The sequence below is a fragment of the Phyllobates terribilis genome, unplaced genomic scaffold (genome assembly GCF_046119375.1).
Source record: "Phyllobates terribilis strain yellow unplaced genomic scaffold, ASM4611937v1 Scaffold_10__3_contigs__length_209671492, whole genome shotgun sequence".
Taxonomy (NCBI): domain Eukaryota; kingdom Metazoa; phylum Chordata; class Amphibia; order Anura; family Dendrobatidae; genus Phyllobates; species Phyllobates terribilis.
In genome coordinates, this window is record NW_027362770.1 from 191,384,306 (window position 1) to 191,456,394 (window position 72,089).

A 72,089-nucleotide genomic window follows, 5' to 3' on the forward strand; every position below is an offset into this window, starting at 1 on the left:
GAGTTCATTGGACATGACCTCGGCTCATCTGGATGCCGTCACAGCGAGACACTGAGGAGCGCAAGCATGCCTGCTCTTCTCAGTGTCTGTGGGATGACAGGCTGGATGGCAGCGTTCTGCTGCGGTCCAGCCTGTCATCTCGATGTAGCAGAGCTGAAGCTGTCGTGGGAACCATGGAAAGGTAAGGATGATGTTGCTTTATTATTTTTCTTTTATTTCAGGAGATCGTTGGCCTCAGCTGGAATGGGCGTGATGGTAAGTATAGTTTAATTTAGAACAATAAAGAATTGTGTGTTTATTTCAATTAAAGGACTTTATTCTGGGTGTTGTGTTTTTTTTAAATACTTTACTAGAAATTCATGGTGGTCATGTCTAATACTGGCGTGACCCCTTGAATTTTGGGCTTGGGGCCAGCTGATAATACCAAGCTGGCCCTAACCCCTTTATTACCCAGTGAGCCACCGCACCAGGGCCCTGGATGAGTTGGGTACAGCGCCAGAAGATGGCGCTTCTATGAACGCGCCATTTTCCGGGGTGGCTGCGGACTGCAATTTGCAGCGGGGGGGACCCAGAAAGCTTGGGTCTCCCTGCGCTGCAGATTCCAGCCCCCAGCTGCCTAGTTGTACCTGGCTGGACACAAAAATAGGGCGAAGCCCCACGTATTTTTTTTTTAATTATTTCATGAAATTCATGAAATAATTAAAAAAAAATTGACGTGGGGCTTCGCACTATATTTGTGTCCAGCCAGGTACAGCAGGCAGGAACGGGCTGCCCCCAACCACCAGCTGCCTATTTGTACCTGGCCGGACACAACAATATAGGGAAGCCCTTTTTTTCTTAATTATTTCATGAAATAATTTAAAGAAAATTGACGTGGGGCTTCGCCCTGTTTTTGTGTCCAGCCAGGTACAACTAGGCAGCTGGGGGCTGGAATCCGCAGCGCAGGGAGGCCCAAGCTTTCTGGGCCACCCCCGCTGCAAATTGCAGTCCGCAGCCACCCCGGAAAATGGCGCGTTCATAGAAGCGCCATCTTCTGGCGCTGTACCCAACTCATCCAGGGCCCTGATGCGGTGGCTCACTGGGTAATAAAGGGGTTAGGGCCAGCTTGGCATTATCAGCTGGCCCTAAGCCCAAAATTCATGGGGTCACGCCAATATTAGACATGACCACCATGAATTTCTAGTAAAGTATTTAAAAAAAACACAACACCCAGAAAAAAGTCCTTTAATTGAAATAAACACACAATTCTTTATTGTTCTAAATTAAACCATACTTACCGTCACGCCCATTCCAGCTGAAGCCAACGATCTCCTGAAATAAAAGAAAAATAATAAAGCAACATCATCCTTACCTTTCCATGGTTCCCAGGACAGCTTCAGCTCTGCTACATCGAGATGACAGGCTGGACCGCAGCAGAACGCTGCCACCCAGCCTCTCATCCCGCAGACACTGAGAAGCGCAGGCTTGCTTGCGCTCCACATTGTCTCTCTGTGAGGGCATCCAGATGAGCCGAGTTAATGTCCAATGAACTCGGCTCACCTCATGCACGTCACTGACAGCGTGGGAAAATTCTCCTGCACTCAGCGCTTCAGCGTGGGAGAATTCTCACGCTGAAGCGCTGAATGCAGGAGAATTCTCCCACGCTGTCAGTGACGTGCAGGAGGTGAGCTGAGTTCATTGGACATGAGCTCACCTTATGCACGTCACTGACAGCGTGGGAGAATTCTCCTGCACTCAGCGCTTCAGCGTGAGAATTTTCCCACGCTGTCAGTGACGTGCATGAGGTGCGCCGAGTTCATTGGACATGAACTCGTCTCATCTTTATTCCGTCACAGCCAGACACTGCAGAGCGCAAGCATGCCTGCGCTTCTCAGTGTCTGCGGGATGACAGGCTGGATGGCAGCGTTCTGCTGCGGTCCAGCCTGTCATCTCGATGTAGCAGAGCTGAAGCTGTCGTGGGAACCATGGAGAGGTAAGGATGATGTTGCTTTATTATTTTTCTTTTATTGCAGGAGATCGTTGGCTTCAGCTGGAATGGGCGTGACGGTAAGTATGGTTTAATTTAGAACAATAAAGGATTGTGTCTTTATTTCAATTAAAGGACTTTATTCTGGGTGTTTGTGTTTTCTTTTAACTTTGACTATGGGGTTAGTAATGGGGGTGTCTTATAGACGCCTCTCCATTACTAACCTGGGCTTGATGTCAGCTGGCATTATAAGCTGACATCAACCCCAGCCCTATTACCCCCTGCCACCGCACCAGGGCAGCGTGGAAGAGCGAGGCTAAGTGCCAGAATTGGCGCATCCTATGAATGCGCCATTTCTGGGGCGGCTGACGGCTGGTGTTTCTAGCCTGGGAGGGGGCCAATATTCATGGCTCCCTTCCTGGGCTATTAATATCAGCCCCCAGCTGTCTGCCTAGCCTTTGCTAGCTATTAAATTAGGGGGGACCCCACGTCATTTTTTTGGGGGGGTCCCCCATTTTAATAGCTAGTAAAGGCTATGTATTCAGTTGGGGGCTGATATTAGTAGCCTGGGAAGCTCCGTGGGTATTACCCCCTTCCCAGGCTTCAAACATCTGCCCCAGCCGTCTGCTTAACCTCCGCTAGAGACTAAAATTAAGGGGAACCCCACGCCAATTTTTTTAATAATAAATCCTTTATTTTAATACTAAATGACAAGTACAGTAACCAACACTATCACTGTACTTCATATATATGTGACTGACATGTTTCTATCTATCTAATCTATGTGTGAAGCTCTATTCTGTCTGTTATAAATTGTCGGGTACAGATGCTGAATTGCCGGCCGGCTTTTTTAAAGAGACAGTGCATGAAAACACTATTATATTTTTTAATAAATCCTTTACACTAAATGACAAGTACAGTAAGCAACACTGTCACTGTACTTCATATATATGTGACTGACATGTTTCTATCTATCTAATCTATGTGTGAGGCTCTATTCCTTCTTGTCTAAATTGTCGGGTACCGGTGTATGCCGCTGCTGAATTGCCGGCCGGCTTTTTTAAAGAAAGCGTCTTCTGAGCAGTTTGTCAGCTTTAGGACACCTTTGAAGGTGTTTTCTATGTGTTTCTATGTGTTTTTGTTTGCCTGCCATTGGTTTTAACGGTGTTCGACGAACAGTTCGACGAACAGTTCCTCGAACATTCCGGTGTTCGACGAACCGAACCCGAACACTACGGGGGTGGCTCAACACTAATTTTTATACCCTGGGGTCCGGTGAGCAGAGGCAAAAGAGCGGGGTCCTTGGCCTCCACTCTTTTCTTCTGCTCACCAGGCCCCATACACCAGCAAGGCCAGTAATGCCCTCGTAGCTAGGGGTTTGGGTCAGGAGGGGCGAAACTTCCGAGTGGGCCCCTCCAGGTAATCCTGATTACAGCTATGGTGGCGCACCCTAAGGCCACGGCCCCACTATCAGTATTTGGTCAGTATTTTTTCTCAGGAGTGGGAGCCAAAACCAGGAGTGGATGATAAATGCAGAATTGGTGACTTGTTTCTATTATATCTTTAATCTGATTGTTCCTCTTCTGGTTTTGTCTCCCACTCCTGAGAAAAAATACTGACTGAATACTGACCAAATACCAATAGTGGATATAGGAGAACCTCAGCAGACGACAGCGCTGTTACTAAAAGAAATCTCTATTCAAAGACCAACAATGATATTACCATGATATAGTGACCATATAGTGGTAGATACCAGTCCTGTAGAACATGTAAGATCACAGTACAGTTATAGATGGTGACTTACAGATGACCTTCTTTCTGGTAGAGTCATTCACTTTTCCCGTCTTTTCCATCTGGCCCAGACCGACATGGCAACTTCTTCCAGCCAAGACTCGGCTGCAAAGATTACAACAAAGATACATATGACTTCTCACATTTCAGGCACAATTATCCCCAACCAGCACAAACGCCTTATCCTGCTGCTACCCCAATACTGATAGGCTGCTGCCATATGTGTCCCCATTACTGCGCCCTCTAATTTTGCTCCTACTGGAGCCTTAGATTCCCCTTTCATTGCATTTGTAAAATATATGGCCCTACTGTACCCCACCCCTCAACTGCCCTGTAAAAGTGTAGTGATGCCAACTGTGACCCCCACCACCTCTCCATACAGCAGGATGGACCCCACACAAACCTTCATACTGTATAATTGCATCCTATAGCCCATACAGCATAATGCACCCCATAGCCGATATAGTATAATGCAACCCTATGTAGTCTAATTCATTAAGTATTATGCACCCCATTCAATATAATGCAGATCATGTCTCCTTGCTCTGCCGCAGAGTTTAACTGTATCGGCGCAGGCTGATAGAGTTAAACATAGCGTAGCTCCGGGTGGGCCCTTCAGAGGGCGGGGGCCCGGGGCTGCCGCACCCTCTTCCACCCCCCAGTAGCTACGCTACTCGGCGGGACACAAACAGCCATAGCTCTGGGGTAGATGTGGTTGGTGGCTCTTTGTGCCCTTGGACACGGCGTGCTTGGCCAGCTCTCCGGGCAGCAGCAGGCGCACAGCGGTCTGGATCTCTCGGGGGGTGATGGTGGAGCGCTTGTTGGAGTGAGCCAGGCGGGAGGCTTCCCCTGCAATGCGCTCAAAGATGTCATTGATGAAGGAGTTCATGAAGCCCATGGCCTTGGAGGAGATGTCGGGGTGGACCTGCTTCAGCACCTTGTACACATATAAATTACAGTTTGCCAAAAAACACATTGACTGGACTAAAGAGAAGTGGCGCAACATTCTATGGACAGATGAGCGCAAGATTGTCTTGTACTGGGTCTAAAGGCCATAGACAGTTTGAGAGATGACACAAACACTAAATTCAAGCCACGGTACACTGTGAAGACTGTAAAACATGGAGATGCAGCCAGACTGGTTTGGGGATGTTTCTCATACTGTGGCGTTGGGCCCATTTATCGCATACCAGGTACTATGTACCAGTTTGAATATATCAAAATACTGGAAGAGATCATGTTGCTTTATGCTGAATGGGAAATGCCCTTGAAATGGGAGTTTCAGCAGGACAACGACCTCATGCACACCAGAAAGCGGGCAACATCCTGGTTCCAGACCAACAATATTGATGTCATGTTATGCTGTTTTTGATACAAAACCTAAGAATGCAAAAGAACTGTGGACTGTAGTGCAGTCAGCCTGGGTCAGATGTTAGTGACTCCATGCCACACAGATGTAAAGCCGTTATCAGAAATAAAGGCTATACAACTAAATATAAGATCAGTTATTAACAGTAAAGTGAAGACTGGAAACAAATGTAAAATATTTGAGTTTGTAAATGAGAAGGCAGGCATTATTATCATTTTAAAAATTGACATCTTGTTCAAGTTTTCATTTGGAATTGAGGGTATAGCTCCCAATGCCTCTGTATATGGAAAGAAATGCTACGAGGATTCAGCTTTTTCACAATTGTTTTAAACACACTGTGTATACAGTTATCTGCAAAATAATAGCAATGGAAATTTCTGCTTATTAACACAGGTTTATATAGACAGGAAACAAAGGAATTGCAAGTATTCAGGGTGGTCCTGACAGCACAATGGAGATGGCCTGCAGCCATGCAGAGGACAGAACTTGTTCTTCAAGGTTGGGGGAGACATGGAGAATAATCTATGCACATGGTTAATTCAGGGAACAAGATGGAAGATTTGAAAGACAATAGTTTCCTTGGTAATGCCGCTCATCTAGTGCTGTATACCCATCTGCTTCTCACCCCCATACTGTATACCTCCAGTAGAGCCTGTATAATCCTCATATGCTGCTCTGCCCCAAACACTGCAGGACACCTCCACATACTGCTGTATACGGCCACATGATGGGCTTTACCCTCAAAATACTACTGTATACCCCAAAAAGTATCATATACCACCACATAGTGCTGAATAAATCACATCCATCAGATATGTAGTCACAGCTCCCAGCCCGACAAGAGCCGCCATCCTGACACCACATGTTACACCGAGAACACAGAGCAGAAGAGATCAGCCTCAGTGCAGGAATCACACACTCAGTGCTCAGCCAATCAGCGCTCAGCAGGGCTATGGCTCCGCCCACAGGCAGCTCCTCAGTGTTAACCCATTAGCGCCTGCGATGTCTCCAGCCGCCCCTGGAGCAGCAGCCTGCAGTCACCCCAGCACAGGGGGTCTCCAGCCCCTCGCCCTCCCCAGCAGCAGGAGCTCCTCCTCAGAAGATGTGGGCGGCTCTGAGAAGAGCCTTTGTGTTGTTATTAACCCCCGAAGCCGTAGAGAGTGCGGCCCTGGCGCTTGAGCGCGTACACCACGTCCATGGCGGTGACGGTCTTCCTCTTGGCGTGCTCGGTGTAGGTGACGGCGTCACGGATCACGTTCTCCAGGAAGACTTTCAGGACGCCGCGAGTCTCCTCATAGATGAGGCCGGAGATGCGCTTGACTCCTCCTCTGCGGGCGAGACGGCGGATGGCAGGCTTGGTGATGCCCTGGATGTTATCACGGAGAACCTTCCTGTGCCGCTTGGCACCGCCCTTCCCCAGACCTTTCCCTCCTTTGCCGCGACCAGACATCTTCCAAGCAGTCAGCAGAAAGCTATGACTGACAGTGCGCAGTCCTCCTTTATATAGAGCGTGAGGGGACCAGAAAGAGGACTGCAGAGGTGACGCGCTTCCAGGGCGGGGATGGAAAGGAATTTGCATTATCAGCTCCGCCCCTTCCTCTGATTGGCCGAGCACAGAGCTGTTAGTGATTTTGAATTTCCCGCTCATTGTCCTGGTATTTTCCTGCTTCTACTGTGATGGTGGAAATAGTCACAGCCCTGATTCCTCTCTGGTGACATCCTGCTCGGAGGAATTACACTGTGACACCTGGAAATAACTCACTGTGAGGTCTATAGAGTTATATACTCTCCTCCATCCAGCGATGTATAAGCTCCATATCCTGCTGTATACCCCTATAGAGCGCTGGATAAACTCCATATACAGTTTACCCATATAGTGCTGTATACCCTCCATATACTGCTATATATCCCCCATATCCTGCTGTATACCCCTATATACCCTCCATATAGTGCAGTGTACACTCCATACCCTGTTGTATACCCTCTATATACTCCTGTATTCCTCCATATAGAGCTGTATACCCTCCATATACTCCTGTATACCCTCCATATTGTTCTTTGCACATTTATCTGTTTCAGCTCCTGCTGCGATAAACAAGTGATCGGCTTCTCCATTAATCACAATGTGAGATTCAGACCTAAAAATCGATCAATCTTTAGGAGCTTATTGACCAGGTGCCTTCACCAGTCTGCGGAGCAAAAGGTGTGTAACATCAGAGGAGGATCAGCGAGAAAGTGCTGGAAACGTGCCGAGCACTGAAAGAGTTAACAGCCCATCTCCATCTATTGGCAGCAGAACAATGGAAACAGAGGGCACTAGGACCCAGTGTTCTGGGAGAGAACAGGATTCCACGAGTGAGGGGTGAACTATAGAAACAGCAATAACCCACAAGGGGCACAATGATCCCATCAAGGTAAATCACTAGCACCAGGGATCCGATATATAAAAAGTAACTTTTAATAGAGAATTTTATAACTGCAGCTAAACCAACAGATAGATATCTAAACAGATACAAAACATATAGTGCAAAAGTCAACCAGTGCAATAATAAAAATGGTACTGTCACCACTTGTAGAGTTGTGAAGAGGCCGTCCATATAATCAGGAGGGGCATGGAGACGAGGGCTCCCTAATTTCCCTGTAGTGCCCCGAGCAGGTCTCCCGTCCGGACAAGGACAGAACCAAAGTGCGGTCTATCCCGCTAGTGATGTCTCGGGTTTGTATGGAGACATTACAAGCAGGATAGACCACATTTGGGTAAAGTCCTTGTCAGGACACGACAGGGTTTATATGGACAGCCTCTTCAGAGGACTACAACTGGTGAGACTGTACTATGGTTTATTATTGACTTTTGCACTTTATATGCAGGTTTTGTGTCTGTTTAGATAATTGTTGGTTTAGCTGCAGTGTTAAAATAATCTGTTAAAAGTTATTTTTTAATTCTACATCAGACCCCTGCTGCTAGTGAAGGGTGAGCGAGTATCTATGGCTGCCGGCACCTGCTCCTCTATTATCAGACTTATCCCAATGTTCCACATCCCAATATAACTCATCCTCCCCATCTATCATCCTCTAAACCCTTCCTGCCCTCTATGGCTGGAAGTATTGACCCAAAATGGCCCTCCTGCTAACACACGAGGTACCAGTCAGTGCAGCCTCATGTTCCCCAGGGAGAGGAGCAAGACACGGACAAGCAGCCACAGCTCTGATGTAGACGGGGTGGGTGGCTCTTAGAAGAGCCTTTGGGTTGGTGGAGCAGAGCTTGGAGCAGATCACTTGGCGCTGGTGTACTTGGTGACGGCCTTGGTGCCCTCGGACACGGCGTGCTTGGCCAGCTCTCCGGGCAGCAGCAGGCGCACAGCGGTCTGGATCTCCCGGGAGGTGATGGTGGAGCGCTTGTTGTAGTGAGCCAGGCGGGAGGCTTCCCCTGCAATGCGCTCAAAGATGTCATTGATGAAGGAGTTCATGATGCCCATGGCCTTGGAGGAGATGCCGGTGTCAGGGTGGACCTGCTTCAGCACCTTGTACACATAGATGGCATAGCTCTCCTTCCTGCTCTTCCTCCGCTTCTTGCCATCCTTCTTCTGAGTCTTGGTCACAGCTTTCTTGGAGCCCTTCTTGGCTGCTGGTGCAGACTTGGCAGGTTCAGGCATGATGACAGCAGAATGTTCTCTTCACTGGAGAGAGAGAATAATGATCCTGCTCCTCCCAGAGCGGCCGTATTTATAGACTGGCCATGCAAATGAGCAATGCTGTCAGATCACTGTACTATTGGGTGAGAACATCATGAGATTAAAGCTCATTCAATTATCTCCGCCCACTGCAGCTCATTGATGTTTCCACAAGTCTTCTTTCTATAGGTGACTTCAGATCCAGCCAATGGTAGGAGAGGAGGGCGGGGCAGCAGCAGGTTATAAAAGGCGCAGGAGGCTTCACACTTCCCACACAAGAGACTTCTCTATCTGCTGATAACTGTGAACGCAGTGATGTCTGGACGCGGCAAACAAGGAGGGAAGGTCTGTGCTAAAGCCAAGACCCGCTCATCCCGGGCACTCTATAATACCTCCATATAGCGCTGTAAACGGCCACATGATATTATCCTCCATATAGCGCTGTATACGGCCACATGATGTTATTACCCTCCATATAGCGCTGTATACGGCCACATGATGTTATTACCCTCCATATAGCGCTGTATACGGCCACATGATGTTATTACCCTCCATATAGCGCTGTATACGGCCACATGATGTTATTACCCTCCATATAGCGCTGTATACGGCCACATGATGTTATCACCCTCCGTATACGGCCACATGATGTTATTACCCTCCATATAGCGCTGTATACGGCCACATGATGTTATTACCCTCCATATAGCGCTGTATACGGCCACATGTTATTACCCTCCATATTATGCACAGGAGCTCTGTGGTCCGAGTACCTCCTCTTTGTTTCTGCTCACTGGGCCCCATACACTAGTAAGGGCAGTAATGTGCTGATGGCAGCCCTGCGCTTGAACACGGCCTCAGCGTTACATTTTATTACATTTTTTATGGGTTTAATATAGAAAAAATATCAATCACGCCAGTTTTTTAAACCCATTTACCAATCCCCGTAAATAATCTGATCACTGTGCTGTGTTGTTGATCGTTAGGATTACAGAGACACCAAATATGTCTGTTATTTGCTGATTTGTGATGTTTATTACTTTTTAATAACGCAAATTAAAACTGACATTATTGTAATTGTTTTTCATTATATTTCAGTAATTAACCAGAACACACCATTATGGGTTAATAATCCTAATAAATTTAAACTACCTCTACCTGTAATGATCTGAGCACAAAGTAGGAATCCGTTTACGCATAAGGATCAGAGCACTTATGTTAACTTAAAGATGTAATTCCCCTTCCAACCACTAGAGGTCGCTATAGGGATTCCCTATATTATTCTATTTAGCTGCCTGCTCTGTTAGAAATGACTGCGCTGAAGTAATCACTGAATGAACAACTAAATGCAAGCGGCGTCTCACGTGTTAGTGGAGGCGCTGTCCTTGTGGATAGGAGCGTGTGCAGCGGTGTATTAGCACAGCTCCTACCGTGGATAACGCTGCACACAGTCAGATATCACCAGAGGGGATTATACAGGCTGTCATTTAAGCGCAATGTCAGTATGCGGCAGACCACATGAATGTTTCACAGGAGACGCTGCACTCATTGATTTACAGTGTGCACGGCGGTATTTATTCATTGCGTCTGACATAACTTGCATTTGCCTGTATGATCTGAATAACGACAGTGTGTGTCTGCCAAAGGGCTGTCGAGGAAGAAGTTCCTTCCATATCTATATACTTGACCTAACTCAGTTTAGGCTGGCTATCCCTAAAACCTGAGACATGTTTCGCCAGTATATGTCGGCTTTATCTAAGGGCCCAGCCTCCACACTCATACGTTCCTCACCCAATTGCCTCCAAGACTTCTCCCGAGTGTCCCCCATCCTCTGGAATTCTGTGCCCCCACACATCACTATCTGCCACACTCAGACCCTTCAGACGGAACTTGAAATCCCACCTCTTCAGGACGGCTACAGCCTGCAATGACCCCGCTGCCACCTCACCACCACCGGAGCTGCCGCAACCCCCTACCCGACTGTCTCCTTCCCCACTATCCTGTATACTGTAAGCCCCCAAGGGCAGGGCCCTCTCCTTTCTGTACCAGTCTGTCATTGTTAGTTTGTTCACCGTGTTTAATACTTGCATCCTGTATGTAACCCCTTCTCATGTACAGACCATGGAATTACTGCTGCTCTAAACATAAATAATAATAGTAATATTACTTTTTATTTTTAATACAGATTGTTATATGGAAAAAAAACATTGAACAAAGAAAAACCTGATTTATACATAGATCATTGTCTGGTGACGGCTTCACCGTAATCTTATTATAACGGGAATTGCTGAGTATCAGTGATTCATGTTCTCTCCTGAAGATTTAGAGCTGGAGCGGCCTCTGCTGGTAACACCCAGTACTGCACAACAGATGGAAGCATTATTCTTAGTTCTGCCAGTAGGTGTCATTAGCGCTCAGTGTCACAGAGAGATCAGGAGACTGAAAAGCAGAATCTGGGGAAATAGTGAGAAAGTACAAATACACGGATGTATATATAAATATATGTATTTTCCATAGTTTTGCATTATTTTCATCTTCAAACCAACAATCTAATAATATTTGTTCCAGATGTAACTGAGGGTTAATAATGATCTCCCGATATAAAATTATCATTTACTATTTGTATAAAAAGTCTGTGTCACGCTGTGTTGTCCAGGCTGCTCTACACTGGCTATTCACAGGCGCGGTCCCACTACTGATCGGCACGGGGGTTTTGACCTGCTCCGTTTCTGACCTGGGCCGGTTCACCCCTCATTAGAGCAACCTGGTAGCTCTGAGCTCCCCCAGAGTCACCATATTGATGCTGAACTTAGTGCGGACACCCGATTGACATAGCACAGGGCAGCGCAGAACTCCTGGACTCAAGCGATCCACCAGCCTCAGCCTCCCAAGTAGCTGGGATTACAGGCGCACGCCACCGCACCCAGCAATCCTGAGTGCTGCTATTAATGATTAGAGGCTGCAGGAGCGGTGACGTCACCGGGAACCACAGCGCCATCTAGTGTCTGCTGGATGAAGCTGCTATACACTCAGTTACATGTGTCAGTGGACACCTTCATGTATGTGTTGGAGGCTTCTGACAAATCACAGATACAAATGTGATCAGAGTCTTATTTTTGCAGTTTGGTTCCACTACCAGATCCATGTTCTAGGCTTGGTTATGTTACTGCTGTTTATAAATCTCAGGTTCACCACAGCAAATCGGACACGTATTTACAATAGGATCTATGGATCTCTGCCACTACTGTGCCGTGCTCCCTGTATACCCCAACTGAGCGCAGGACTCCTGGGGGGCACAGTCCACATCATGACGGGGAGGTTTTTACATTTTTGTAGTTTCATTTTAATTCCCTTCTTCTAAGAGAAATTAGCATATAAAGTGGATATAAAACGTAACTTTTTTAGTATTTGCTGACGCCATTTTTTCTGACCATTGTCAGTTTATGATCCCATACAGGGACACGGGCAATTTTCTCAGTTTTATGGGTTCTATGTATTTATGTGTACTCTCAATATTTCATATTGAGGATTGCCAGTTTTTATCTTTTGATAGTAAAAGTTAAGTTTTATATCCACCTTATATGCTAATTTGTCTTGACCTGTGGATTTGGCAAGGTAGGGATTTTGTACATATCCCCTCCCTTACTTCGTTTTCTCTATTCCTTCATCTAAGAGCCAAAACTGTGTAATTTTCCTATCACCATATCCGTGTGAGGACTTGTTTTTTGAGACACCAGCTGTAGTTTTAAGCGACACCATTAATTTTACCATATAATAAATGTACTGAAAAAGGGGGGGGGGGATCCAAAGGGGCGACCTACATTGTTATTTGGGTTTTATTTTTTAAGGTGTTCGTTGTGCGGTAAAGATGATCTGGCAACATAAGACTGTGGTAGTGTTTGACCGAACTTCCAAGATATTTTTATATTTTAGTAATTAAGAAAATTCAGAATTTTGTGAAAATAAAAATTCATTTTGTGTCGCTACTTTCTGAGACAGGTCACATTTTTATATTAATGAACCTGTGTGAGAGGTTTTTTGTGCACTGAGCTGCAGTTTTTATTGATATTTTGGTGAAATCCATGAGAAGTTATGATTGCCTTTAATAGTATTTTTTTTAGGAAGTCCAGGGAACAAAAAACAGAAATTCTGCCATTTTATTTTTTTCCTTTTCAGCTTTTTTAACATTACAGTTACAGATGTGGCGATACCAAACATATGCAGAAAGCATGCTGATAGGTTCACAGTGAAGGGGAATTTCTCAGACATTTATGACATGGATATGCACGGCCAGGAGCAGACATACCGCCAGTGCAGCGGAGATGGAGGGGGACCCTTTCAGGGCTGTAATAATGAGGGAAATCTGGCCTGTTGCTCGGAGCCCGAGGCTCTGGAGACGGAGAGGTAAGTGTTTATTTTTTTCCCAGTACACAGAAAGAAGACAATATGGGGGAGAGAACACTCTGATGGATGTGGGGGAGAGGACACTCTGATGGGTGTGGGGCAGAGGACACTCTGATGGGTGTGGGGCAGAGGACACTATGATGGATGTGGGGCAGAGGACACTATGATGGAGTGGGGTAGAGGACACTATTGTGACATGCAGAAGTAGTGCTGTTGCTTCAAAAGCATCCAACAACTATTAGAATTAACAAGCACAGGAGACAGGAAGTGTTGTGCTCCAAATGCATCCAGCAACTAGAGGGCTACACGTTAACACAGTCACAGGAGACAGGGAGTGTTTTAGCAAAGCCCCAGGGGGATTGTTGGGAAGTTGTTTACTGTCTGGCTGGAACCGAAGAGAAAGTGGGTGTGTGATCTGTATTTCAAGGGAACTGAATTCGAATTCAAGTCAGGAGGGAAGCTAAACACAGGTTAGATAAACTCCCTGAGCTAACAGTGTGGAGTATTATCGGGCAGGAAGATAAGGACTGGAAGGAATCATGTCATAGGGATCTTCTCCCTCATCAAACCCTCCCCCCTCCATCTCCATGCAGGATAAAGAATGCTGTGTATTATTGAGTGCTTGTGAAGGAAAAGCCGGTGGTTGTGTATGCATTGAAGTGTGCTGCGAAAAGATCTAATCTGTGCTGAATTATGCTACTGAAGAGACTGACATTACTGTGCCTGTTTTGTTAAACATTATTATTATTTATTTTTGTTTTATTATTGATTTTCCTTAAAAGACTTTGTAGAAAAAAAGAACTGTTAAAGCCTAGTGAGAGACATCTTATTGAAGACGTGCGAAAAACTCCAGCTGAAGAGATGCTGATTGTTTTAATATTGTTTATTCCTTACAGGCGTCCTACAAGTAAAAGGTTGTAAGAATAGGTTGTTATTAGTGATGAGCGAGCACTAAAATGCTCGGGTACTCGTCGTTCGGGTCGAGCAAATTGGAATGCTTGAGTGCTAGGACCGAGTAACGAGACCAATGTAAGTCTATGGGAAACTAGCATTTTTCCGGCGGTCTGCAGAGGGCCTAAAAATTGCCCAAATTGATGGGAAGAGTGCTCAAATGACCTGGGATCAGCAGGGGGAAGACCCCTGGAAGCATTTCGGACACCCAGATCACTGCTGTCAACAATGTTGTCAGAGGTATTACGCCACTTTTACGGACTCACAATAAAACATGCAAAAATTAAACCAAAATGGATTTTTCTGGGAAATATGTTAAGGAACACCCTTTCCAAGGTAATGACTTGTATATAAGGCAAAATAAATGAACAAAAATAAAAATGCACCTCCACACCTTGGGCTATGTTCACACGTAGCGTTTTTGATGCGTTTTTGCACTTTTGCATTGCTTTCAACCAAGACAAATTCATTCACTGGGAAATGTCATTTTAACATTTCACAACCTTATCTGGCCATGTGTTGTGTGACACATGCATACAGAGCTGAAAAGACATAGGAACAGCATGGGGATGACCCCTGGAAGAATCTCTGACTCCCAGGTCACTGCCTAAAAGTGTGCCTATCATAAGTGATCCTTGGCGCATGCGAAGATGCCTCCCACCATGCACCTGTCATTGCAGACTTGCAAAAATCACCGTCCATGTCCTTGTTCCAGCGAAGCTTTCAGTTGTCCCTACCCAATTCCTTGGAATGCAAGCGCAAGTATGCAGCCAGCCACCCACCCACAGGCTGCCATACTATACTGCCAAATTTTTCACAGCTGCTTGTACTTGAAATGTGACCTTTTAGTCTCATGAAGGCGACGGCCGGGTGTCCATACTCGGTCCTCAACCGCCATTATTTCTCCCGGTGTAGTCTCCGCCTTCCACAAGCACGGGTCCCAGAACTTTATCCGTGCCCTCCCCAATGCACTTACTGGGAAGGACCACCCAACCAAAAACATGTGGACAGGTTAATGTGGCCAGGGATGGTACAGAGCCAGTCCACATTAAAAATGCAGCCATAGAGTGTCCGGGAACCTTCCCACACACTTTTCTTAGCCAAGTATCAGCTCTTTACAAATTCTGTCACACATGTAAATATAGGCAGACGGTAAGGGACTGGATTCGGTGATTAATACATGTCCCAATTCTTTTCTTTATAAAGCGTGTTTTTGGATTGCACCAAATTTGTCATATTTCTGTTGTATAAGTACAGTAATAAGTTACGCCAAAACATTTTACACATTTCATCATTCCTCATTTTCTAGTCTCTTTACAACACAAAGTAAATTTTTTTTGATAATAATAAATTTGATGTCATCTAAAAATGTAAAAAAAAAATAACAAAATGGCATCCTGATGATTGGTTGCCCAAGACATGCAACTCCAACCCGTACTTAAGAGATTGTCTATTTTAAAACTGATGATTGATATTATAATAGTAGAATATGTTCTTTAGAGGAAGCTGCTACAGTTCTCTTGATGACGTATATCTTTAGAGTGTTGAATATAAATTATTTATTATTATTGCGTCATTTATTCCATGGCGCTTTACATGTGAAAAAGGGGTATACATAACAAAAACATTTACAGTAATCTTGAACAAAACGTGACGGCGACTGGTACAGGAGGAGCGAGGACCCTGCCCGCGAGGGCTCACAATCTACAAGGGATGGGTGAGGATACATTAGGTGAGGGTAGAGCTGGTCGTGGAGTGGTATGGTGGAGCGATGGTTAATGCAGGTTGTAGGCTTGTCGGAAGAGGTGGGTCTTCAGGTTCCTTTTGAAGGTTTCCACGGTCGGCGAGAGTCTGATATGTTGGGGTAGAGAGTTCCAGAGTAGGGGGGATGCATGGGAGAAATCTTGTATGCGATTGTGGGAGGAGGAGATAAGAGGGGAGAAGAGAAGGACATCTTGTGAGGATCGGCGGTTGTGTGCGGGTATGTACCGGGAGACTAGGTCAGAGATATATGGAGGAGACAGGTTGTGAATGACTTTGCATGCCATTGTTAGGGTTTTGAACTGGAGCCTTTGAGCACAGAGAGGAGAGGCCGGGGAATAGCAGGGGGACAGGTGGATTATTTGGGTAACAGAGTTTAGGATAGATTAAAGGGGTGCAAGATTGTTCGTAGGGAGGCCACAGAGCAGGAGGTTGCAGTAGTCAAGGCAGGAGATGATGAGGGAAGGCACTAGTGTTTTTGCAGATTCGTGGTTGAGGAATGTGCGGATCCGGGAGATATTTTTGAGTTGGAGTCGGCAGGAAATGGCAAGGGCTTGGATATGTGGTTTGAAGGAGAGTTTAGAGTCCAGGGTTACCCCAAGGCAGCGAGCTTGAGGGACTGGGGAGACTGAACAGCCATTGACGTTGATAGATAGGTTAGTTGGGAGGGTTGAGTGAGATGGCGGAAAGATGATGAATTCTGTTTTGTCCATGTTAAGTTTTAGAAATCTAGCAGAGAAGAAGGATGAAATAGCGGACAGACATTGTGGGATTTTGGTTAGTAGGGAGGAGAGATCGGGTGCAGAGAGGTAGATCTGTGTGTCGTCGGCATAGAGGTGATAATGAAAGCCATGAGACTCTATGAGCTGTCCCAGGCCTAAGGTGTAGATGGAGAAGAGTAGGGGTCCTAGAACTGAACCTTGGGGGACACCGACAGATAGGGGGCGAGATGAGGAGGTGGTGTGTGAGTGTGAGACACTGAATGTCCAATCTGCTAGGTATGAGGAGATCCAGGATAGGACCAAGTCTGTGATGCCGACAGATGAGAAGAGAGTCTAGAGTAAGAGGGAATGGTCCACTTTGTCGAAGGCAGATGACAGGTCCAGGAGGACAGAGTAGAGTCGCTTGGATTTGGCTGTTAGTAGGTCGTTGGTGTCTTTAGTCAGTGCAGTTTCAGTAGAATGGTGCGGTCAGAAACCAGATTGTAGGCGGCCGAAGAGGGAGCAGGAGGTGAGGTCCAAGGTTTTCTAGAAAAAGATACCTCCAAGAATGCCAACTCCAGAAAGGATAAGGAAACTCATCAAAGCCAGTATTGCTTCTCATTTTGGATAGCAGCATGTTCTAGTGGGTATGCTAGATAGGTAACAGAACCAAGGGCAGCATGGTGACTCAGTGGTTAGCATCGCAGCTTTGCAGCGCTGGGGTCCTGGGTTCAAATGCCACCAATGACCACGTCTGTAAGGAGTTTGTATATTCTCCCAGTGTTTGCATGTGTTTCCTCCCAGGCTTCAAACACATACTGTAGGGAATTGAGATTGTGAGCCCCATTGGGGACAGCAATGATAATGTATGTAAAGCACTGCAGAAAATGAAGGCACTATGTAAGCAACCCAAAATAATAATTTTGCTGGTACAAAACTGAAGCTCACTGATTAGACATTGGCATTTGATCCAAGCTTCATACATAGCGAAAGTACAAACTTTCAAAGAAAATTAGGCAAAAATACTACCAATGGAAATATATATTTATATACACTCCTCAACATTGGAATTGCAACACCAAGAAGGACAAGCTGTAAGGTTATACAAAATGAAGAAGTAGCAGGTGTAGCTAAGATCTGCAAGTGATCAAATGTTCAAACACCGAGCTCCAATCTGTGGCGTGTGAGAGGAGCATAAAAGCCAAAATAAAGGCCATTTTTTTTAGCTACATAAAAGCTCAAACTTTATACCAAGTCTTTTGGGATGATTCTGCAATAGTTCCTGTTCATTGATGTGCCATTTGTCGCAAACTGAGAGGGACACAATCCATGAACTGAGGCACCTTGGTTTATCACTTTTGGTCGCTACTTGCATAGACTGAGATGTCCTCTCTGTTTAATGTTGCATGTTCCATTGGTTGAGATATCAATGATGGACTGGAATGACAGCAAGGGTTAAAAGGAGGCGAATCTCTGCACGGATGGATTGTCAAATTATAAGGATGGTGCATGGTGATCTATTCGGGGCTGCAAATGAAATTGGAGATCACACCCCAAGCCTAACGCATGAAAATATTTTCACGACATTGGGTTAAGACCCAGACATCCACCTAAAGGTGCTTCATTGACCTTACCCCACTTCTCTCAAAGACTATCATGGCGCAGATCCAGGCGGCATTGGACATCTATCCTCTTTTGCGATGAGTCCCTCTTTTCTCTTGGATGCAATGATAGCCTATGATAAGTCTGATAACCATATGAGCTGTGCCATGAAGAGGCCTTCATGAGAGAACATCACACCAATCCTACCCTGTGATTATGATGTGGGGTGGCTTAATGCATGCTTGCCGGACTTCTCTAGTCTTGATTTCAGATATACTAACACTTAGATTTAGTTACTTTAATTTGGCATTACATTGATTTGATGGTGGCATCAGAGTTAGGGTAATTTCTCCAAAGTGTCCCAGGAGCCATCATTTAACACGACAAAACCAGGCCCCATGTTGCTGGTGCAACTGTGAGCAGTCTGCGTGAACGAGACATACACACATGGTCAAAATTGTTGGTACTCCTCGTTTAATGAAAGAAAAACCCACAATGGTCATAGAAATAACTTGAATCTGACAAAAGTAATAATAAATTAAAAATCTTTGAAAATGAACAAATGAAAGTCAGTCATTGCTTTTCAACCCTGCTTCCACAGAATTTTAAAAAAAATTAAACTCATGAAATAGGCCTGGGCAGAAATGATGGGACCCCTGAAAATAATGTGACAAAAGGGACATGTTAAATCAAGTTGTGTCCACTAATTAGCATCACAGGTGTCTACAATCTTGTTATCAGTCAGTGGGCCTGTATACAGGGCTACAGATACTCACTGTGCTGTTTGGTGACATGGTGTGTACCACACTCAACATGGACCAGAGGAAGCAAAAGAAAGAGTTGTCTCAGGAGATTATAAAGAAAATTCTAGACAAGCATGTTAAAGGTAAATGTTATAAGACCATCTCCAAGCAGCTTGATGTTCCTGTGACTACAGTTGCACATATTATTCAGAAATGTAAGATCCATGGGACTGTTGCCAACCTCCCTGGACGTGGCCGCAGGAGGAAAATTGATGACAAATCAAAGAGATGGATAATACGAATGGTAACAAAAGAGCTCAGGATAAATTCTAAAGAGATTAAATGTGAACTTCAAGCTCAAGGAACATCAGTGTCAGATAGCACCATCCGTTGTTGTTTGATCCAAAGAGGACTTCATGGGAGATGACCAAGGAGATCACCATTGTTGAAAAAAAATCATAAAAAAGCCAGACTGGAATTTGCCAAACTACATGTTGACAAGCCACAAAGCTCCTGGGAGAATGTGCTATGAATAGATGAGACAAAAAGCCTTAGTTACTTACCGGTAACGGGATTTTTCGGAGCCCATGACAGCACCATGAGAGAGAGGATCCGCCCATCAAGGACAGGAAACCTACAGGTTAAAAAGGGCGGCACCTCTCTCCCGCCTCAGTTTAAGTTAACAGAGCATGAGAGGACCGCCATGGTTAATTACAACAAGATAAAACACAACATTCAATTTAAGCCAACGACTTTAACTAACTTCCCCCGTGGGTGTAAAAAGAAGGAAACAACCTTATGGGGGTGCAAAACACCAGTGTAGGGAGGCAATATAAGGGTGCTGTCATGGGCTCCGAAAAATCCAGTTACCTGTAAGTTACTAAGGCTTTATTCGTACTCCCATGACAGCACCATGAGAGAATTACAGAGACGAAGGAGATTAGGGAGGGTCCACAGCCCGAAGCACCCTTCTCCCAAAGGTGAGATCAGAGGAGTTGCCCAAATCTAACCTATAATGCCTATAGTAGGTGGAGGGAGAAGACCAGGTGGCAGCCTTACATATGTCTTCAATGGAAACCCCTGTCTTCTCAGCCCAGGAAGTTGCTACTGCTCTGGTGAAGTGTGCCCTCAACCCTTCCGGTACTTCCTTATCTCCCGAGGAGTAGGCGAGGGTGATGGCTTCTCTAATCCACCTCGCAATTGTAGATTTTGAAGCTTTACAACCCTTCGTAGCCCCCTGATGGCATATAAATAGGGAACTATCTTTCCTAAAACTCTGGGAAACCTCCAGATATTTAAGCACGCACCTTCTAACATCTAATGTATGTAGTTTCTCCTCTTTCTGATTTTTAGGGGGGAAACAAAAAGTTGGAAGATTTACCTCTTGAGTTCTATGAAAACGTGAGACTACTTTTGGAAGAAAAGCCGGGTCAGGTTTTAGTACAATTCTATCATCCATAATTTGAGTAAATGGTGGGGACATAGAAAAAGCCTGTATGTCAGTTACTCTTCTGGCCGAAGTTTGGGCTGTTTTAAGAAGAATAATTTTATGGGTGGCTGAATCTAGAGGTTCGAAGGGGGTGTTAGTCAAGGCATTTAAGAACAGGTTTAAATCCCAGGGAGAGGGTCTGGATTTAATAATAGGTCTACACCTGAAAGAGGCTTTTATAAACCGTGCTACCCAATAATTAGCTGCTATATATCCAAAGAAAATAAGGCTCCTAAAGCCGAAACTTGTACCTTCAACGTACTAGTGGTTAGGCCCTGTTCTAGACCCAGCTGTAGAAATTCTAGTATCTTCCCAATAGGGATCCCATCCTCTAGTCTGAACTCTGCAAAGGACAGGAACTTTCTCCAAGTTCTAGCATAAATGCGGGTGGTAACGGGCTTTCTGCTACATAGGAGAGTGTTTACTAAATTTGTGGAAAAACCTTTGCTGGAACAGTGCCCTTTCAAATTCCATGCCGTTAAATGGAGATTTGAGGCTGGAGGATGGGAAACCGGACCCTGAGTAACAGGGAGGAAATGGTTGAGGAGGTAAAGGTGGCTGGGACCCTAGGAGGCAGCGATCATGCTATTATAGAATTTTGGATAACTAGAGGAGGAAGACATGTGAAGACTCAAACTTCAAGGTTAGATTTTAGAAAGGCAGATTTTAAGAGACTCAGAAAGAGAATAGGAGGGATCCAATGGCTGGATGTCCTTAAGGACAAAAATGTCCAGGAAGGATGGGAAATTTTTAAAAATGAGATTCTCAAAGCACAATCGTTAACAATCCCGAAAAGTAGGAAGAATGGGAAGCATTTAAGGAAACCAGGATGGATGAACACAGAACTTAAACACATGCTAAAAAGAAAGAAAGAAATGTTTATTAAATGGAAAGAGGGAGGCATATCTAAAGAAGATTATAATGCAGTCTGCAGATCCTGTAGGGCACGTATCAGGATAGCTAAAGCTGACAATGAATTAAGGCTTGCAAGAGATGTCAAAAGCAATAAAAAAGGATTTTGGGGGTATGTCAAAAGTAAAAGAAAAGTCAAAGATGCTATAGGATTTTTACAGGATGAAAATGGAGAAATGGTAAGAGAGGATGTTGAGAAGGCCGAACTTTTTAATTCCTATTTTGCATCTGTTTTCTCTCAGAAAAAAATGCAACATCAACTGATCTTCACTGTCCTTTTAAAGGAATAGAGGAATCCAAGTTATCTGTAAACAGAAAGATTGTGAGGGAATATTTAGCTAACATAAATGAGTTCAAGTCTCCAGGTCCAGATGAATTACACCCCAGAGTACTGAAGGAGATCGTAGAAGAAATTTTAGAACCACTCTCCATAATCTTTGAAAATTCTTGGAGAACAGGAGAAGTCCCAGAAGACTGGAGAAAAGCAAATGTTGTTCCTATCTTCAAAAAGGGGAAGAAGGTGGACCCAGGGAACTATAGGCCGGTGAGTCTGACTTCTATACCAGGAAAGATCTTTGAACAAATTATTAAACAACATGTATGTAAGTACATGGATAAGAATGAAGTGATTAACCAGAGTCAGCATGGGTTTGTAACTAACAAGTCATGTCAGACTAACTTAATTTCCTTCTATGACAGAATCACTGACTGGGTGGATCAGGGAAATGCTGTAGATATAGTATATCTTGACTTCAGCAAAGCATTTGACAAAGTATCTCACACCATCCTTATTGAAAAAATGACCAAGTATGCAATGGACCAGGCAACTGTTAGGTGGATTCATAACTGGCTTAGTGATCGGACTCAAAGGGTGGTTGTAAATGGCTTCACATCCAGCTGGATGAATGTCTCAAGTGGGGTACCACAGGGCTCCGTCCTGGGACCCGTATTGTTCAACATCTTTATCAATGATTTAGATGAAGGAATTGAGGGTAAACTGATTAAATTTGCTGATGACACAAAGCTAGGAGGGATAGCTAATACTAGAGAAGAGAGAGAGAGGATTCAAAAAGACCTAAATAAACTGGAGCAGTGGGCAGCAACCAACAGAATGGTTTTTAACAGGGAAAAATGCAAAGTACTACATCTGGGCAATAAAAATGAAAAAAGCATATACAGAATGGGAGGAATAGGACTAAGCAACAGTACATGTGAAAAAGACTTAGGTATACTAATAGATCATAGACTGAACATGAGTCAACAGTGTGATGCAGCAGCAAAAAAGGCAAATACAATTCTGGGATGTATTAACAGAAGCATACAGTCTAGATCACGTGAAGTCATTATCGGTCTTTACTCCTCTTTGGTCAGACCTCATCTGGAATACTGTGTACAGTTTTGGGCACCACATTTTAAAAAAGACATAGACAAACTGGAGCAAGTTCAGAGAAGAGCGACCAGAATGGTGACTGGTCTGCAAACCATGTCCTATGAGGAACGGTTGCAGGATTTGGGAATGTTTAGCTTGCAAAAAAGAAGACTGAGAGGAGACTTAATAGCTGTCTACAAATATGTCAAGGGCTGTCACATTGTAGAAGGATCATCTTTATTCTCATTTGCACAAGGAAAGACTAGAAGCAATGGGATGAAACTAAATGGGAGGAGACACAGATTAGATATTAGAAAAAACTTTTTGACAGTTAGGGTGATTAATGAGTGGAACAGGCGGCCACGAGAGGTGGTGAGTTCCCCTTCAATGGACGTCTTCAAACAGAGGCTGGACAGACATAATTGAATGTCCATTGGTCATATGACATTCTCACCCAATAGAACAGCGATCTGACAGCATTGCTCATTTGCATGTCCGGTCTATAAATACGGCCGCTCTGGGAGGAGCAGGATCATTATTCTCTCTCTCCAGTGAAGAGAACATTCTGCTATCATCATGCCTGAACCTGCCAAGTCTGCACCAGCAGCCAAGAAGGGCTCCAAGAAAGCTGTGACCAAGACTCAGAAGAAGGACGGCAAGAAGCGGAGGAAGAGCAGGAAGGAGAGCTATGCCATCTATGTGTACAAGGTGCTGAAGCAGGTCCACCCTGACACCGGCATCTCCTCCAAGGCCATGGGCATCATGAACTCCTTTGTCAATGACATCTTTGAGCGCATTGCAGGGGAAGCCTCTTGCCTGGCTCACTACAACAAGCGCTCCACCATCACCTCCCGGGAGATCCAGACCGCTGTGCGCCTGCTGCTGCCCGGAGAGCTGGCCAAGCACGCCGTGTCCGAGGGCACCAAGGCCGTCACCAAGTACACCAGCGCCAAGTGATCTGCTCCAAGCTCTGTACCCACAACCCAAAGGCTCTTCTAAGAGCCACCCACCCCGTCTACATCAGAGCTGTGGCTGCTTGTCCGTGTCTTGCTCCTCTCCCTGGGGAACATGAGGCTGCACTGACTGGTACCTCGTGTGTTAGCAGGAGGGCCATTTTGGGTCAATACTTCCAGCCATAGAGGGCAGGAAGGGATTAGAGGATGATAGATGGGGAGGATGAGTTATATTGGGATGTGGAACATTAGGATAAGTCTGATAATAGAGGAGCAGGTGCCGGCAGCCATAGATACTCGCTCACCCTTCACTAGCAGCAGGGGTCTGATGTAGAATTAAAAAGTCACTTTTAACAGATTATTTTAACACTGCAGCTAAACCAACAATTATCTAAACAGACACAAAACCTGCATATAAAGTGCAAAAGTCAATAATAAACCATAGTACAGTCTCACCAGTTGTAGTCTTCTGAAGAGGCTGTCCATATGAACCCTGTCGTGTCCTGACAAGGACTTTACCCAAATGTGGTCTATCCTGCTTGTAATGTCTCCATACAAACCCGAGACATCACTAGCGGGATAGACCGCACTTTGGTTCTGTCCTTGTCCGGACGGGAGACCTGCTCGGGGCACTACAGGGAAATTAGGGAGCCCTCGTCTCCATGCCCCTCCTGATTATATGGACGGCCTCTTCACAACTCTACAAGTGGTGACAGTACCATTTTTATTATTGCACTGGTTGACTTTTGCACTATATGTTTTGTATCTGTTTAGATATCTATCTGTTGGTTTAGCTGCAGTTATAAAATTCTCTATTAAAAGTTACTTTTTATATATCGGATCCCTGGTGCTAGTGATTTACCTTGATGGGATCATTGTGCCCCTTGTGGGTTATTGCTGTTTCTATAGTTCACCCCTCACTCGTGGAATCCTGTTCTCTCCCAGAACACTGGGTCCTAGTGCCCTCTGTTTCCATTGTTCTGCTGCCAATAGATGGAGATGGGCTGTTAACTCTTTCAGTGCTCGGCACGTTTCCAGCACTTTCTCGCTGATCCTCCTCTGATGTTACACACCTTTTGCTCCGCAGACTGGTGAAGGCACCTGGTCAATAAGCTCCTAAAGATTGATCGATTTCTAGATCTGAATCTGTCACTGAGAAGCCGATCACTTGTTTATTGCAGCAGAACCTGCCGCTGAGATAAATGAGCACAATATGGAGGGTATAAAGCGCTTCATGGAGGAATACAGCCGTATATTAAAGGTATACAGCACTATATGGGGAAACTGTATATGGAGTTTATACAGCGCTCTATAGGGGTATACAGCAGGATATGGAGCTTATACATCACTGGATGGAGGAGAGTATATAACTCTATAGACCTCACAGTGAGTTATTTCCAGGTGTCACAGTGTAATTCCTCCGAGCAGGATGTCACCAGAGAGGAATCAGGGCTGTGACTATTTCCACCATCACAGTAGAAGCAGGAAAATACCAGGACAATGAGCGGGAAATTCAAAATCACTAACAGCTCTGTGCTCGGCCAATCAGAGGAAGGGGCGGAGCTGATAATGCAAATTCCTTTCCATCCCCGCCCTGGAAGCGCGTCACCTCTGCAGTCCTCTTTCTGGTCCCCTCACGCTCTATATAAAGGAGGACTGCGCACTGTCAGTCATAGCTTTCTGCTGACTGCTTGGAAGATGTCTGGTCGCGGCAAAGGAGGGAAAGGTCTGGGGAAGGGCGGTGCCAAGCGGCACAGGAAGGTTCTCCGTGATAACATCCAGGGCATCACCAAGCCTGCCATCCGCCGTCTCGCCCGCAGAGGAGGAGTCAAACGCATCTCCGGCCTCATCTATGAGGAGACTCGCGGCGTCCTGAAAGTCTTCCTGGAGAACGTGATCCGTGACGCCGTCACCTACACCGAGCACGCCAAGAGGAAGACCGTCACCGCCATGGACGTGGTGTACGCGCTCAAGCGCCAGGGCCGCACTCTCTACGGCTTCGGGGGTTAATAACAACACAAAGGCTCTTCTCAGAGCCGCCCACATCTTCTGAGGAGGAGCTCCTGCTGCTGGGGAGGGCGAGGGGCTGGAGACCCCCTGTGCTGGGGTGACTGCAGGCTGCTGCTCCAGGGGCGGCTGGAGACATCGCAGGCGCTAATGGGTTAACACTGAGGAGCTGCCTGTGGGCGGAGCCATAGCCCTGCTGAGCGCTGATTGGCTGAGCACTGAGTGTGATTCCTGCTCTGAGGCTGATCTCTTCTGCTCTGTGTAACATGTGGTGTCAGGATGGCGGCTGTCACCGGGTGATCAGCTCTTGCAGGGTGACTAAATATCTGGTTACTCCGCACTGTGGAGGGTGTACAGTACAGTATGGGCGTGGAAAGCTTATGGGCATCTATCGCACTAGATGAATGGTATCATGAAGGGAACTTGTTTTCTGTATATTCCATCTTGTTCCCTGAATTACCCAAGTACTTGAACCCCTCCCACCTTAAATACAAGACTCCAGGTCATATCCATTGTGCATGTCAGGACCACCCTGAATACTTGCAATTCCTTTGTTTCCTGTCTATATAAACCTGTGAGTCTAAATAAGCAGAAATTTACATTGTGTATAGTTATCTGCAAAATAATAGTGCTAAAAACAACCATCAGCAGAGCGATGTTTAAATTTAGCGCCAAAATCACTGATTGGTCACCGCTGGCGTTCGCGACCAATCAGCAGAGCGTTGTTTAAATTTGGCGCCAAGCTCACTGATTGCTGGCCGCGACCAATCAGCACAGCAGTGTTTAAATGTGGCGTCAACATCGGTGATTGATCGCGGGCGCTATTTAATGTGGCGCCCAAATCGGTGATTGGTCGCGGGCAGCGGCCGCGATCAATCAGCACAGCGGTGTTTAAATTTTGCACCGGTCTCCGCACCCGACCAATCAGCAAATCGTATTGGTGATGACCGGGGAGCGGCGCTGCCTGTGCGGCTACTTCCGCTGCGAGAAGCCGGGACATGAGCGACTGCTCGCAGCAGCTCGCTGTCCGCGACCAATCACCCATTTGGGCGCCACATTTAAATATCGCCCGCAACCAATCACCAATCTTGGCGCCACATTTAAACACCGCTGTGCTGATTGGTCGCGGACGCTGCCCGTGACCAATCACCGATTTGGGCGCCACATTTAAATAGCAGCCGCGACCAATCAGCACAGCGGTGTTTAAATGTGTCTGCAAGATCGGTGATTGGTCGCAGCCGCTATTTAAATGTCGCCCAAATTGGTGATTGGTCGCAGGCAGCGTCCGCGACCAATCAGCACAGCAGTGTTTAACTTTTGCAGCAAGATCAGTGATCAGCAACATTAGCGCCAAATTTTAACAACGCTCTGCTGATTGGTCGCGGTCGCCAGCCGCGACCAATCAGCAGTATTGGCGCAAAATTTAAACCCCGCTCTGCTGATTAGTCGCAACGACCGGCGGTGACCAATCAGCATTATTGGCGCCAAATTTAAACACAGCTCTGCTGATTGGTCGCGGCCGTCGGCCGTGACCAATCTGCGATATAGGCGCCAAATTTTAACACCGCTTTGGTGATTGGTCACGGTTGCCGGCCTCGACCAATCAGCGATTTTGGCGCCAAATTTAAATACCGCTCTGCTGATTGCGCCCTGTCGGCCGCATACATATTCTAGAATACCCGATGCATTTGAATCGGGCCACCATCTACTCTATATATATAATCGTCTTATCCCGTCTGTCTTTCTGTCTGTCTGTCCAGGAAATCCCGCCTCGCTCATTGGTCCGCCAGCGGCAAATCAGCGACGCGGGATTTCAGAAAAAAGATGGCGGCCGTTAGCCCACGACCAATCAGCGATCTTGGCGCCACATTTAAACACTGCTGTGCTGATTGGTCGCGGACACTGCAGGCAACCAATCAGCGATCTTACCGACATATTTAAACACTGCTGTGCTGATTGGTCGCGGACGACCAATCAGCGATTTTTGCGCCAAATTTAAATACCGCTCTGCTGATTTCGCCCGGTCGGCCGCATACATATTCTAGAATACCCGATGCGTTAGAATCGGGCCACCGTCTAGTTAATATATAAACCCAACCGTTAATTAAAATAGGGACACTGGTTAGGAATCTACAATAGATTACATCCCCTTTATCTGTTTTCTATCTGGACTTTAGTGGATCATGGTCACCAATAATACATACTAATTCATTAACTGTGATCCAATATACATCCTCAACTGGATGTATGTACAATTGTTATTAAGAAATGAATATTTGATTTAATAATTAATAAAAGTTAATTTTTATTCACATCCTTTCCCTATTCTTTCCCTCTCTTCTCCCTTTTCACAGCATATCGCAGATATTAAGACTCTGACACTGTTTGCTCCATGAGCCTCCAGATGAACTCTATAACGGAGGGGGGCTATCGCCCCATATCGTTGCTCCTATTCGCTTTCAATCTCCTTGAGCAGCATGTTCACGCTGAACTTTCCTCTAATCTCTCATGTAACTCACTATTCGACAACCTACAATCTGGCTTCCGTTCCCACCATTCCACTGAAAATGTCCAGACCAAAATTACTAACGATTTACAGCCAAAGCCAACAGACAATTCTATACTCCTCCTTCTTGACCTGTCCTTTGCCTTCAATACAGTTGACCACTGCCTCCTACTACACATCGTCTCTTACTCATGCATCTTTACCCTTGGCCTGGGACAACTTTAAGTCCCATGGCTTTCAGTACCATCTGAATGCTGATGAAACTCAGATCTACAGGTGCATCTCACAAATTTAGAATATCATCAAGCAAACAGTATCACTGTGCTTGATTGGCCCGCAAACTCGCCCGACCTTAACGCCATAGATAATCTATAGGGTATTGTCAAGAGAAAGATGAGACACCAGACCCAACAATGCAGACGAGCTGAAGGCTGCTATCAAAGCAACCTGGGCTTCCATAACACCTCAGCAGCCACAGGCTGATCACCTCCATGCCACATCGCCGCATTGATGCAGTAATTGATGCTAAAGGAGCACCTGCCAAATATTGTGCATTTACTGAACATACATTTCAGTAGGACAACATTTCGGATTTTAAAATCATTTTTCAAGCATTCTAATTTACTGAGAATGATTTTTCTGTTTTCATTGGCTGTAAGCCATAATCATCAACATTAACCGAAATAAACACTTGAAACAGATCCCTCTGTTTGTAATGAATCTATATAATATGAGTTTCACTTTTTGTATTGAAGAACTGAAATAAATTAACTTTTTGATGATATTCACATTTTACGAGATGCGCCTGTACCTCTCTGCTGTCCAGAATCCCGAAGTATCAGCCATATCCTCCTTTTTCTCCTCTCGCTTCCTCAAGCTCAATGTGGACAAATCTGTACTCAATCTTTCCTCCGTCTCACGTATCCACTCTACCCCATCACAATAAATGACATCATATATTCCCCTGTGCCGGAAATTCACTGCCTTGGAGTAACCATTGACTCTGCTCAGTCCTTCAAAACCCACATACAAACTTACCACCTCCAGCTCAAAAATATTTCCAGAATCCGTCCTTTCCTCAACCCTCAATCTATTAAAATGATTGTGCATGCCCTCATCTCCCACCTTGACTAATGCAACATCTTCCTCTGTGGCCTACCTGCGAACACTCTCGCACCTCTCCAGTCCGTCCTTAACTCTGCTGCCTCACTAGTTCATCTCGCTCGTCCCCCCTTTACAAATCCCTTCATTGGCTCCCAATTCATCGATCTAAAACAAAGCCATCCATAACCTTTCTCCTCCGTACATCTCCGAACTAATCTACCGATATCTTCAGTCTCCTCTCCTCCACACTTATTTGTTCCTCACCCAATTGCCGCCAAGACTTCTCCAGATTATCCCCCATCCTCTGGAATTCTTTGCTCCAACATGTCCGATTATCCACATTCGGATCCTTCAAACGTAACATGAAAACCCATCTCTGCAAGAAATTTTACAACTTGCAATGACCCCGCTGCCACTGCAACCCCCCCCCCCCCCCTTCAACCTACAGTCTCCTTCCCCATCATCCTGTAGAATATAAGCCTACAAAGGCAGGGTCCTCTTCCCTCTGTTCCAATCTATCATTGTTAGTTTACATTCTGTAAGTAACCCCTCCTCATGTACAGTACAACACTATGGAATTAACGGTGCTATATAAATAATCTCTGCTATAGAACAGATAATTCCTGAGATCAGCGGCGCCAGCTCTTGTGGTGACGGTGTGGATGGCTCTTAGAAGAGCCTTTGGGTTGTGTGGATGATACAGGATCAGCGGCGCTCACTTGCTCTTGCCTGACTTGCTGCTCACCTTGCTGCTCTCGGTCTTCTTGGGCAGCAGCACGGCCTGGATGTTGGGCAGGACGCCCCCCTGGGCAATGGTCACCCCACCCAGCAGCCTGTTCAGCTCCTCGTCATTGCGCACGGCCAGCTGCAGGTGGCGGGGGATGATGCGGGTCTTCTTGTTGTCCCGGGTGGCATTGCCGGCCAATTCCAGGATCTCAGCGGTCAGATACTCCAGCACAGCAGCCAGATAGACCGGAGCGCCGGCGCCCACCCTCTCAGCATAGTTACCCTTGCGGAGAAGCCTGTGCACACGACCAACCGGGAACTGCAGTCCTGCCCGGGATGAGCGGGTCTTGGCTTTAGCACGGACCTTCCCTCCTTGTTTGCTGCGTCCAGACATCACTACGCTCACAGTTATCAGCAAACAAAGAACTCTTGTGTGGTTGAGTATGAAGTCTCCTGCGCCTTTTATAACCTGCTGCTACCCCTCCATTGGCTGGATCTCAAGTCAACAATGCAAACAAGATTTGTGGAAACACCAATCAGCTGCAGTGGGCGGAGATCATTAAATATATTGGTCACATGACTTTCTCACCCAATAGAACAGCGATCTGACAGCATTGCTCATTTGCATGGCCAGGCTATAAATATGGCCGCTCTGGGAGGAGCAGGATCATTATTCTCTCTCTCCAGTGAAGTGAACATTCTGCTATCATCATGCCTGAACCTGCCAAGTCTGCTCCAGCGCCCAAGAAGGGCTCCAAGAAAGCTGTGACCAAGACTCAGAAGAAGGATGGCAAGAAGCGGAGAAAGACCAGGAAGGAGAGCTATGCCATCTATGTGTACAAGGTGCTGAAGCAGGTCCACCCTGACACCGGCATCTCCTCCAAGGCCATGGGCATCATGAACTCCTTTGTCAATGACATCTTTGAGCGCATTGCAGGGGAAGCCTCCCGCCTGGCTCACTACAACAAGCGCTCCACCATCACCTCCCGGGAGATCCAGACCGCTGTGCGCCTGCTGCTGCCCGGAGAGCTGGCCAAGCACGCCGTGTCCGAGGGCACCAAGGCCGTCACCAAGTACACCAGCGCCAAGTGATCTGCTCCAAGCTCTGCTCCACCAACCCAAAGGCTCTTCTAAGAGCCACCCACCTCGTCTACATCAGAGCTGTGGCTACTTGTCTGTGTCCTGCAAGAAATTCTTTGCAAAAACGTATTGCAGAAAATATAGTTGACCACCAGGATGGATCCATGAAAGAGAAGTTATGCCTAACCTACATGTTAGACTTCTGAGAAGGTAAGTGCTATTTTGGTTGTTAGTCATGCGTCCGATGTGATATATCTGGACTTTGCAAAGGCGTCTGACGCTGAACCACACAACAGCCAGAAGCCGGGACTCGGTCCAGTATGCAGATGGGTGAAGAACTGGTTAAGGGACAGGAAACCTGTTTTAAATGGTAGATTTTCTAAGTATGATATTGCCAGAAGTGGGGACCTCAAGGATCTGTACTGGGAGCAGATGTGGGCGAAGCACAGAACTGTTGGGGATTTTGAATTTCCCGCTCTTTTTACTGTCCTTTTTCCACTTTCTATCATGAGGATGTTGGTCACAAATGGTTCTGATAGTGAAGTATACCCTACATATCCAGCTGTATACCCCCTTATAATGCTATATACCATCCATATAATGTTGTATACCCTTTATATAGTGCTATAGATCCTCCATATACTGCTGTAAATCATTATGTGGTGCTGTATACTCCCCATATAGTGCTCCGTATACCCCCATATATACCAGATACTCAGATCCCGCAGCCCCTACATTGGAGACCACCCTATTGATCATTTACAGTCCCCACAAATCCCTGCACCATAAATGAAAAGTGCTTCAGGAACTCATCCCTTCTCCTGAAACACCCTGACCCCACAATAAAGAGGTCAGATAAGGCAGATCACTGGATCACCACCTTTTTCTGCTGCTCCTCTTTACAAAGTGTGAATTCTGCCTGATGCAAAGCTTTTACCTCTACATCAGGTGATTCATCTAATAATCTGTTAGGTGGGGACCACAAGGATCTGGACTGGGAGCAAACTGGGGCCAAAAAGAGGTTTGGAATAATTATCTTTAATCTCTTCATTAATGACCTTGTGAAGGAGAGTAAAGTTCCAGTCTACAGAAAAGAAGGACTTGGGAGTTCTGGTTACAAGTTGAGCAATCAATATCAGGCAGCAGCAACAAAAGCAAATAAGATTTGAGGATGTATAAAGAGATCATTTGATCCCAATGTATTTGTGGCCTCTAGATATTTATAGAGGGGTAGCCTTTATAATATGGGATCCAGTTTGAGGCTCCACGTCTTAAAAGTATTAAAGGTGTCACCTAGATTAACATTAGCATGTTATGAAGGACTCCTGCTGGTCACCTCTCACTTAATGAACCCATTCTCTGAGCACTGGGTCCTAGTGCCCTCTGCTTCCAGTGTTCTCCTGGTAATGGGGGAGGATGGGCTGTTAACTCTTTCAGTGCTTAGCTGCATTTTCATGTTTCTCAATGTTCAGATCTGCACTTCCTCTGATGTTACACACCCTTTGCTCCCCAGACCAGTGGAGAAACCTGATCAATGAACTTTCAAAGACTGATCTATTTCTTGGTCTGAATCTCACATTGTTCATTTATCTCAGCAACCGATCCTGCTGTGAAAAACAAGTGATTGGCTTCTCCATTAATAACAAAGGACAAGATGGTGGGTATAAAGCACCATATAGATTTATACAGCACTATATGGGGGTTTATGGCACTACATGGATGAATACAGTAATTTTTATTTATATAGCGCCAACATATTCCACAGCATTTTACATTTTAGAGGGGACTTGTACAGACAATAAAACACATTACAGAATAACCTGTATAAACCTATAAGAGAAATGGTGCACCCCAAAAATGCAACTCAGTGCTAGAGAAAGAATTAAAAGATATATATTTTATTTAGGTATATTTAAAAACCAAAATCACTACAAAAATATAAAAGAAAGATCAATGGGTATGAGGTGAGAGATACATGAAAGAAAGATCACAGAGGGGCATAGGGGCTCTATATATAAGGGTGCATAAGGGTCCTTTGTATTAATAGATGCCAAAACGGCAGTATTCCTGGTTTAAGCCACAAACATGCATGGACTCGTAGGACAGTACCAGTGCCATGCGCACAATTCAAATAGCAACCTAGTAAACAGTATACACATATATGTGCGCTCGCCACTTAACATGAGTCAGGCTTACCCATATGTATCCCGTTGTGATCGCGCCCCGACGTGCGTTTCACGTGGTAGGCTTCCTCGGGGGGCGGTGTGGTATGTATGAGGTCTCATGTCCATTTATATCCCCATCCTCAATCAAAATGTCCATAACAGCCATTGGTGACGGCGCACGCGAGCGAAATCCCGGCGTCCATAGGTCACTTCCAGCCATCGCGATGACGGCGCGGGTCAGGAAAGTGTTTCCTGTGATGTCATTTCCCGCGTCACATCGTATGGATGCCTTCGGTGATGATGGTGCTGCAGGGATCCACCGCACGTGCGCACATCCAGGTGGCCATTTTCCTTATGGGCAAAAATGAAGGGCAGAACTCACCACTCTCTCATCTTAAATCATTGTCCAATTAGTGGGTTGTGGAGAGTATTGGGACCGGGGGACCAAGAGAGGAGCATAGAGAGACAACAAACGGGACAGTCACAATCCGTATGGGAACAAGTAAATCTCATTAAATGGGACATCACTCAAATGCAATATGCGTCGGCATATGTGGTCCCAAGGAAGACAATCCTATATTTCTTCTGCGTTCCCAAATCTAGGACTGTGTTTATCTCCATATGCGCTCCATTTCTCACAGGATCCCATAATGGCTTATAGAGTTGAGGGTCACGTCCATCAATAGGTAGGGTATATAAATAGAGACATCAAAGATAATCTTGTATCCAACTATGGAATGTGAAAAGAGTATATAAAAATCAGTTAAAAGAACAACATACAAATTTAAAACCATTTGGAGAGAGAGGGACAAAAACACGGATTAGCTCTTATAGAAAAGGTGAGAACGATAGTTTTTCATTTAGCCCAGAGGGGGACATGGTGTCCAGAGCAAAAATCCAATGACAAAAAAAAAAATATATATATATCTTTTAATTCATTCTCTAGCATTGAGTTGCATTTTTGGGGTGCACCATTTCTCTTATAGGTTTATATACTTTATGATGTGGTAAAATCCCCTCTTTCCCCGTGTATGGGATAACATGTGAGTTAATCACCCGTTGCGTAGGTATTATGCATATATTGACTATACTGTGTATTTTCACAGCTATTCAACCTGAACGCATGGACTATAAGGCACGTGAGAAAACGTGGCTTACCAAACTAGATGAGGTATTTGGTGAGGAATCATGTGTGGTTTTAAAAACTGGAGAGACTGAGGACTTGATTACTAAGTTAAAACAACTTTATAATAAGAAAACATGGATATGGTGGAACAAAGCTTTCCTAGAGAGATATATTAAGGGACTGATTCCCCGAGGCCTTCGCGTGCAGGTTTTTCCTTCATTTACAATTGAAGATGAGGGGTTTAAGAAGGAGTGGGAAAACCTATCTAACTGCTCCAGGGGGTACATGGAATTATGAATCAAATCCAATATGACCACCCTGGAAATGATTGAAAGTGAAATCAACTCAATCCAGGTGACTTTGACAGAAAAACTTGACTCTGAAGCATTGTTGAAGGTTAATAAAGATCAGGAGGGGGACTTTGTGATATGGGAAAAAGAGATTGTGAATTCTAAGTCTAAAAAATATCAAAGGGATCTCTTGGATTACGCTGAGAACCATGTTTATAGATGGAGGAACAAACAGAGGTCGAACAATGCGACCCCCAGACCCCGGACACACTCTTTCTCATCCTTATCCTCAATGGATGAGGATCCCTCTACAAGCGGTCAGTTTGGCAATACTTATAAAGAGCGGATTGGTCAGGGAAGGCAAGGATCTAATAAGGGCAAAAGCCAGAATAAACGCAAACTAACACCACCCCAGTCCAAGGAAAAGAAGCCCAAACAAAGCACTAGTTTAGAGGTAATCAACCTTTCTGAACACGTATTAACCGATGCACAACGGGAAGTACTTAGCTTAGGTCTTACTTTTGTCCCTGATAACAACTTTGATTCTTTTTTAGCAATAAAAGACTTACAACTCTTTCTAAGAAAAGTAACTTTACGAAAACTTCATACTCGCCCGGTGAGTGGACAGGACCTGAATACCTTACAAGAGGAGGAAGCGTTAGCGGCATTGGAGGAGTTGGCACAAGAGAGTATCCCTGCTGCTACAGGTGCCTTCCCGTCCTCGGTGTTGCCTAGATCGACCACGTCCCCCCCCCCTTCTCCCTGTGCCCCCAGATAGAAATATTTAACAAACTTGTTAATGAGGATTTTAAAAGGATTCCCAATTGGAGGAGAAATGATAATTTGACGGGGGTCCAACATAAAGCCCTCAAGGAATTGAGGGGCATGAAGGATGTGGTCATAAAACCAGCAGATAAGGGGGGCAATGTGGTGGTCTGGCCGGCTCGGAGGTACGAGAAGGAGGCCTTTAGACAGCTGAGGGACCGTGAGGCATATACCCCTCTTACCCATAATCCCTTGAGTGACTTCTCTCAAACTCTAATTGATATTCTGGAATGAGCATTTGCACAGGGGATCATCCCCAAAAAAATATTTGATGGGTTGGTGGTACAGTGTCCGGTAGACCCTACATTCTATTTACTACCCAAAGTACATGAGAATGCTCTCGAACCCCTGGGACGTCCGATTGTCTCTGGCATAGGAGGGCTTTGTGACCCTGTGTGCAAATTTATTGAACACTACTTACATCCTTTGGTCGAAAACTTGCCCTCCTATGTCAGGGACACTACGGACGTCCTTAGAAAAATCGATGGTCTGTACTTGGATTCAGATATGACCCTGGTTACTGCGGATGTCGAATCTCTGTACACCAGCATTGATCATTCGGATGGATTGGAGGCAGTAGAATTCTTCCTTAGTACGAGTAACCTAGACTCTGCACTATGGCACCTTGTTTTGGAACTCCTACAATTTATTTTAACTCATAATTTTTTTACATTCAAAGACCGCTTCTTCTTACAGAGACGAGGCACTGCGATGGGGGCGGCGTGTGCGCCGTCGTATGCCAACCTCTTTCTGGGATATTGGGAGAGGGAGGTTGTCATTGACGGCGCGGGTGCCTCCTCCCATGCGCAGTGCTGGTACAGATATATAGACGATCTATTTATCATTTGGCAGGGGTCGGAGCCTGGGCTTCATGACTTCATCTGTGAACTCAATAAGAACAAAAGAAACATCAAACTCACTCACAAACACTCGAGGAAAGAGATTGACTTCTTGGATGTGAAAACAAGAGTGCAAAATAATGGTGTGCTCCAGACGGATGTGTACCGGAAGGAAACATCAGTAAATTCCCTCCTCCATGCAACATCGGCACATACTGTACATACAATCCGTTCAGTACCAACAGGTCAATTTCTTAGAGTGAAGCGTATCTGCTCCTCAGAGGAGATCTTTGAGGCTCAGGCTCGGGACCTGTCAAACCGATTCTTTGAACGCGGATACAGTAGGAGAGCTGTAAAACAGGGATACCATTGTGCCAAAAAAACACCTCGAGACTTGTTATTGGTGAATAAAAGTAAAAACTCCAAGAAAGATCCCCCTTTGAGATTTATCTCAACTTTCAACAATCAATGGCCGAGAATGCGACAAATATTACAAAAACACTGGCCGATTCTCACTACAGAACCTACTTTGAGGAAAATCCTTCCTGACCATCCATTACTTACCGCAAGGAAAAGTCGGAATTTGAGAGACATCTTAGTAAGGAGCCACTATGTGGCAAATCCTCCGAACCCGTTCGGTGCTGGTGTGCAGAGATGGGGCTGTTTTCCATGTGGATCCTGCATGGCATGCAGAAGCATCACTAGAGCTGCCTGTTTTTCATCTTCTGATGGGGGTAGGGACTATCGGATCACTCATTACATCTCTTGTAGTACGAGTTATGTTATTTATCGTGCCACTTGTACTTGCAACCTCCATTATGTAGGACTCACGTCCCGACAGTTCCACATACGAGTGAGGGAGCACATCAGAGACATTAAAGCCGCGAGCACGGCTGAGGATGTCTCTGTATTAAAAACCATCCCAAAACACTTTAGGTTACACCATAAGTGCAATACTGATGAAATTAAATTTATTGGAATAGGCAGAATATTATGTGGTATCAGGGGAGGTGACAGAAAGAAAATCTTAGCTCAAAGAGAATGTCGTTGGATTTTCGCTCTGGACACCATGTCCCCCTCTGGGCTAAATGAAAAACTATCGTTCTCACCTTTTCTATAAGAGAAACATAACATAACCTTCTTTTGAACCTGCTTGGACATCAATGTATAAATAAACCTTTTCTCTTTCATATGTGTATGAGATAGAGTGAACAGGGATATGGCTCTGAATCCCTATATGAAAATCTACTTATATATTCTCCCTGTGAGTTGAGCTTTTTTGTCCCCCTCCCGTTCCCTTCTTCCTTTTCCCCTCCCCCCCTCCTCTCCATCTTCACCCCCCCTTTTCACCACTTATTCGTTTCTAATGTACTGATTATGCCCTCTTATCCCATGCTATCCAAGATCGTTTATAAACCCCTGTACATATCCTCACTCTTTGCATTTTTATCCTCCCACTGGAGGTTGTGTGGCTTTAAGCTTATGAGGTATATATATATATATATATATATATATATATAGGGGGTGTGTCTTATAGATCTTATGTATACGAGGCGTCCCCCCCCCCCCCTTTTTTTTTTGTCATTTGCACATTCCCTCTTTAGGGGCATTGTGCAGGCATTATGACATAGTGGGGATGCTCTTTGTGGTCGGTCATTGTGCTATGCTTGCTGAGACCACTGATTTTGGGTCTGTGAGATGGCTATGGGGCGGTGGAGTGCAGGCTTGCGTTCCACGAAACCGGAAATGACGGCGGTGGAGCGCAGGCTTGCATTCCAAGAAACTGGAAGTGACGCCGCGGTGTGGATCACATGACCGGAAGTGACATACGTGGAGCGCAAACAGCGTTCCACGGCGTGGGAATGGAGCATACTGCATGGGAAGTGTTAGATTGTCTCGTTTTCAGGGGGTCTTATAATGGATTTTTCTATGTGGGGGTCTTAGATGTGTCTCCTCGGGGGGATCCTGCCTTGGGGGGTAGGGGATCGCTGTCTGCCCTTTATGGGGCGTTTGTGGATCGCTGGGGCATGTATGTGTGGGTGGGTTTAGCTCCTGCAGGGGGCATTTGCATATACGAGCTTTAATTGGCTAAAGTTCGCTGCTATTTACGGTGTTATCCAATGAGACCAGATGTGTCTCAAGGTACACACATGGGAATTATTTGGAATAATTGTACCTGAACATACTTAAGGCAATCAACCTGTGGCCATTTTGCCACTGCCTTTTCTATATACCTGCATGGAGGGTTACCATACCCTAGACCATTGATAATAATTTTTCTGTTACTCCCCTGATGAATCACTTGATGGTGAGGAAACGCGTTGGGAAACTTCTGTAGGGTCCATGTAGGGCTGATCAGATCTTTAGGGTCAGCTGTGGACTGCCCTTGTCAGGGCGGGAGCTTTGGGGTCCTAGGGACAGCATATGAGAACAGGGCATTATAGGGTCAGAGGTGGATGACCGCTGGATTAACCCTGTGCTATTCTGTGGAGAAATTCGTGCTGCAGGACCGGTGAGATTGTTCCTTTTCTTTCTACTTATGAATTTCCACTGTTTGCATATGATAGTCTCTCTCTACTATTAAGGAGTAAACATTATTGTAGTAAATTAAGGAACATATATCTCCTGTTGTATTTTCTGAACTAGTCCACCCCACTGGGTGAATAACATCCCTATTTATGTTTGTTTGTGTGTATCTAGATACTATTTTAGATTTTAATTATCCCATTAAAAGTTATATTTTAATTCTGCCATTTTTTGCTGTATATGTTTTATTGTGAGTCCGTAAAAGTGGCGTAATACCTCTGACAACATTGTTGACAGCAGTGATCTGGGTGTCCGAAATGCTTCCAGGGGTCTTCCCCCTGCTGATCCCAGGTCATTTGAGCACTCTTCCCATCGATTTGGGCAATTTTTAGGCCCTCTGCAGACCGCCGGAAAAATGCTAGTTTCCCATAGACTTACATTGGTCTCGTTACTCGGTCCTAGCACTCAAGCATTCCAATTTGCTCAACCCGAACGACGAGTACCCGAGCATTTTAGTGCTCGCTCATCACTAATAACAACCTATTCATACAACCTTTTTCTTGTAGGACACCTGTAAGGAATAAACAATAAACACAATTAAAACAATCAGCATCTCTTCAGCTGGAGTTTTTCGCACGTCTTCAATCAGATGTCTCTCACTAGGCTTTAACAGTTATTTTTTTCTACAAAGTCTTTTAAGGAAAATTAATAATAAAACAAAAATAAATAATAATAATAATGTTTAATAAAACAGGCACAGTAATGTCAGTCTCTTCAGTAGCATAATTCAGCACAGATTAGATCTTTTCGCAGCGCACTTCTATGCATACACAACCACCGGCTTTTCCTTCAATAATACACAGCATTCTTTATCCTGCATGGAGATGAAGGGGGGAGGGTTTGATGAGGGAGAAGATCCCTATGACATGATTCCTTCCAGTCCTTATCTTCCTGCCCAATAATACTCCACACTGTTAGCTCAGGGAGTTTATCTAACCTGTGTTTAGCTTCCCTCCTGACTTTAATTCAGTTCCCTTGAGATACAGATCACACACCCACTTTCTCTTCGGCTTCAGCCAGACAGTAAACAACTTCCCAACAATCCCCCTGGGGCTTTGCTAAAACACTCCCTGTCTCCTGTGACTGTGTTAACGTGTAACCCTCTAGTTGCTGGATGCATTTGGAGCACAACACTTCCTGTCTCCTGTGCTTGTTACTTCTAATAGTTGTTGGATCCTTTTGAAGCAACAGCACTACTTCTGCATGTCACAATAATGTCCTCTACCCCACATCCATCATAGTGTCCTCTGCCCACTCCATCATAGTGTCCTCTGCCCCACATCCATCATAGTCCTCTGCCCCACATCCATCATAGTTTCCTCTGCCCCACATCCATCATAGTTTCCTCTGCCCCACATCCATCATAGTTTCCTCTCCCCCACATCCATTATAGTGTCCTCTCCCCCACACCCATCAGAGTGTGCTCTCCCCCACACCCATCAGAGTGTGCTCTCCCCCACATCCATCAGAGTGTTCTCTCTCCCACATTGTCTTCTTTCTGTGTACTGGGAAAAAAATAAACACTTACCTCTCCATCTCCAGAGCCTCGGGCTCCGAGTAACAGGCCAGATTGCCCTCATTATTACAGCCCAGAAAGGGTCCCACGCCATCTCCGCTGCACCGGCGGTATGTCTGCTCCTGGCCGTGCATATCCATGTCATAAATGTCTGAGAAATTCCCCTTCACAGTGAACCTATCAGCATGTTTTCTACATATGTTTTGTATCGCCACATCTGTAACTGTAATATTAAAAAAGCCGAAAAGGAAAAAAATAAAAAATGGCAGAATTCCTGTTATTTGGTTTCTTCATGTCCTAAAAAAATACAATTAAAGGCAATCATAACTTCTCATGGATTTCACCAAAATATCAATAAAAACTGCAGCTCAGTGCACAAAAAACCTCTCACACAGGTTCATTAATATAAAAATGTGACCTGTCTCAGAAAGTAGCGACACAAAATGAATTTTCATTTTCACAAAATTCTGAATTTTCTTAATTATTAAAATGTAAAAATATCTTGGAAGTTCGGTCAATCACTACCACAGTCTTGTGGAACGGTAGAATTATGTTGCCAGATCATCTTTACTGCACAGCGAACACCTTAAAAAATAAAACCCAAATAACAATGTAGGTCGTCCCTTTGGATCCACCCCCCCCCCTTTTTCAGTACATTTATTATATGGTAAAATTAATGGTGTCACTTACAACTACAGCTGGTGTCTCAAAAAACAAGTCCTCACACGGATATGGTGATAGGAAAATTACACAGTTTTGGCTCCTAGAAGAAGGAATAGAGCAAAAATGAAGTAAGGGAGGGGATATGTACAAAATCCCTACCTTGCCAAATCCACAAGTCAAGACAAATTAGCATATAAGGTGGATATAAAACTTAACTTTTACTATCAAAAGATAAAAACTGACAATCCTCAATACAAAATATTGACAGTACACATAATAAATACATAGAACACATAAAACTGAGAAAATTGCCCGTGTCCCTGTATGGGATCATAAACGGACAATGGTCAGAAAAAATGGCATCAGCAAATACCAAAAAAAGTTACATTTTATATCCACTTTATATGCTAATTTCTGTTAGAAGAAGGGAATTAAAATGAAGCTACAAAAATGGAAAAACCTCCCCGTCATGATGTGGACTGTGCCCCTCAGGAGTCCTGCGCTCAGTTGGGGTATACAGGGCGCACGGCACAGTAGTAGCAGAGATCCATAGATCCTATTGTAAATACGTGTCCGATTTGCTGCGGATTTGTAACCTGTGAATTGTAAACAGCAGTAACATAACCAAGCCTAGAACATGGATCTGGTACCGGAACCAAACTGCAAAAATAAGGCTCTGATCACATTTGTGTCTGTGATTTGTCAGAAGCCTCCAACACCTCTAACACATACTTGCAGGTGTTCACTGACACATCTATAACTGAGTGTATAGCAGTTTCATCCAGCAGACACTAGATGGCGCTGTGGTTCCCGGTGACGTCATCGCTCCTGCAGCCTCTAGTCATTAATAGCAGCACTCAGCATTGCCGGGTGCGGTGGTGCGCGCCTGTAATCCCAGCTACTTGGGAGGCTGAGGCTGGTGGATCGCTTGAGTCCAGGAGTTCTGCACTGCCCTGTGCTATGTCAATCAGGTGTCCGCACTAAGTTCAGCATCAATATGGTGACTCTGGGGGAGCTCAGAGCTACCAGGTTGCTCTAATGAGGGGTGAACCAGCCCAGGTCAGAAACAGAGCAGGTCAAAACCCCCGTGCCGATCAGTAGTGGGACCGCACCTGTGAATAGCCAGTGTAGAGCAGCCTGGACAACACAGCGTGACACAGACTTTATATACAAATAGCAAATAAGAATTTTATATCGGGAGATCATTATTAACCCTCAGTCACATCTGGAACAAATATCATTACATTGTTGGTTTGAAGGTGAAGATAATGCAAAACACAAAAATGTATATATTTAACCCCTTACTGGCCCAGGGCGTATTAGTACGCCCCAGGCCATCACCCCCGATTCAGTGACGGCTCCGGCGGTGAGCCTGCACTGAACCAGACACATGTCAGCTGATTATTACAGCTGACATGTGCCCGCAACAGCCGCAGGTGGAATCGCGATCCACCCGCAGCTGTTAACCCTAGAACGCATGACCATAAAAATCTACACTTTCACATACCTGGGGCCTTTTAGGCCCGTGTGCAAATAATAAATAAATGACCAACTGGAAATGACAAACAACTATATACCTGAGGAATACCTAGAGTTTCAAAATTCTAACTAAAGAAATCTTGCAGAAAATAGAAAACAATTAACAGGGCGGGCCTGCGAGGCCTCAGGTATGCGTTCTAGGGTTAAAATGTTAAATGCCGCTGTCAATCTCTGACAGCGGCATCTAACATCGCTGCGCCGGAAGCGCAGCATTAGCCCCGCCCATCGGTGACCCCGTCACATGATCGCGGGTCACCGATAGGTGGTCATGACAACTCTGGGTCTGCAGCAGACTCCAGTGGTTGTCATGTAAAGATTACTATGAGCACCACCTAGTGGTTGGCGCTCATAGCACAGGAGCATTTCTGATAAATAGAGGTGATCTGCTCATCTCCTCTATGTAGCAGAGGCGATCAGGTAATTGCTGCTTCTAGTCTCCTATGGAGACTATTGAAGCATGCAAAAAGTTGAAAAAAAAAATGTTTTTAAAAAATGTAAAAAGAATATAAAAGTTTAAATCACCCCCCTTTTGCTCCATTCAAAATAAAATAATAAAAAATAAACCCCACATACACATATTTGGTATCGGCGCGCTCAGAATCGCCTGATCTATCAATATAAAAAAAGAATTAATCCGATCGGTAAACGACGTAACGAGAAAAAAATTCCAAACACCAGAATTACGTTTTTTTGTTCGCCGCAAAATTGCAATAAAATGCAATAACGGACGATCAAAACATCGTATCTACCCCAAAATGGTATTAATAAAAACGACAGCATGGCGCGCAAAAAATAAGCCCTCACCCGGCCCCAGATCCCGAAAAATGGAGACGCTACGGGTCTCGGAAAATGGTGCCATTTTTTTTTTAGCAAACTTTGGATTTTTTTTTCACCATTTAAATAAAAAAGAACCTATACATATTTGGTGTCTACGGACTCGTAATGACATGGAGAATAATAATGACAGGTCAGTTTTAGCATCCAGTGAACGTGGAAAGAAAAAAAAAAAACTGTGGAATTGCATTTATTTTGCAATTTCACCGCACTTGGATTTTTTTCCCGTTTTCCCGTACAAGATATGGTAAAACCAGTAATGGCGTTTAAAAGTACAACTCATCCCGCAAAAAATAAGCACTCGCACGGCCATATTGACCAAAAAATACAAATGCTATGGCTCTGGGAACAAGGGGAGCAAAAAACGAAAATGCAAAAACGGAAAATCCCAAGGTCGCGAGGGGGTTAACCCCTTAAGCCCCGCGGGTGGTTTGCACGTTAATGACCGGGCCAATTTTTACAATTCTGACCACTGTCACTTTATGAGGTAATTACTCTGGAACGCTTCAACGGATCCCCCTGATTCTGAGATTGTTTTTTCGTGACATATTGTACTTCATGATTGTGGAAAAATTTCTTCGATATCACTTGCGTTTATTTGTGAAAAAAACGGAAATTTGGCGAAAATTTTGAAAATTTTGCGATTTTCAAAATTTGAATTTTTAAGTAGAGATGAGCGGTGTTCGACTAGAACTGTTCGCCAATCTCAAATTCGAGCTGTTTTGGGCGGTGTTCGAGTTGTTCGACGAACCCGAACGATTTGCAAAAAATTCGGCTGTTCGAGGTTATGTTCGATAACTGTTCATGCACCAAAAGCGTGTCCTGCATGTCTGGTGCTATTTAGAGCACCAATCATGCAGGGATTGTCTGCCACTCACTGTAATGCCACAGCCATGGTGGTTGTGGCATTACAGTGATTGCCCAAATCGATGGGAACAGTGCCAACAGTGAAACATGAAAAGCCGGCAATTCAGCAGCGGCATACACCGGTACCCGACAATTTAGAACCGAAAGAATAGAGCTTCACACATAGATTAGATAAGATATAAACATGTCAGCCACATATATACGAAGCACAGTGACAGTGTTGCTTACTGTACTTGTCATTTAGCGTAAAGGATTTATCAAAAAAAATAATAGTGTTTTCATGCACCGTCTCTTTAAAAAAGCCGGCCGGCAATTCAGCAGCGGTACCCGACAATTTATAACAGACAGAATAGAGCTTCACACATAGATTAGATAGATAGAAACATGTCAGTCACATATATATGAAGTACAGTGACAGTGTTGGTTACTGTACTTGTCATGTAGCGTAAAGGATTTATCAAAAAAAATAATAGTGTTTTCATGCACCGTCTCTTTAAAAAAGCCGGCCGGCAATTCAGCATCTGTACCCGACAATTTATAACAGAAAGAATAGAGCTTCACACATAGATTAGATAGATAGAAACATGTCAGTCACATATATATGAAGTACAGTGATAGTGTTGGTTACTGTACTTGTCATTTAGTATTAAAATAAAGGATTTATTATTAAAAAAATTGGCGTGGGGTTCCCCTTAATTTTAGGCTCTAGCGGAGGTTAAGCAGACGGCTGGGGCAGATGTTTGAAGCCTGGGAAGGGGGTAATACCCACGGAGCTTCCCAGGCTACTAATATCAGCCCCCAGCTGAATACATAGCCTTTACTAGCTATTAAAATGGGGGACCCCCCAAAAAAAATGATGTGGGGTCCCCCCTAATTTAATAGCTAGCAAAGGCTAGGCAGACAGCTGGGGGCTGATATTAATAGCCCAGGAAGGGAGCCATGAATATTGGCCCCCTCCCAGGCTAGAAACACCAGCCGTCAGCCGCCCCAGAAATGGCGCATTCATAGGATGCGCCAATTCTGGCACTTAGCCTCGCTCTTCCACGCTGCCCTGGTGCGGTGGCAGGGGGTAATAGGGTTGGGGTTGATGTCAGCTTATAATGCCAGCTGACATCAAGCCCAGGTTAGTAATGGAGAGGCGTCTATAAGACACCCCCATTACTAACCCCATAGTCAAAGTTAAAAAAAAAACACAAACACCCAGAATAAAGTCCTTTAATTGAAATAAAGACACAATTCTTTATTGTTCTAAATTAAACCATACTTACCGTCACGCCCATTCCAGCTGAAGCCAACGATCTCCTGCAATAAAAGAAAAATAACAAAGCAACCTCATCCTTACCTTTCCATGGTTCCCACGACAGCTTCAGCTCTGCTACATCGAGATGACAGGCTGGACCGCAGCAGAACGCTGCCATCCAGCCTCTCATCCCGCAGACACTGAGAAGCGCAGGCTTGCTTGCGGTGCTCAGCGTCTCTCTGTGACGACATCCAGATGAGCCGAGTTCATGTCCAATGAACTCGGCTCACCTCATGCACGTCACTGACAGCGTGGGAAAATTCTCACGCTGAAGCGGTGAGTGCAGGAGAATTTTCCCACGCTGTCAGTGACGTGCATAAGGTGAGCTCATGTCCAATGAACTCAGCTCACCTCCTGCACGTCACTGACAGCGTGAGAGAATTCTCCTGCACTCAGCGCTTCAGTGTGAGAATTCTCCCACGCTGAAGCGCTGAGTGCAGGAGAATTTTCCCACGCTGTCAGTGACGTGCATGAGGTGAGCCGAGTTCATTGGACATTAACTCGGCTCATCTGGATGCCCTCACAGAGAGACACTGTGGAGCGCAAGCAAGCCTGCGCTTCTCAGTGTCTGCGGGATGACAGGCTGGATGGCAGCGTTCTGCTGCGGTCCAGCCTGTCATCTCGATGTAGCAGAGCTGAAGCTGTCATGGGAACCATGGAAAGGTAAGGATGATGTTGCTTTATTATTTTTCTTTTATTTCAGGAGATCGTTGGCTTCAGCTGGAATGGGCGTGACGGTAAGTATGATTTAATTTAGAACAATAAAGAATTGTGTGTTTATTTCAATTAAAGGACTTTATTCTGGGTGTTGTGTTTTTTTTAAATACTTTACTAGAAATTCATGGTGGTCATATCTAATATTGGCGTGACCCCATGAATTTCGGGCTTAGGGCCAGCTGATAATGCCAAGCTGGCCCTAACCCCTTTATTACCCAGTGAGCCACCGCATCAGGGCCCTGGATGAGTTGGGTACAGCGCCAGAAGATGGCGCTTCTATGAACGCGCCATTTTCCGGGGTGGCTGCGGACTGCAATTTGCAGCGGGGGTGGCCCAGAAAGCTTGGGCCTCCCTGCGCTGCGGATTCCAGCCCCCAGCTGCCTAGTTGTACCTGGCTGGACACAAAAACAGGGCGAAGCCCCACGTCAATTTTCTTTAAATTATTTCATGAAATAATTAAGAAAAAAAGGGCTTCCCTATATTGTTGTGTCCGGCCAGGTACAAATAGGCAGCTGGTGGTTGGGGGCAGCCCGTTCCTGCCTGCTGTACCTGGCTGGACACAAATATAGTGCGAAGCCCCACGTCAATTTTTTTTAAATTATTTCATGAATTTCCTGAAATAATTTAAAAAAATTGAAGTGGGGCTTCGCACTATATTTGTGTCCAGCCAGGTACAGCAGGCAGGAACGGGCTGCCCCCATCCACCAGCTGCCTATATGTACCTGGCCGGACACAACAATATAGGGAAGCCCTTTTTTTCTTAATTATTTCATGAATTTCATGAAATAATTAAAAAAAAAGTACGTGGGGCTTCGCCCTATTTTTGTGTCCAGCCAGGTACAACTAGGCAGCTGGGGGCTGGAATCTGCAGCGCAGGGAGGCCCAAGCTTTCTGGGCCCCCCCCGCTACAAATTGCAGTCCGCAGCCACCCCGGAAAATGGCGCGTTCATAGAAGCGCCATCTTCTGGCGCTGTACCCAACTCATCCAGGGCCCTGGTGCGGTGGCTCACTGGGTAATAAAGGGGTTAGGGCCAGCTTGGTATTATCAGCTGGCCCCAAGCCCAAAATTCATGGGGTCACGCCAGTATTAGACATGACCGCCATGAATTTCTAGTAAAGTATTTAAAAAAAACACAACACCCAGAATAAAGTCCTTTAATTGAAATAAAGACACAATTCTTTATTGTTCTAAATTAAACCATACTTACCATCACACCCATTCCAGCTGAAGCCAACGATCTCCTGCAATAAAAGAAAAATAATAAACCAACCTCATCCTTACCTTTCCATGGTTCCCACGACAGCTTCAGCTCTGCTACATCGAGATGACTGGCTGGACCGCAGCAGAACGCTGCCATCCAGTCTGTCATCCCGCAGACACTGAGAAGCGCAGGCATGCTTGCGCTCCTCACTGTCTCGCTGTGACGGCATCCAGATGAGCCGAGGTCATGTCCAATGAACTCGGCTCACCTCATGCACGTCACTGACAGCGTGGGAAAATTCTCACGCTGAAGTGCTGAGTGCAGGAGAATTCTCCCACGCTGTCAGTGATGTGCATGAGGTGAGCTCATGTCCAATGAACTCAGCTCACCTCCTGCACGTCACTGACAGCGTGGGAAAATTCTCCTGCAATCAGCGCTTCAGCGTGAGAATTTTCCCACGCTGTCAGTGACGTGCATGAGGTGAGCCGAGTTCATTGGACATGAACTCGGCTCATCTGGATGTCGTCACAGAGAGACGCTGAGCAGCGCAAGCAAGCCTGCGCTTCTCAGTGTCTGCGGGATGACAGGCTGGATGGCAGCGTTCTGCTGCGGTCCAGCCTGTCATCTCGATGTAGCAGAGCTGAAGCTGTCGTGGGAACCATGGAAAGGTAAGGATGAGGTTGCTTTATTATTTTTCTTTTATTGCAGGAGATCGTTGGCTTCAGCTGTAATGGGCGTGATGGTAAGTATGGTTTAATTTAGAACAATAAAGGATTGTGTCTTTATTTCAATTAAAGGACTTTATTCTGGGTGTTTGTGTTTTTTTTTTAACTTTGACTATGGGGTTAGTAATGGGGGTGTCTTATAGACGCCTCTCCATTACTAACCTGGGCTTGATGTCAGCTGGCATTATAAGCTGACATCAACCCCAACCCTATTACCCCCTGCCACCGCACCAGGGCAGCGTGGAAGAGCGAGGCTAAGTGCCAGAATTGGCGCATCCTATGAATGCGCCATTTCTGGGGCGGCTGACGGCTGGTGTTTCTAGCATGGGAGGGGGCCAATATTCATGGCTCCCTTCCTGGGCTATTAATATCAGCCCCCAGCTGTCTGCCTAGCCTTTGCTAGCTATTAAATTAGGGGGGACCCCACGTCATTTTTTTGGGGGGGTCCCCCATTTTAATAGCTAGTAAAGGCTATGTATTCAGCTGGGGGCTGATATTAGTAGCCTGGGAAGCTCCGTGGGTATTACCCCCTTCCCAGGCTTCAAACATCTGCCCCAGCCGTCTGCTTAACCTCCGCTAGAGCCTAAAATTAAGGGGAACCCCACGCCAATTTTTTTAATAATAAATCCTTTATTTTAATACTAAATGACAAGTACAGTAACCAACACTATCACTGTACTTCATATATATGTGACTGACATGTTTCTATCTATCTAATCTATGTGTGATGCTCTATCTTTCTGTTCTAAATTGTCGGGTACAGATGCTGAATTGCCGGCCGGCTTTTTTAAAGAGACAGTGCATGAAAACACTATTATTTTTTTAAATAAATCCTTTACACTAAATGACAAGTACAGTAAGCAACACTCTCACTGTACTTATTATATATGTGACTGACATGTTTCTATCTATCTAATCTATGTGTGAAGCTCTATTCTTTCTGTTCTAAATTGTCGGGTACAGATGCTGAATTGCCGGCCGGCTTTTTTAAAGAGACGGTGCATGAAAACACTAATATTTTTTTTAATAAATCCTTTACACTAAATGACAAGTGCAGTAACCAACACTGTCACTGTGCTTCTTATATGTGTGACTGACATGTTTCTATCTGTCTAATCTATGTGTGATGCTCTATTCCTTCTTGTCTAAATTGTCGGGTACCGGTGTATGCTGCTGCTGAATTTGCCGGCCGGCTTTTTTAAAGAGAGTGTCTTCTGAGCAGTTTGTCAGCTTTTGGACACCTTTGCAGGTGTTTTCTATGTGTTTCTATGTGTTTTTGTTTGCCTGCCATTGGTTTTAACGGTGTTCGACGGTGTTCTAAGGTGTTCGACGAACAGTTCGACGAACAGTTCCTCGAACATCCCGGTGTTCGACGAACCGAACCGAACCCGAACACTACGGGGGTGGCTCAACACTATTTTTAAGCCCTGAAATCAGAGCGATATGTCACACAAAAGAGTTAATAAATAACATTTCCCACATGTCTACTTTACATCAGCACAATTTTGGAACCCAAATTTTTTTTTGTTAGGGAGCTATAAGGGTTAAAAGTTGACCAGCGATTTCTCATTTTTCCAACAAAATTTATAAAACCATTTTTTTAGGGACCACATCACATTTGAAGTCACTTTGAGAGGTCTTTATGACAGAAAATACCCAAAAGTGACACCATTCTAAAAACTGCACCCCTCAAGGTGCTCAAAACCACATTCAAGAACTTTATTAACCCTTCAGGTGCTTCACAGGAATTTTTTGAATGTGGAAGAAAAAAATGAACATTTAACTTTTTTCACAAAAATGTTACTTTAGACCCAATTTTTTTTATTTTCACAGGGGTAACAAGAAAAAATGGACCCCAAAATTTGTTGTGCAATTTCCCCTGGGCACGCAGATACCCAATATTTGGGGAAGAAACACTGTTTGGGCGCACGGCAGGGCTCGGAAGGGAAGGAGCGCCATTTGACTTTTTGATTGTAAAATTTGCTTGAATAATTAGCGGACACCATGTTCTGTTTGGAGAGCCCCTGTGTGCCCAAACATTGGACCTCCCCCACAAGTGACCCCATTTTTGAAACTAGACCCCCCAAGGCACCTTTCTAGATGCATAGTGAGCACTTGGAACCCCCAGGTGCTTCACAAATTGATTCGTAAAAATGAAAAAGTGAAAAAAAAAAACACTTTTTCATTTTTACGAATCAATTTGTGAAGCACCTAGGGGTTCCAAGTGCTCACTATGCATCTAGATAGGTGCCTTGGGGGGTCTAGTTTCCAAAATGGGGTCACTTGTGGGGGAGCTCCAATGTTTGGGCACACAGGGACTCTCCAAATGCAACATGATATCCGCTAACAATTTGAGCCGACAATTTGTTAGCGGATATGATGTTGCATTTGGAGAGTCCCTGTGTGCCCAAACATTGGAGCTCCCCCACAAGTGACCCCATTTTGGAAACTAGACCCCCCAAGGCACCTTTCTAGATGCATAGTGAGCACTTGGAACCCCAGGTGCTTCACAAATTGATTCATAAAAATGAAAAAGTGTTATTTTTTTTCACTTTTTCATTTTTACGAATCAATTTGTGAAGCACCTAGGGGTTCCAAGTGCTCACTATGCATCTAGATAGGTGCCTTGGGGGGTCTAGTTTCCAAAATGGGGTCACTTGTGGGGGAGCTCCAATGTTTGGGCACAGAGGGACTCTCTAAATGCAACATGGTATCCGCTAACAAATTGAATGGAAAATCGGCTCAAATTGTTAGCGGACACCACATTGCGTTTGGAGAGCCCCTCTGTGCCCAAACTTTGGAGCTCCCCCACAAGTGACCCCATTTTGGAAACTAGACCCCCCAAGGCACCTTTCTAGATGCATAGTGAGCACTTGGAACCCCCAGGTGCTTCACAAATTGATTCGTAAAAAATGAAAAAGTGAAAAAAAACCCACTTTTTCATTTTTACGAATCAATTTGTGAAGCACCTAGGGGTTCCAAGTGCTCACTATGCATCTAGATAGGTGCCTTGGGGGGTCTAGTTTCCAAAATGGGGTCACTTGTGGGGGAGCTCCAATGTTTGGGCACACAGGGACTCTCCAAATGCAACATGATATCTGCTAACAATTTGAGCCGACAATTTGTTAGCGGATATCATGTTGCATTTGGAGAGTCCCTGTGTGCCCAAACATTGGAGCTCCCCCACAAGTGACCCCAATTTGGAAACTAGACCCCCCAAGGCACCTATCTAGATGCATAGTGAGCACTTGGAACCCCTAGGTGCTTCACAAATTGATTCGTAAAAATGAAAAAGTGTTTTTTTTTTCACTTTTTCATTTTTACGAATCAATTTGTGAAGCACCTAGGGGTTCCAAGTGCTCACTATGCATCTAGATAGGTGCCTTGGGGGGTCTAGTTTCCAAAATGGGGTCACTTGTGGGGGAGCTCCAAAGTTTGGGCACAGAGGGGCTCTCCAAACGCAATGTGGTGTCCGCTAACAATTTGAGCCGATTTTCCATTCAATTTGTTAGCGGATACCATGTTGCATTTAGAGAGTCCCTGTGTGCCCAAACATTGGAGCTCCCCCACAAGTGACCCCATTTTGGAAACTAGACCCCCCAAGGCACCTTTCTAGATGCATAGTGAGCACTTGGAACCCCAGGTGCTTCACAAATTGATTCATAAAAATGAAAAAGTGTTTTTTTTTTCACTTTTTCATTTTTACGAATCAATTTGTGAAGCACCTGGGGGTTCCAAGTGCTTACTATGCATCTAGATAGGTGCCTTGGGGGGTCTAGTTTCCAAAATGGGGTCACTTGTGGGGGAGCTCCAATGTTTGGGCACACAGGGGCTCTCCAAACGCAACATGGCGTCCGCTAACAATTTGAGCAGATTTTCCATTCAATTTGTTAGCGGACACCATGTCGCGTTTGGAGAGCCCGTGATGTGCCTAAACAGTGGAGCTCCCCCACAAGTGTCCCCATTTTGGAAACTATACCCCTCAAGGATTTTATTAAGGTGTATAGTGAACATTTTGAACCCAGAGGTACGGCACAGAATTTGTTTACATTAGGTCATCATATTGAATAAGTTGTCATTATTCTTGAGCGCAAGTGCTCGCTACTTGAGTTTGCATCGGGTACTCAGGTATGCACCATGTACAGCGTGTGCTCGAGTGACATGCTCGAGTCCCTGCTCCGCATGTTTCACGGTTATTAGGCACCCAAAAAAAAACATGCGGGGATCGCTCATGCATGGCAGGCAATCCCCGTAAAGTTTTTTGGCCGCGAAGCATATGGGGCAGAGACTCGAGCATGTCACTCAAATACCCACGATACTCAATGCATACCAGAGCACCCGATGCAAACTCAAGTAGCGAGCACTTGCTCTCAACACTAGTCACCATATCGTCATCTTTTTTTCTTACTTTTGAAAAAAATCCCAACCCCAGCCCTAGCACAACCCTAGCCCTAGCACAACCCTAGCCCCAGCACAACCCTAGCCCCAGCACAACCCTAGCCCCAGCACAACCCTAGCCCCATCCTAACCCAAGAGTTTATTTTTCCTTGTGCAGTATAAGTGATTAGACGACTTTATTCTTCGGGTCGGTGTGATTACAGCAATGCCAGAATCATATGGGGTTTTTATGACTGACAGCTGTCACACACTAAAAGACGCATTTTTTGTAAAATCTAGTTTTTGCATCGCCATATTTTGAGAGCTATAATTTTTCCAGATTTTGGCAGACAGTCATGTGACGGCTCGTTTTTTGCGGGATGACTTGACGTTGTTATTGGTGCCATTTTCAGACACGTGACGTTTTTTGATCGCTTTCTATTCGATTTTTGGGAGGCAGAATAAACAAAAACCAACAATTCAGGAATTGTTTTTTTTTTTTTATTCTGTTCCGCATGTGGTAAAATTGATGAGGTAGCTTTATTCTTCGGGTCAGTACGTTTACAGCGGTACCACATTTGTATAATTTTTCTATGTTTTGGCGCTTATACACAATAAAAGCTATTTTATAGAAAAAAATATTTTTTAGCATCGCTTTATTCTGAGAGCTGAAACTTTTTTATTTTTCGGCTGATGGAGCTGTATGGCGGCTTGTTTTTTGTGGGACGAGATGACGTTTTCAGCGGTATCATTTTTATTTATATGCGTCTTTTTGATCGCGTGTTATTCCACTTTTTGTTTGGCGGTATGGTGATAAAGCATTGTTTTTTGCTGGGATTTTTTTTTTTTTTTTTTTTACCGTGTTCACTGATGGGGTTAACTAGTGGGACAGTTTTATAGGTCAAGCTGTTCCGGACGCGGCGATACCAAATATGTGTACTTTTATTGTTTTTTTTTTATAATAATATTTATTGATGGGTACATTATATTTTTATTTTTGGTGTATTATTTTTTTTGATTTTTTTATAATATTTTTACACATTTTTTTTTTTTTTCCACTTTCAGACAGTTTGTACACCTTATTACTTTGTCCCACTCTGGGACTTTCACTTTTTTTTTTCTGATCGCCTGCATGGCATAGGAATGGAGCACCATCCCTATGCCATGCAGGCTGTCAGAAGTGCACAGTGTTAAGATTGCTTGGAGATGCACTGCGCATGTCCAAGCAATCTTCCTGCTCTCTGGTGACCCGGATGTTGTCATGACGACATCGGGTCGTCATGGCAACACCCGGGAAGCCGCTGCAGTCTGCGCTGGAAGCCGGAAGAGGAGGTGAGTATCGCCGATCACCTCCCCTTGCCCCCGCAATGCCGCGATCGATTTCGATCGACTTCGATCGCAGCATAGCGGGGGTTAATGTGCTGGGAGCGGTGCAGGACCGCTCCCTGCACATAGTACCGGGTGTCAGCTGTGACAATCAGCTGACACCCGGCGGCGATCGCGCCCGCACAGCCTGTGTGCGCGCGCGATCGCCATGACGTACTAATACGGGTCTGGCTCTTAAGTCCCAGGGCACAGACGCGTATTAGTACGTCAAATGTTATTAAGGGGTTAATATGCGAGCGGGTTTGTACGTTCTCACCAGGGGCGTACATAGAAGTCATGGGGCCCCATAGCAGAAGCTCTAATTGGTCCCCCCCCCCCCTACAAAAAATAAATATTTGTCTGTGTCACAGAAGAGCAGATCTCATAACTTTCCAGCCTTTACGTAGTAATTTTCCTCCTTCTGAAGTCGTAGATTCCTCCTTCATTGCCCCCATAAAGTATGATGCCAACAAAAGTGCCCCCCAAACAGTATGATACCCCTATGGTGCATTCCTCCACATGCACAGTATAATGACCCTATTGTACCCCACTTCAACTCCCACGGCAAAGTATGGTGACCCTAACACAGTATAATCCCCCAACTGTGAACCCCACAGAGCCTTCCATACACTCTCATGGCCCCCACACAGCCCTCCAAACAGTATAATGGCCCTCACACAGCCCTCCAAACAGTATAATGGCCCACACAAACCTTCACACTGTATAATTGCTTTCATACAGTATAATGGCCCCCAACATAGCCCTCAAAGTATTATAATGGCCCCACATAGCCTTCCATATAGTATAATGCACCACCAATAATCTTCCATATAGTATAATGCGCCCCCATAATCCTCCATATAATATGATGAACTTCCCATGGTCCTCCATAGAATATAATGCACTCCCCATAGTCCTCCATACAGTATATTACACACCTCATAGGGTAAAATGCAGCCCCCATATAGTATAATGCACGCCACAGTCCTGCAGTATTATGGGCACCACGTACTCACTGATTTTAAAATACAGTATATATTAAATAAGCCGACCCGAATATAAGCCGAGGCCCCTAATTTTACAAAATAAAAATGGGAAAACCTATTGACTTGAGTATAAGCCTATGGTGGGAAATGCAGCAGCTACTGGTAAATTTCCCCATCCTCGTATGTGTGGCCCCCTCAATCCCACAATCCCTGGTATGTGTGGCCCCCACAATCCCTGGTATGTGTAACCTCTTCAATCCCCCAATCCCTGGTATGTGTGGCCCCCTCAATCCCACAATCCCCCAATCCCTGGCATGTGTGGCCTCCTCAATCCCACAATCCCCCAATCCCTGGCATGTGTGGCCTCCTCAATCCCACAATCCCCCAATCCCTGGCATGTGTGGCCTCCTCAATCCCCCAATCCCTGGCATGTGTGGCCTCCTCAATCCCCCAATCCCTGGCATGTGTGGCCTCCTCAATCCCACAATCCCCCAATCCCTGGCATGTGTGGCCTCCTCAATCCCACAATCCCCCAATCCCTGGCATGTGTGGCCTCCTCACTCCCACAATCCCCCAATCCCTGGCATGTGTGGCCTCCTCACTCCCACAATCCCCCAATCCCTGGCATGTGTGGCCTCCTCAATCCCACAATCCCCCAATCCCTGGCATGTGTGGCCTCCTCAATCCCACAATCCCCCAATCCCTGCCATGTGTGGCCTCCTCAATCCCACAATCCCCCAATCCCTGGCATGTGTGGCCTCCTCAATCCCACAGTCCCCCAATCCCTGGCATGTGTGGCCTCCTCAATCCCCGGCATGTGTGGCCTCCTCAATCCCCCAATCCCCGGCACGTGTGGCCTCCTCAATCCCCCAATCCTCCCCGGCATGTGTGGCCTCCTCAATCCCCAGCACGTGTGGCCTCCTCAATCCCCCAATCCCCGGCACGTGTGGCCTCCTCAATCCCCCAATCCTGGTACGTGTGGCCTCCTCAATCCCCCAATCCTGGTACGTGTGGCCTCCTCAATCCCCCAATCCTGGTACGTGTGGCCTCCTCAATCCCCCAATCCTGGTACGTGTGGCCTCCTCAATCCCCCAATCCTTGTACGTGTGGCCTCCACAATCCCCCATTCCTGGTACGTGTGGCCTCCACAATCCCCCATTCCTGGTACGTGTGGCCTCCACAATCCCCCATTCCTGGTACGTGTGGCCTCCTCAATCCCCCATTCCTGGTACGTGTGGCCTCCTCAATCCCCCATTCCTGGTACGTGTGGCCTCCACAATCCCCCATTCCTGGTACGTGTGGCCTCCTCAATCCCCCATTCCTGGTACGTGTGGCCTCCTCAATCCCCCATTCCTGGTACGTGTGGCCTCCTCAATCCCCCATTCCTGGTACGTGTGGCCTCCTCAATCCCCCATTCCTGGTACGTGTGGCCTCCTCAATCCCCCATTCCTGGTACGTGTGGCCTCCTCAATCCCCCATTCCTGGTACGTGTGGCCTCCACAATCCCCCATTCCTGGTAAGTGTGGCCTCCTCAATCCCCCATTCCTGGTAAGTGTGGCCTCCTCAATCCCCCATTCCTGGTACGTGTGGCCTCCTCAATCCCCCATTCCTGGTACGTGTGGCCTCCTCAATCCCCCATTCCTGGTACGTGTGGCCTCCTCAATCCCCCATTCCTGGTACGTGTGGCCTCCTCAATCCCCCATTCCTGGTACGTGTGGCCTCCTCAATCCCCCATTCCTGGTACGTGTGGCTTCCTCACCCCCCCCAATCACTGCACACATAAAACAATAAACACTTATACTCACCTTCCTTCCTCACCCCTGCTCCAGCGCTGAGTCCTGTCTGCATCTGAGCAGCGGGCGCTCTCAGACACAGAGGTGAGCTGCTGCCGGCACATTCACTCCTCTGCACTGACAGCAGGAGATGCGGCTCAGCTCTCCTCCGTGCCCGCTACTAAAGAGAATGAATATTCCGTCTTCTCCACGCCCATGGGAGTGGAGAAGAGGGAATATTCATGTCCCTTTAGCAGCGGGGACACGTGATAGCTGCAGCAGAGGCTACAGCGTGTGCCCCGCTCCTGCACTGCCGCAACCCGCTCCTCTGCCGCCGCAACCTCTTACCTATCCTCCTCGTTCCCACGCTGCTTGGGGCCCTCACCGCCCCCTCCGGCCACGGGCCCCATAGCAGTGGCGTGGTCTGCCGCCATTGGCGGTACGCCACTGGTTCTCACTATTTCCCCAGATTCAGCTTTTCTGTCTCCTGATCTCTCTGTGACACTGAGCGCTACTGACACCTACTGGCAGAACTAAGAAAATGCTTCCATCTACTGTGCAGTACTGGGTGTTACCAGCAGAGGCAATCTGTATTAAATATAAAAAGTAATATTATCATTTATGCTTGCAGCACCAGTAATTTCATGGTGCGGTACATGAGAAGGGGTTACATACAGGATGCAAGTATTAAACACGGTCAACAAACTAACAATGACAGACTGGTACAGAAAGGAGAGGACCCTGCCCTTGGGGGGTTACAGTATACAGGATAATGAGGAGGAGACAGTCGGGTAGGGGGTTGCGGCAGCTCCGGTGGTGGTGAGGTGGCAGCGGGGTCATTGCAGGCTGTAGCCGTCCTGACGAGGTGGGATTTCAAGTTCCGTCTGAAGGGTCTAAGTGTGGCAGATAGTGATGTGTGGGGGCACAGAATTCCAGAGGATGGGGGACACTCGGGAGAAGTCTTGGAGGCGATTGTGTGAGGAACGTATGAGTGTGGAGGCTGGGCCCTTAGATAAAGCCGAAAACAGGTCTCAGGTTTTAGGGATAGCCAGCCTAAACTGAGTTAGGTCAAGAATATAGATATGGAATGAACATCATCCTCGACAGCCCTTTGGCAGACACACACTGACATAACTTGTATTTACCTGTATAATCTGAATAACGACAGACGCAATGAATAAATACCGCCATGCACACTGTAAATCAATGAGTGCAGCGTCTCCTGTGAAACATTCATGTGGTCTGCCGCATACTGACATTGCGCTTCAATGACAGCCTGTATAATCCCCTCTGGTGATATCTGACTGTGTGCAGCGTTATCCACGGTAGGAGCTGTGCTAATACACCGCTGCACACGCTCCTATCCACAAGGACAGCGGCTCCACTAACACGTGAGACGCCGCTTGCATTTAGTTCTTCGTTCAGTGATAACTTCAGCGCATAAGGTAAAGAATATTTATACCGTGTTAGCCAGTAGATAGAACAATATTGGAATCTGAGAGTCCTCAGTGGTTGATACCTTTTAATGGCTAACTGAAAAGATGGTAAACATAGCAAGCCTTCGAGACAACTCAGGTCTCTTCTTCAGGCTTATAATGACACCAAATCTGAAAACACATACATATGTACATAGGCAAAAGAAAGAAAAAAAAAAAAAGGAAAAAAAATCAGTGCTATGTGCTGTCATAAATACGACAGGTGACGTAAAGCAGAGTCAGGCTAGGGAGGGGGAGAGGAGCTGGGAAAGTTAAAGCAAGATTCTAAGATAGGCGGAACAAATTGTATTATTGGTATATGGTTAGCAACCTGTGGAGATCTGAAAATACTTAAGTGAGCTGTGGAAAGCGATAAATCAAAGCAAGAGAGTTCGCATACATGTCAAAAGTTCATTGTCCTCAAAATGGAGTCTCTTGGAGATGTGATATCCCCAATTGTCCTTTAAATTTGTATAACAACACATGAATATATGATATCCCCAAATGCCCATTTGTTTTGTATAAAAGCTCATGAATCCATGTGATACATTTAATCCTGTTTTGAATGTGTCAAAGGTTGTTATCAGTTTGTATTCCCAAATTCTTCTCTCTCTCTGAGACTTCAGCGCAGTCATTTCTAACTGAGCAGGCAGCTCAGTAGAATAATATTGGGAATCCCTATAGCGACCTCTAGTGGTTGGAAGGGGAATTAGATCTTTAAGTTAACATAACTTATCTGATCCTGCCATATGATCCTTATGCGTAAACGGATTCCTACTTTGTGCTCAGATCATTAGTTAGTGGTAGTTTAAATTTATTAGGATTATTAAGCCATAATGGTGTGATCTTGTTAATTACTGAAACATAATGAAAAACAATTACAATAATGTCAGTTTTAATTTGCTTTATTAAAAAGTAATAAACATCACAAATCAGCAAATAACAGACATATTTGGTGTCTCTGTAATTCTAACGACCAACAACACAACACAGCGATCAGATTATTTACGGGGATTGGTAAATGGTTTAAAAAACTGGTGTGATTGATATTTTTTCTATATTAATCCAATAAAAAATATAATAAAATGAAACGCTGAGGCAGTGTTCAAGTGCAGGGCTGCCATCAGCGCATTACTGTCCTTACTGGTGCATGAGGCCCAGTGAGCAGAAGCAAAGAGGAGGGGCTCGGTACACAGAGCTCCTGTGTATAATGTCACTAGTGATCACTGTATTACCTGTACACTATATACAGAGCGTCTGTGTATAATGTCTCTGGTGATCCCTGTATTACCTGTACACTATATACAGAGATCCTGTGTATAATGTCACTAGTGATCACTGTATTACCTGTACACTATATACAGAGCGTCTATGTATAATGCAAATGGTGATCCCTGTATTACCTGTACACTATTTACAGAGTGCCTGTGCATAATGTCACTAGTGATCACTGTATTACCTGTACACTATATACAGGGCTCCTGTGTATAATGTCGCTGTTGATCCTTGAATTACCGGTAAACTGCCGCTATATGCAGAGTTCCTATGTATAATGTCACTTGTGATCCCAGTACAGTATATATAGTGCTCCTGTGTATAATGTCACCAGTGATCACTATATTACCTGTACATTATACACTATATACAGAGCTCCTGTGTATAATGTCACAGGTGATCCCTGTACACCAGGGGTAGGCAATTAATTTTCCAGAGAGGCCATATGAGAGACCGTGACTGTTTTGGAAGGCCGAACCAGTAGGCTGATATTAACTGCTCAATATTAATAGTAAGATATTAATTATAATTACTTTATTAATTGTATCACTTAATATTGAGCAGAATTAAGTATGCTGACATCCCCTATATACCGTTTGAGTACACACACAGCCCCCTATATACCGTAAGAGGCTCCACACAGCCTCCCCATGTCCAGCAAGAGACCCCCCATGGCCACCTTCCCATGTCCAGCAGGGGACCCCCATAGCCATCTCCCCATGTCAAGCAGGAGACCATCATGGCCACCTCCCCATGTCCAGCAGGAGACCCCCATGGCCATCTCCCCATGTCCAGCAGGAGACCCCCCATGGCCACCTCCCCGTGTCCAGAAACTGACCCCCATGGCCACCTCCAGGTGTCCAGCAGGAGACCCCCATGGCCACCTCCCCTTGTCCAGCAGGAGACCCCCATGGCCACCTCTCCATGTCCAGCAGGAGAACCCCATGGCCACCTCCCCATGTCCAGCAGGAGACCCCCATGTACAGTAACTGACCCTCATGGCCTCCCCATGTCCTGCAACTGACCCCCATGTGCAGCAACTGACCCCCCATGGCCTGCAACTGACCCCCATGGCCTCCCCATGTCCTGCAACTGACCCCCAAAGCCATGAAAAAAAACACCAGATACTCACCACGCTCCCGTTGCTGTGTCATTCTCTGCTCCCGTCTCCGGTCCGCAGTGCACTGCTCGGCTGAGCTTACGCAATGACATGATGTCATCGCATCAGCTGTCTCACTTGGTGATTGGTGGAAGAAGGGGCCAGCGGCGCCATCTTCCACCAATGCAGTCACTGCTGTCTGCATCCTGAGGATGCACATAGCGGTGACAGACAGGCAGGGGAGTGTGCAGTGCGACAAGCAGGCAATGGCTGTCTCGGTTGTGCCGCACTTTGCCCAGACCACTATATACAGAGCTCCTGTGTATAATGTCACTGGTGATCCCTGTATTACCTCTACACTGACATTATATACAGAGCTCCTGTGTATAATGTCACTGGTGATCCCTGTATTACCTGTATACTGACAATATATACAGAGCTCCTGTGTATAATGTCACTGGTGATCCTTGTATTATCTGTACACTGACACTGTATACTATCTACAGAGCTCCTGTATATAATGACACTTATGGTAATATTAGTAGTGTGTTTTTTTTATTATTTCTTGCTTATATTCCTCTGATGTTACACACCCGTCGCTCCCCAGACCAGTGGAGGCAGCTGATCTATGATGAGCTCACAAAGACTGATCTATTCCTAGGTCTGAATCTCACATCTGCATTAATGGAGAAGACAAACACTTGTTTATCGAAGTGGGAACAGCTGCCAAGATAAATGAGCAAAGCACAATATGGCGGGTATAAAGCACTATAGGGATTTAAACAGCACTATATGGAGCAATACAGTGATATATTCAGGGTACACAGTACTATGTATATGGGGGTATATAGCAGGACATGGAGGGTATACAGCACTATATATGGGGGTATGCTGCAGGAGATGGAGGATATATACACTGCTCAAAAAATTAAAGGGAACACTCAAATAACACATCCCAGATCTGAATGAATGAAATATTCTCATTGAATACTTTGTTCTGTACAAAGCTGAATGTGCTGACAACAAAATCACCCAAAAATCATCAATGGAAATCACATTTATTAACCAATGGAGGCCTGGATTTGGAGTCACCCCCAAAACTAAAGTGGAAAAACACATTACAGGCTGATCCAACTTTGATGTAATGTCCTTAAAACAAGTCAAAATGAGGCTCAGTATTGTGTGTGGCCTCCACGTGCCTGTATGACCTCCCTACAACGCCTGGGCATGCTCCTGATGAGGCTGAGTATTGTGTGTGGCCTCCACGTGCCTGTATGACCTCCCTACAACGCCTGGGCATGCTCCTGATGAGGCTGAGTATTGCATGTGGCCTCCACGTGCCTGTATGACCTCCCTACAACGCCTGGGCATGCTCCTGATGAGGTTGCGGATGGTCTCCTGTGGGATCTCCTCCCAGACCTGGACTAAAGCATCCGCCAACTCCTGGACAGTCTGTGGTGCAACGTGACGTTGGTGGATGGAGCGAGACATGATGTCCCAGATGTGCTCAATCGGATTCAGGTCTGGGGAACGGGCGGGCCAGTCCATAGCTTCAATGCCTTCATCTTGCAGGAACTGCTGACACACTCCAGCCACATGAGGTCTGGCATTGTCCTGCATTAGGAGGAATCCAGGGCCAACCGCACCAGCATATGGTCTTACAAGGGGGCTGAGAATCTCATCTCGGTACCTTATGGCCATCAGGCTACCTCTGGCGAGCACATGAAGGGCTGTGCGGCCCTCCAAAGAAATGCCACCCCACACCATTACTGACTCACTGCCAAACCGGTCTTGCTGAAGGATGTTGCAGGCAGCAGATCACTCTCCACAGCGTCTCCAGACTCTGTCACGTCTGTCACATGTGCTCAGTATGAACCTGCTTTCATCTGTGAAGAGCACAGGGCGCCAGTGGCGACTTTGCCAATCCTGGTGTTCTGTGGCAAATGCCAAGCGTCCTGCACGGTGTTGGGCTGTGAGCACAAACCCAATCTGTGGTCATCGGGCCCTCATACCACCCTCATGGACTCGGTTTCTAACCGTTTGTGCAGACACATGCACATTTGTGGCCTGCTGGAGGTCATTTTGCAGGGCTCTGGCAGTGCTCCTCCTGTTCCTCCTTGCACAAAGGCGGAGGTAGCGGTCCTGCTGCTGGGTTGTAGCCCTCCTACGGCCCCCTCCACGTCTCCTGGTGTACTGGCCTGTCTCCTGGTAGTGCCTCCAGCCTCTGGACACTACGCCGTCAGACACCGCAAACCTTCTTGCCACAGCTCGCATTGATATGCCATCCCAGGGGCGAACCTACCGCCCGTGCAGCCCGTTCATTGAACGGAGGCCCCGAGGGAGAGGGGGCCCCTCCAGCCTCCAGCAGGGCCGCCATCAGGGCATGACTGTCCTGACTCCAGTATGGGGCCCGGCCGGTCAGGGCCCCATTGGGGCCCCCCTCTTGTGCGTCTCCTCATGGGGCCCCCGCAGGGCCGGCGTCAGCACCTGGCGCACCCGGGCAAATGCCGGGGCCCTGAGCAAGCGGGGCGGTGCCTCACCGTCGGGCACCCCGCGCGCTATGGAACCCGTGAACGGAGGAGAGCGGTGTCAGCGCCCGCTCTGCCCCTGCTTGCTCAGGGCCCTGGCACAATACTTACCCCTCCCCGTGCCTCCACAGCAGCTCCTGCATCCTCCGCGGCTGCTGGACTGTGACGTCTCAGGTCAGAGGGTGCGGTGACGTCTTTACACCGCGCTCTCTCCTGAGCAGTCACAGCGCAGAGCGGGATGAGGCCGGCGACGCTGGAGTCCGGAGCAGCGGCAGCAGGTGAGACGTGAGGTGAGTATTTGATTTTTTTTTTTATTGTATGGAAGCCTCTGGCAGTATAAGGGAGGGGGGTGAGGTGGGGGTGTGTGACATCCTGCATGGGGCATTATAAGGGAGGGGGGGGTGACATCCTGCATGGGGCATTATAAGGGAGGGGGGGTGTGACATCCTGCATGGGGCATTATAAGGGAGGGGGGGTGTGACATCCTGCATGGGGCATTATAAGGGAGGGGGGGGTGACATCCTGCATGGGGCATTATAAGGGAGAAGGGGTGTGTGACATCCTGCATGGGGCATTATAAGGGAGGGGGGGTGACATCCTGCATGGGGCATTATAAGGGAGGGGGGGGGTGACATCCTGCATGGGGCATTATAAGGGAGGGTGTGTGTGTGACATCCTGCATGGGGCATTATAAGGAAGGGGTGTCATCATGCTTGGGGCATTATAAGGGGGGGTGACATCCTATATGGGGGGGAACAGCCTGCATGTGTCATTATGTGTGGGGAACAGCCTGCATGGAGCGTTATATGGGGGCCAGTATTCTGCATGGAGCGTTATATGGGGGCCAGTATCCTGCATGGAGCGTTATATGTGGGCCAGTATCCTGCATGGAGCGTTATATGGGGGCCAGTATTCTGCATGGAGCGTTATATGGGGGCCAGTATTCTGTATGGAGCATTATATGGGGGCCAGTATCTTGAATGTAGCGTTATAAGGGGGCCAGTATTCTGTATGGAGCGTTATATGGGGGCCAGTATTCTATGTGGAACATTATATGGGGGCCAGTATCCTGTATGGAGTGTTATATGGGAGCCAATATTCTGTATGGAGTGCTATATGGGGGCCAGTATCCTGCATGGAGCGCTATATGGGGACCAGTATCCTGTATGGAGCGTTATATGAGGACCAGTATCCTGTATGGAGCGTTATATGGGGACCAGTATCCTGTATGGAGCGTTATATGGGGACCAGTATCCTGTATGGAGCATTTTATGGGGGCCAGTATTCTGTATGAAGCATTTTATGGGGGCCAGTCTCCTGTAAGGAGCATTTTATGGGGGCTAGTATACTGTGTGGAGCGATTCGCTGGTTTCTGAGCTATTGTGGAATTTACAATAGGTATCACTCATGTAATGTAAGAAGTGAAATCTTTGCATTGCACTATATATATACTAGATGGTGGCCCGATTCTAATGCATCGGGTATTCTAGAATATGTATGCGGCCGACAGGGCGCAATCAGCAGAGCGGTGTTTAAATTTGGCGCCAAAATCGCTGATTGGTCGCGGCCGGCAACCGCGACCAATCAGCAAAGCAGTGTTGAAATTTGGCGACTATATCGCTGATTGGTCACGGCCGGCGGGCGCGACTAATCAGCAGAGCGGGGTTTAAATTTTGCGCCAATAATGCTGATTGGTCGCGGCCAGCAATTTGGCGCCAACAATGCTGATTAGTCGCGGCCGGCAATTTGGCGCCAACAATGCTGATTAGTCGCGGCCGGCAACCGCGACCAATCAGCAGAGCGGGGTCTAAATTTGGCGCCATATTCGCTGATTGGTCGCGGTTGACCTTGCGCCGGTCATCTCCCGGCTGCATCGCCGCTGAGCTCCGTCCCGCAGATGAGCCGCTAACGGCCGCCATCTTTTTTCAGAAATCCCGCGGCGCTGATTGGCCGCTGCCGAACCAATGAGCGACGCGTGATTTCCAGGACGGACAGACAGACAGACAGACAGACAGACAGACGGGATAAGACAATTATACACTGTGTTCCAAATTATTAGGCAAATAATATTTTCTCAGATTTTCCCAAATTACCTATATGAATTGTAGTCATTGTAATTTTCCAGTCAAATAACTATTAGAGTACAATTGAAAGGTTTTTGTACAAACTGCCTATGATAACAGTATATTTTTAAAAAAATAAAAAACTCAAACTGCACTCAAAATGCATGTTCCAAATTATTATGCACAGCAGAGTTTTCAACCTTTTCATTTTAATAAAGAACAAAAAAATGGTCATTTTTGAAATTATAAGCATTAGCAGGTTATTAGAAACTGAAATCAAACAGTTTTCAACTCAAAACTTTATTCTAGGTGATGTTACATTTGCACATAGGACCGCTTGTTTGAAAGGAGCTTCTGAACTCTCTCGTCCATTGAATTTGTCAGGTTTTGGAGGGTTTCTGCTTCAATTGTTTTGCATGAGGACAGAATACCCTCCCAGAGCTGTTGCTTAGATGTGAACTGCCTCCCGCCATCATAGACACTCCTTTTGATGATGCTCCAGAGGTTCTCAATGGGGTTGAGGTCAGGGGAGCATGGGGGCCACACCATAAGTTTGTCCCCTTTTATGCCCATAGCAGCCAGAGATGCAGATGTGTTATGTGCAGCATGAGACGGGGCATTATCATGCATGAAAATGATCTTGCTGCGGAATGCACGGTTCTTCTTCTTGAACCATGGAAGGAAGTGCTGTTTGAGAAACTCAACATACATTATGGAGTTCATCTTTACCCCTTCAGGGATCCTAAAAGGGCTGACAATCTCTCTCCCCATGATTCCAGCCCAAAACATTACTCCACCTCCTCCTTGTTAGCGAAGTAGCCGTGTTTGCATGGGGTGTCCATCAACCAGCCATCCTCCACTCCATCCATCTGGACCATCGAGATCATTTCATGCATGAAAATGCCCCGTCTCATGCTGCACATAACACATCTGCATCTCTGGCTGCTACGGGCATAAAAGGGGACAAACTTATGGTGTGGCCCCATGCTCCCCTGACCTCAACCCCATTGAGAATCTCTGGAGCATCATCAAAAGGAGTGTCTATGATGGCGGGGGGCCGTTCACATCTAAGCAACAGCTCTGGGAGGGTATTCTGTCCTCATGCAAAACAATTGAAGCAGAAACCATCCAAAACCTGACAAATTCAATGGACGAGAGAGTTCAGAAGCTCCTTTCGAACAAGTGGTCCTATGTGCAAATGTAACATCACCTAGAATAAAGTTTTGAGTTGAAAACTGTTTGATTTCAGTTTGTAATAACCTGCTAATGCTTATAATTTCAAAAAATACCATTTTTTTGTTCTTTATTAAAATGAAAAGGTTGAAAACTCTGCTGTGCATAATAATTTGGAACATGCATTTTGAGTGCAGTTTGAGTTTTTTATTTTTTTAAAAATATACTGTTATCATAGGCAGTCTGTACAAAAACCTTTCAATTGTACTCTAATAGTTATTTGACTGGAAAATTACAATGACTGCAAATCATATAGGTAATTTGGAAAAATCTGAGAAAATATTATTTGCATAAAAATTTGGAACGCAGTGTATAGTAGATTTCTCTTCAGTATCTGTGCATCATGAATCGTGGTATGTGTTAAAGGGGCCCACTGAGACTCTTTCGCCCGGGGCCCACAAAAACCTGGAGCCGGCCCTGGGCCCCCGGCCCCATGCTGAGCGCTAGCGCTGGTAAGGCCGCACTTAGAATATTGTGCACAGTTCTGGGCTCCGGTGCTCAGGAAAGACATATTGGAGCTAGAGAGGGTACAAAGGAGGGCGACTAAGGTAATAAAGGGAATGGAGGGACTAGAATACCCAGAGAGGTTGTCAAAATTAGGCCTATTTACGTTGGAAAAGAGAAGGCTTAGGGGAGACCTCATAAACATGTATAAATACATCAGGGGGCAGTACAGAGATCTCTCCCATGACCTGTTTATACCAAGGATGGTGACAAAGACGAGGGGGCACACTATGCGTCTGGAGGAAAGGAGGTTCCTGCACCAGCATGGAAGGGGATTCTTTACGGTCAGAGCCGTGAGACTCTGGAACTCTCTGGGAGAGAAAGTGGTGATGTCCAACTCACTTAATGAATTCAAGAGAGGCCTGGACGCCTTTCTTGAGAACAATAAAATTACATCTTATGCTTAGTGACAGTTAATTAATCCAGGGATTTAATCTGACTGCCAGATTGGAGTCGGGAAGTGAATTTTTCCTCAATGATGTAAATTGGCCTATACCGCATGGTTTTTTTGCCTTCCCCTGGATCAATGCTGCGGAATAGCTGCAGTGCACAAGAAATAGGCTGAACTGGATGGACGCTTGTCTTTTTTCGGCCTTATAAACTATGTAAAATATGTAAGCGCCGGGACATCTCAGAGCTGCTTTCCTCCGTGTAGCAGTGCAGCGCTGCTGTGGCAGCGCCTTCATGATTCCCCTGACTTCCGGTCATGTGACGGCGCCGTCACATGGCCGGAAGTCAGGAGAACCTGGTGGCAGCGACGTGGACGAGCGCCAGGATTCTGCAGGGATCGCACGGGGGTAAGTATGACAAGTTTTATTTTTTTAAAATACAATTAATTAACTAGGAGTGGGGGGATCAGAGATGCACGGGGTGGGGGGTGAGATGCACGGGGGAATGAGAGCTGCACATGGGGGGGGTGAGAGATGCACAGGGGGGGATGAGAGATGCACATGGGGGATTATGTTTACATAACTTTGTTGCCCTATGAAGGGCAGGGGGGGGCAAAAAAATTATTGCACAGGGGCCCACTACAGTCTGTGTCCGCAGGGGCGGACACAGACTGTAGTGGGCCCCTGTGCAAGAAATTTTGGGGGGCCCCCCCTGCCCTTCATAAGGCAACAAAGTTATGTAAACATAACCCCCCATGTGCATCTCTCACCCCCCCATGTGCAGCTCTCATCCCCCCCATGTGCATCTCTCATCCCCCCCATGTGCATCTCTCATCCCCCCCATGTGCATCTCTCATCCCCCCCATGTGCATCTCTCACCCCCCCATGTGCATCTCTCACCCCCCCCATGTGCATCTCTCATCCCCCCCGTGCATCTCTGATTCCCCCCACTCCTAGTTAATTAATTGTATTTAAAAAAAATAAAACTTGTTATACTTACCCCCATGCAATCCCTGCAGAATCCTGGCGCTCGTCCACGTCGCTGCCACCAGGTTCTCCTGACGTTCGGCCATGTGACGGCGCCACATACATAGCCATCAGCTTTTGTTTTGGCCAAAAGATTTTTAAAGCCGCCACCACGATAAGGTAGACTCTTCTGGGCGGGCCCTACTCTAACCTATTAAAATTTTCTTAAAATATCCAATACTCTTTTTAGATATATTTTTATTTAGTTTTCTTTAAGGGAATGTGTCATATACATTTTTTTTTTAAATGACCAATAATACCACATACAGGGAATACCGCCACACCATGACCAGACCACATATTACCACAACATAGTGACCGAATAATACCACACAGAAGGGAGAAAAACTGCCACACCATGACCAGACCACATATTACCACTACATTACTAATATTACCACCACATTACTAATATTACCATAAGTGTCATTATACACGGGAGCTCTATACATGGTATGTATAACGTAAGTGTCCAGGTAATCTAGTGATCACCAGTGAAATTATACACAGGAGCTCTGTATATAGTGTCAGTGTACAGGTAATACAGTGACATTATACACAGGAGCTCTGTATATAGTGTACAGGTAATACAGTGATCATCAGTGACATTATACACAGGAGCTCTGTATATAGTGTCAGTGTACAGGTAATACAGGGATCACCAGTGACATTATACACAGGAGCTCTGTATATAGTGTCAGTGTACAGGTAATACAGTGATCACCAGTGAAATTATACACAGGAGCTCTGTATATAGTGTCAGTGTACAGGTAATACAGTGATCACCAGTGACATTATACACAGGAGCTCTGTATATAGTGTCAGTGTACAGGTAATACAGTGATCACCAGTGACATTATACACAGTGTACATGTAATAGACTGACTCACCGGTGACGTCTCTAGGTGAAGTCCTTCATCTTCGCTTTTCTCCTTCATCCAGCACAGACCGCCATCACGTCTTCCAGCCAGGACTCGTCTCTGCATAAAATAACACAGTTATCTAGAGCACATTCCCCAACTTCTACATTACGCAGCTGAATACAGACGTGCATCCACCATCAATATATGGTTAGTTATTAGGCAACCTACCATTCCAAATATAAATTGTAATCCACCACTGTGCCCCCATTAACTGTAAATAGGCACTTAATATATAATTTAATTAGAACCTCTACTCTTTCCGCCAATTTGTTACCAGTCACACTCCTGCATCCGCAACGCCCCCTACTCTATACTTCCTGCTCCCCGCATTCAATATTTACATGCACCCCCTGCCCCAATTCATTATATCATGTCCGTGCTCTCCCCACCCCATCATCATTTATCATTTACTCTCCCCCACCCCACATTCGTTATGTGCAGCTCATTATCCCCCTACTCCCAATTCCCCCCATGTGCAGCTCTCAAACCCCCCCATGTGCAGCTCTCATCCCCCTCCATGTGCCCCTCTCTCATCCCCCTCCCCCACATGTGCCCCTCTCTCATCCCCCTCCCCCACATGTGCCCCTCTCTCATCCCCCTCCCCCACATGTGCCCCTCTCTCATCCCCCTCCCCCACATGTGCCCCTCTCTCATCCCCCTCCACCACATGTGCACCTCTCTCATCTCCCCCCCCCACATGTGCCCCTCTCTCATCCCCCTCCACCACATGTGCACCTCTCTCATCTCCCCCCCCCACACATGTGCATCTCCCATCTCCCCCCCCACACATGTGCATCTCCCATCTCCCCCCCCACACATGTGCATCTCCCATCTCCCCCCCCCACACATGTGCATCTCCCATCTCCCCCCCACACATGTGCATCTCCCATCTCCCCCCCACACATGTGCATCTCCCATCTCCCCCACACACATGTGCATCTCCCATCTCCCCCACACACATGTGCATCTCCCATCTCCCCCCCCCACACACATGTGCATCTCCCATCCCCCCCACACACACATGTGCATCTCCCATCCCCCCCACACACACATGTGCATCTCCCATCTCCCCCCCTACACACATGTGCATCTCCCATCTCCCCCCCCCACACATGTGCATCTCCCATCTCCCCCCCCCACACACATGTGCATCTCCCATCCCCCCCACACACACATGTGCATCTCCCATCTCCCCCCCTACACACATGTGCATCTCCCATCTCCCCCCCCCACACACATGTGCATCTCCCCCCCCCACATACATGTGCATCTCCCATCTCCCCCCCCCACACACGTGCATCTCCCATCTCCCCCCCCACACACGTGCATCTCCCATCTCCCCCCCCCCACACACGTGCATCTCCCATCTCCCCCCCCCACACACATGTGCATCTCCCATCTCCCCCCCCACACACGTGCATCTCCCATCTCCCCCCCCCCACACACGTGCATCTCCCATCTCCCCCCCCCACACACATGTGCATCTCCCATCCCCCCCCACATGTGCATCTCCCATCCCCCCCCACATGTGCATCTCCCATCCCCCCCCACACACATGTGCATCTCCCATCTCCCCCCCACACACACATGTGCATCTCCCATCTCCCCCCCCTACACACATGTGCATCTCCCATCTCCCCCCCCACATACATGTGCATCTCCCATCTCCCCCCCCTACACACACGTGCATCTCCCATCCCCCCCCCCACACACATGTGCATCTCCCATCCCCCCCCCCCACACACATGTGCATCTCCCATCTCCCCCCCACACACATGTGCATCTCCCATCTCCCCCCCCCACACACATGTGCATCTCCCATCTCCCCCCACCACACACATGTGCATCTCCCATCTCCCCCCCCCACACACACACATGTGCATCTCCCATCTCCCCCCCCACACACACACACATGTGCATCTCCCATCTCCCCCCCCACACACACACACACATGTGCATCTCCCATCTCCCCCCCCACACACACACATGTGCATCTCCCATCTCCCCCCCCACACACACACATGTGCATCTCCCATCTCCCCCCCCCACACACACATACACACACACACACACACACACATGTGCTTCTCCCATCTCTCCACTCCTAGTTAATTGTATTTTAAAAAAAATAAAACTTGTTATACTTACCCCCATGCGATCCCTGCAGAATCCTGGCGCTCGTCCAAATCGCTGACAGCAGGTTCTCCTGACTTCCGGCCATGTGACGGCACCGTCACATGACCGGAAGTCAGGGGAATCATGAAGGCGCTGCTGCAACAGCGCAGCTCAGCGCTGAAATGTCCCGGACCCGGCGCATAGCATGGGGCCGGGGGCCCCATGAGGAGAGAGACGCACAAGAGGGGGGCCCCCGAGGGGGCCCCTACCGGCCGGGCCCCATACTGGAGTCAGGGCAGTCATGCCCTGATGGCGGCCCTGCTGGAGGCTGGAGGGGCCCCCTCTCCCTCGGGGCCCCCGTTCAATGAACCGGCTGCACGGGCGGTAGTTCCGCCCCTGTGTGTCCGCCCCTGTGCCATCCGGGATGAGCTGCACTACCTGAGCAACTTCTGTGGGTTGTAGAGTCCGTCTCATGCTACCGTGAGTGTGAAAGCACAACCAGCATTCAAAAGTGACCAAAACATCAGCCAGAAAGCATTGGTAGTGAGATGTGGTCTGTGGTCCCCACCTGCAGAGCCACTCCTTTATTGAGGGTGTCTTGATAATTGCCAATAATTTCCATCTATTGTCTATTCCATTTGCACAACAGCATGTGAAATT

General features: G+C 46.3%; 6 protein-coding genes and 1 long non-coding RNA gene across 7 annotated transcripts; 3 read left to right on the top strand and 4 right to left on the bottom strand.

Annotated features, from left to right (window-relative positions):
* Positions 1-5,485: 5,485 nt before the first annotated feature.
* On the bottom strand, positions 5,486-6,877 carry LOC141164311 (histone H4-like). Its single transcript, XM_073649446.1, has one exon. It carries the CDS (start codon positions 6,772-6,774, stop codon positions 6,265-6,267), a length of 510 nt encoding a protein of 169 aa, XP_073505547.1. The 5' UTR covers positions 6,775-6,877; the 3' UTR covers positions 5,486-6,264.
* Positions 6,878-8,398: 1,521 nt separating this feature from the next.
* Positions 8,399-8,810, bottom strand: LOC141164312 (histone H2B 1.1-like). Its single transcript, XM_073649447.1, has one exon. It carries the CDS (start codon positions 8,777-8,779, stop codon positions 8,399-8,401), a length of 381 nt encoding a protein of 126 aa, XP_073505548.1. The 5' UTR covers positions 8,780-8,810.
* A 14,434-nt stretch (positions 8,811-23,244) lies between these two features.
* Positions 23,245-23,686, top strand: LOC141164317 (histone H2B 1.1-like). Its single transcript, XM_073649451.1, has one exon. The coding sequence runs from the start codon at positions 23,306-23,308 to the stop codon at positions 23,684-23,686; it is 381 nt and encodes a 126-aa protein (XP_073505552.1). The 5' UTR covers positions 23,245-23,305.
* A 1,480-nt stretch (positions 23,687-25,166) lies between these two features.
* Positions 25,167-25,864, top strand: LOC141164313 (histone H4-like). Its single transcript, XM_073649448.1, has one exon. It carries the CDS (start codon positions 25,183-25,185, stop codon positions 25,690-25,692), a length of 510 nt encoding a protein of 169 aa, XP_073505549.1. The 5' UTR covers positions 25,167-25,182; the 3' UTR covers positions 25,693-25,864.
* Positions 25,865-29,812: 3,948 nt separating this feature from the next.
* LOC141164314 (histone H2A.J-like) lies at positions 29,813-30,454 on the bottom strand. The gene has a single exon (XM_073649449.1). It carries the CDS (start codon positions 30,417-30,419, stop codon positions 30,015-30,017), a length of 405 nt encoding a protein of 134 aa, XP_073505550.1. The 5' UTR covers positions 30,420-30,454; the 3' UTR covers positions 29,813-30,014.
* A 249-nt stretch (positions 30,455-30,703) lies between these two features.
* On the top strand, positions 30,704-31,151 carry LOC141164316 (histone H2B 1.1). The gene has a single exon (XM_073649450.1). It carries the CDS (start codon positions 30,737-30,739, stop codon positions 31,115-31,117), a length of 381 nt encoding a protein of 126 aa, XP_073505551.1. The 5' UTR covers positions 30,704-30,736; the 3' UTR covers positions 31,118-31,151.
* Positions 31,152-32,808: 1,657 nt separating this feature from the next.
* LOC141164318 (uncharacterized) lies at positions 32,809-57,315 on the bottom strand. The gene is made up of 5 exons (XR_012250894.1): positions 57,148-57,315; positions 41,143-41,215; positions 40,465-40,675; positions 39,153-39,447; positions 32,809-34,000 (listed from the first exon to the last, which is right to left on the bottom strand). It is a non-coding gene; the product is annotated as an uncharacterized lncRNA (long non-coding RNA).
* Positions 57,316-72,089: the final 14,774 nt, after the last annotated feature.

What these genes read in the sequence shown, in the direction of transcription:
- LOC141164311 (XM_073649446.1), bottom strand. Translation starts at nt 6,774, where the DNA reads ATGAGCGGGAAATTCAAAATCACTAACAGCTCTGTGCTCGGCCAATCA.
- LOC141164312 (XM_073649447.1), bottom strand. Translation starts at nt 8,779, where the DNA reads ATGCCTGAACCTGCCAAGTCTGCACCAGCAGCCAAGAAGGGCTCCAAG.
- LOC141164317 (XM_073649451.1), top strand. Translation starts at nt 23,306, where the DNA reads ATGCCTGAACCTGCCAAGTCTGCACCAGCAGCCAAGAAGGGCTCCAAG.
- LOC141164313 (XM_073649448.1), top strand. Translation starts at nt 25,183, where the DNA reads ATGAGCGGGAAATTCAAAATCACTAACAGCTCTGTGCTCGGCCAATCA.
- LOC141164314 (XM_073649449.1), bottom strand. Translation starts at nt 30,419, where the DNA reads ATGTCTGGACGCAGCAAACAAGGAGGGAAGGTCCGTGCTAAAGCCAAG.
- LOC141164316 (XM_073649450.1), top strand. Translation starts at nt 30,737, where the DNA reads ATGCCTGAACCTGCCAAGTCTGCTCCAGCGCCCAAGAAGGGCTCCAAG.